This window comes from Nicotiana tabacum, chromosome 6, assembly GCF_000715075.1.
Source record: "Nicotiana tabacum cultivar K326 chromosome 6, ASM71507v2, whole genome shotgun sequence".
NCBI classification, from domain to species: domain Eukaryota; kingdom Viridiplantae; phylum Streptophyta; class Magnoliopsida; order Solanales; family Solanaceae; genus Nicotiana; species Nicotiana tabacum.
Window position 1 is genome coordinate 160,955,099 of NC_134085.1, and position 72,089 is coordinate 161,027,187.

At 36.8% G+C, this 72,089-nt stretch overlaps 1 protein-coding gene across 2 annotated transcripts; it reads left to right on the forward strand.

The window, feature by feature from the left end:
- Positions 1–34,497: 34,497 nt before the first annotated feature.
- LOC107771393 (transcription factor MYB54-like) lies at positions 34,498–37,378 on the forward strand. 2 transcript variants are annotated; one of them, XM_075255733.1, is made up of 4 exons: positions 34,498–34,716; positions 35,004–35,145; positions 36,034–36,507; positions 36,939–37,378. In XM_075255733.1, the coding sequence occupies exons 2-4, from the start codon at positions 35,031–35,033 to the stop codon at positions 37,130–37,132; spliced, it is 783 nt and encodes a 260-aa protein (XP_075111834.1). In that variant the 5' UTR covers positions 34,498–34,716; positions 35,004–35,030; the 3' UTR covers positions 37,133–37,378. The 2 variants fall into 2 exon arrangements, with proteins under 2 accessions (XP_075111834.1, XP_075111835.1); XM_075255734.1 differs by having other exon boundaries at positions 35,020–35,145.
- Positions 37,379–72,089: the final 34,711 nt, after the last annotated feature.

Below are 72,089 nucleotides of genomic sequence, written 5' to 3' on the forward strand. Positions count from 1 at the left end.
CGGTCGTCGTGCCGTAGAAGCGGTTAGAAGTGAAGGGCTTAGAGGCCGCAGGTGCAAAGGAAATCCCACACCTGTGAGATCGCAGATGCGGCCGGTGCGGCGCAGAAGCAGACTGGGGCAGTAGGAGGTGGACCGCATAAGCGGTATTGTAACTGCACCTGCGGAACCGCAGAAGCGGCCAAGTGACCGCAGGTGAGGAAAGGGCTGGAGGCAGTGAGTGTTTTAAAAATCTGGATTTGGACATTTTCTCTCATATTTTCTTGACTTGGGCAATTCTTGGAGGGTTTCAAGAGGGGATTTTCATCATCAACGACAAGGTAAGCTTACCCCACCAATCTTGAGTTAAATATATTGATTGTGTATGGATTTGAGCATGTAAATTGGTAGAAATTTGAGGGTTTGAGGAAAACCTAGAAAATTGATATTCTTGGATTTTGACCACGATTTTGGGTATGGAATTAAGAGAAAATCATATATTTGAGTTCGTGAGTTCATGGGTAAACTTTATCTTCAAAAAATTTAGGAATCCGGGCACGTGGGCCCGAGGGCAATTTTGTCAACTTTTCGATCGGGGCTAGGAATTGTTATAAATTGGATTGTTATGAGTAATTGAACATATATTAATGGGTTTTCATAATTATTGGCTAGTTTTGGAGCATTGTGCATCGATTCGAGTCTTCGAAAGAGCGTGGAATGCCGGTTATGGATCTTCGGAGCGAGGCGAGTCTCCTTTCAACCCTTGTAAGAGAGAATTGTCCCCATAGGTGAGTTAATTGGTTATGTGCTCCTATTTGTGGGGGCTACATACGCACGAGGTGACGAGAGTCCGTGCGTAGCTACTATTATGCTATTGTCCGGGTAGTCTAGGACCCAAAAGCATGCTGTACTTGGAAATATTTGTAATCCTATTGACGATTTGAATTGCTTAAATCACGTCGGATTAGTAAGTGAATTTCTAAAAGATTGAGCTTCATTTTCTTGAATTGTAAAAAGAGAATTGGATTTTCCTTGGATAGTTGTTCCCTGATGAAGTCTTGATTAAATGTTTGAATATATGATTCTTTGTGTACCTGCGTCGCATGTATGATTCGCGAGCAGGGTGTTTGTTTATTCTATGTTGACCACGTCGCATGGATGATTCATGAGCGGGGTAATAGATGCCTCTATGGTTCGCGCCGTTCGACCCTCGACAGTGCACATTTTACATTTATGTTGGATCGGGCCATACGACCTCGGCATGATATGCGCATGTTTGTATTGTTGCTTGAGATTTATAAATGTTGACATTTGCCTTTCCTGGTTGGAAATAAATTGATAAAGATAATGAAAAGTAAATCTTTGGAAATCCATCATTATTTGGGAGGTTATTTACCTGCTATCTCTCTTTATGAATTATAATTGTTGTTTTATAAAATTCCCTGATCTCCTCACATTTTTACTATATTATCATTAGACCAGTAGTAAGTGTCGAAGTCGACCTCTCGTCTCTACGTTTTCTAGATTAGACGGGATACTCATTGGGTACACATTATTTTCGTACTCATACTACGCTTGTTGTGCATTTTTGTTGCATAGATTTATGTGTGGCTAGTGGCATAGTGGCATGGTTGATACGGAAACTCAGGTGAGTTGCATTATTCGAGACGACCGTAGCCAGCAGAGTCTCCTTCTGAGTATTGTACTATATTTTTATTTCTGTCCACTTGTATTCCGGACAATTACTGTATTTTATTTCGTTCCTAGTAAATGCTCATGCACTTGTGACACCGGGTTCTGGGATGATTATGGAGTATCTTGTATTAACTTCTTAACATTCATATTTAATTTGAGACGATTATGTTTTACTGGTAAAAAATGAAGGAAAATCATATTTTTCAAAATTTTTAAAACGAGAATTTAATTAAGTATCTTGGTTGGCTTGCCTGACAGCGGTGTCCGGCGCCATCACAACCCTTAGTGGGTTTTGGGTCGTGACAACATGGTATCAGAGCACTAGGTTCCCTTAGGTCTCACAAGTCATGAGCAAGTCTAGTAGAGTCTCCCGGATTGGTACGGAGACGTCTGTACTTATCTTCGAGAGGCTACGGGACTGTTAGGAGTACTTCCTTCTTGATTCTTCATCGTGCGATTTGATTCCTTAAGGCTTATGCCTTTGTTTCCTTCCTACTCAATCTTACCTGACGCGAACCACTTGTTATAAATCGAGAATTAAAGAATTGTAATGATACTACAAATTTGGTGCGGGATGTTTCTCCCGGTATAGTTGGTTGGGCTATTGTCGTTGCCTTGCGGAAGGATATCTTTTAATTTCAGCTCAGTAACAGTATTCCTGAGAGCTTTGAGGCTATGCACAGATTGCTATGATGCTCACGATTGGTTATCGCACAATATTGACTTGATGGTAGGATACTTGCCTATGTGTTAGGATAGTGAATGATTTGAAAAGAAGTCTACTCAGTGCACGATTCAGACAACTGATATTTCATTTCCAACGGAGGAAAAGTAATTGGCCTAGGGATGTCCAGATTTGGAGTGATGGAGTAACAAGACTTGGTGATTTCAAGCATGATGGGAGTTTCATTTGCGACGCGGTGTCGTCGTCCGTGATTGAATGTGTTAAGTTTGCTGGTGTTATGGTCTTCTGCAATTCGCCTTTGGGGTAAGCTATTGTGAAATAATATTGGATGAACTACTATTAGATATCGCGGGGTACGGTGGTTCAGGATTGAATCGGTAATTCTAATATTGACGGCTCGAGAAAGATGAGCTTCGGAAGGGTTTAAAGTTAGTAGCAAATTGTGGGTTTGAGTGTTGCGAAGATAGATTTTATTTAAGGCAACAACTGAGCAGCAAAGGATGAGGAAGTACATGTGGTGGTTAAAATTTCTAGAAGGCCAGGTATAAGAAGCAAAGGTCGAGTAGTCGATTAAAGGGGTGAGTTCCGCCAAAGTGAAAGAGTGGCGGAGTTGCATATGGGCTTTGTGGTAGGATGACCATGCACCTTGAGGAGAGTTTGGAATGATTTGGGAATTTTAGAGATTGGTGATTGGGGCCTACAGATTTAATTTAAAGCATGGGCTATTATACGACAGAAGATTGGATATAACAGAAAGGAGCTGCTGGAAATGAAGAAGGATACAACATAACTTTGAATTGGAAGGATGTTGCCGCACATCTAATTGATGCCCACAAGGGTTGAATAGACTTGTGCAACTAGAGAGTGAGCTCGAACTTAGGATGAGTTATTGATGTCATAGTGATTGTACCCCGTGCAGCAATGTTGGAAGATGTCGGGAAGTGATTTCCACAGGTGGGTTATTCCCTGTGAGCAGGTTAGTGGTCGCGTGGTTGGCGAGGCTTCTGCGAATTGGTTGTACAACAAAGAGATCGGTTGTGCAAATGTGGTTGATGATTCAGAGTATAAAAAAGGGTTTTACAGAAAGATTCTGAGAATTTTGGTGGTTGATTGCGCAAGGTTATATCAATAAGAGATAAAGAATCCTGGAGAATTCCAGAGTTGTGTAATAGTAGCTTCAAGCTAAGTGGGAGAGTCCCACCGCCTATGATTGGGTTGCACGGTTAACTGCTTGCGAGGTTTCTAGTTATTAGCATATTGATGGATTATTTCAGCTACAGGAAAAGGACATAAGTGGTAATTTGAGCAAAAGGATTGTTAAAGGTGTGCTATGGTTGGCCTTATTGGCTTATGTTCAGACTTGGGGAAGGATTCAGGATTTATGCCTTGTATAGATGCGGGTTTCAAGGAAAGTGATTCTACCGGGTGCTTCGTCGAGAGGGTATTCATGTGCTAGAAGATTCATGGAGTTGATTATATTTGGGGCCAAGTCAGAGCGGGTGGCTCTCAACAACGATCCTAGTGGATTCAAAGGGGTAAAGTGTGGTGCCTAATGATTTCGAGCCTATAGGTATGGTTAGGAATAAAGCTTTGTAGCAGCTTATGAAAAGAGGCCCAGAATGTTCTATGATGTTTTGACTTGCAGTGTAGCATTTGGGAGGTATGAAATGGTTCGTGGGATTTGAGACAACATGGTCTCGTGATTCAAGGTCACTCGGGATGAGTGCAGATGGAGTGTGTTATGTGTTGAATGGAGTTATTATTATCTCTAAGGCAAGTTAAGGATGAATTGGAAGAAGTTAGATTGATTAGCCATGGTTGAATTGGCATAATAGTTGTGGTGATCAGTTCCTTCAGCGTGATTAAGTTATGCATGTGAATTGTGGTGGTACATCCGAGGCTTGACGGCCACCGTAATTGATTTTATTTGGAAGTATTCAAGTATTATGGCCTTGTTATGTGTAGGTGGATCTCGGAAGGGTCATGGTAGTTTAGACCACTACTTGAGGATTTGAATGTTCTACGGTTATGAGAATTCACTCACGTGTAGCTATGGTTCTCTTGGAATGAGTTAAGTAAAAAGTTTCTATGTGATGAAGTATTTACCCTAATAGTGGGTCAGGAGTTATGATGAATTTTTGGTACTATCGGATATTAGCTTGTTAGGTGCAGTGAGTGGTATGGAATTTGAAGTGAGGATCAAGGTTGCAGTTCGGTGTTGACAAGGATGTCACAAGCTCGGATGAGCAGGAAAGGAGTTTCGATGTTTAAGGTAACTTGGTATTGTCTTCAGCGTCACCTGAGATCGGTGTTTTGTGAAAAAGGCTTTGCATCCTGGTTAAGGATTCTTGATCGCTTTTCAGCGTTAGTGCAGCCGGTGGTTTGGATGTACAGACCTGTTATCTGTTACGGAAGGTTGTGGGAACGTGCCCCATGGGAAGGTTGTATAAGTGTGGCATGTAGCCACTTGATTGATTGAATATTTAAACCAAATATGAAGATTGTGGTAATGACGTTAAATTGAGAATTGATTCCTGGAGGGCACACGGTTTATTGGGCTACGTACTGTGGAGGATTATTCCGGTTATGATGGTCGTTCTTGTGTGTTATGAGAAAAAGGGGGTGATTATGGACCTTTGAAAGGTTATTAGCCTGGTTCAGTGCGATCAGATTCAGTTTGAGGTTTGTAGATGTATTAAAATGTGAATGGGCTCTATATCAGGCCAGATGTGTTCATTTCAGCCATGCGCTCTCTATGGAGGAGTAGTCGGGGTGTTATTTCATCGTCAGCTATTTCATGTAATGATGTATTGCACCGTGTGAGTTGTGAGACGGCTTGGTGAATTTCTTATGCGTTGAGGTTCTGCGTAGAGATGACGTTATATGAGTAGAATGGCTCTTGAGATTCAGATCGTATATCGCACCTCAGTTGTGCTTGAGTTTTGTAGCTTATGGCGCTATATGTCTCCCTAGGGATGGTATTATGCACTTAGCGTGCTTGTGACCGACATTTGATATTTTTTGTAACGAGCAATCTAGCTCGGTGTGTGTCTCTTTATTTGAATTTTATGTGTGGATCGGGTTGCACGCCGCTATGGGTATGTTGTTTGGATCGGGTTGCGCGCCGTAACAATGTGATGTTGAGTACAGTTCCCCGTATCTGTTTTAATGTGTTTTGTTTCCTATTTTTTTGAGGAAAGCTCATATTAGTTGTGTGCCATGTCGCATGTATGATTCGTGAGCAGGGTGTCTGTTCAATTATGTTGACCGCGTCGCATGTATGATTTGCGAGCGGGGTAATTGGATTTCAATTTCAAAGTTCGTTTCCTTTATGTATCATGTTCGAGTTGGTAGCCTATTGGCACATGGTGGCATCATATAAGATTTTTGATCATGTCCGGGGTGGCTTATTGCTTGAGTAGTTCATACTGGGTGAGACGAGATCATTGGATTTAGGATCATTTCAATCTGATTATATGAAGTATATTAAGGAGCAAAGACCATTATTTGGTTCAGGATGAGGTAATGGTTATTGTTAGGAGTATAGACCCAATGAATTGTTGATTCGGTAGTCGATTATGAATTTCTACACATCTCTTCCGTCGTGGCGGTATTGTAAGAGTTAGAGCAAGACTTATATATATCATGAGGTGCATTGAGAACATCAGATTCGTGGAATTTCGACTAATTTGATCAAAGAATGTTATTGTTGTCCTGTGAGTAAAGTGGTGCAAGGTGCAAACCCGACTAAGGTATGCAGTCATGTCTTGGTGCTGCGTGTAGTTATTGATATGGTGAGCGAATGTTAGAAACATGCCTGGCATAGAATTTCGGATGTTGGAATTGAGCTCTAAGCTTATTTGCTTGAATAAAAGGGAATATATTCAGAATTGATCTAGCTAATATGCTCAACTGAGTTGTGGTAGCACGGGTAGGTGTGAGGTGTTAAACAATGATTTTAGACTACTTCAGTGTAGTTCTCAGCACGTTTGAGGACGAACGTATGTTTAAGTGGGAGAGAATGTAACGACCCGACCGGTCGTTTTGAGCTCTAGCATGCCGTTCAGCAGTTTGGGCCATGAACAACTTCATTTCAGGTATTATGACTTGCACACGTGGTCGGAATTGAACTTCGGGAAGTTCGGAATTGATTTAGAAAGAGAATTCTCATTTCGGAAGCTTTAAGTTGAAAGAATTAGCTAAGATCGGAATTTTTAGTAAACGACCTCGGAATCAGGATTCGAGGGTTCCAGCAGGTTTGTATGATGATTTTGGACTTGGCGTATGCCCGGATCGGGTTTTGGATGACCCTGGAGCGTTTTAGCGCCTATTGTGGAAGTTAGCATTTTGGAAGAAATTTCATAAGTTTGGGTTGAAGTGCATTTTGGTGTTATCAATGTCCATTTGGGATTCCGATTCCGGGAGTAGCTCCGTATGGTGATTCTGGAGTTGGGAGCGCGATCAGAAGTGAATTCGGAGGATCGTGGATCATTTTGGAGTCATTTGGATAAAGATAGAAATTTGAAGGTTTTTGAGAAGTTTGACCGGAAGTGGACTTTTTGATATCGGGGTCGGAATTCGATTCCGAAAGTTGGAGTAGGTCCGTAATGTCGAATATGACTTGGGTGCAAAATTTGAGGTCAATTGGACGTGATTTGCTAGGTTTAAACATCGAAAGTAGAAGTTTAAATTCTAAAGTTCATAAAGCTTGGATTGGAGGTCAATTCGTGATTTTTGCGTTGTTTGATATGATTTGAGGCCTCGAGCAAGTCCATAATGTGTTTTGGGACTAGTTGGTATGATTGGTTGGGGTCCTGGGGGACTCGGGTGGATTCCGGGTGGTTAACGGATCAAAATTAGAATTTTGGAGAAAGCTAAAGTTGCTGGTTGCTGGTGTAACCGCACCTACGAGGTTAAAGCCGCAGGTGCGGAGCCGCATGAGCGGTCGTCGTGCCACAGAAGCGGTTAGAAGTGAAGGGCTCAGAGGCCACATGTGCGAAGGAAATCCCGCACGTGCGAGATTGCAGATGCGGCCGGTGCGGCGCAGAGGACTGGGGTAGCAGAAGGAGGACCGCAAAAGCAGTATTGTAACCGCACCTGCGGAACCGCAGAAGCGGCCAAGTGACTGCAGGTGTGGAAAGGGCTGGAGGCAGTGAGTGTTTTGAAAATTGGGATTTGGCCATTTTCTCTCATATTTTCTAGGCTTGGGTGATTCTTGGAGGGTTTCAAGAGGGGATTTTCATCATCAACGACAAGGTAAGCTAACCCCACCTATCTTGAGTTAAATATATTGATTGTGTATGGTTTTATCCGCTAGGCAATCGCCTAGGGCTAATTTTTATAACTAATAAAATCATAAATAAAATACATTGTCAGGGGGTCTAACATAATTAAATAGATAAACTTTGATGGTTACATGAAACCTATTATCAATATTGAGTTTGAAAGTCAACATTGATATTACATTAGATCTAGCATTAGCCAAGTGTTTAAAATGTAGTAGTGCACTGTGATCGTCCCATGATAGAGTGTATTTCGACTTTGTTAAATTTATGGAAAATATATCCAAAGTCTAGTATTCAGTCCAGATTGTCTTTAACTGCATCTTGTACCTGTCGCTGCACTTGCAATAATAGCGTAACTCATTGTGTATTTGTGTGAACCTTTGATTGCCATAAAAGTGTATGTCTTGTTCCATTATTGACTACATATTACCCCATTGTGTCTCAAATTCTTCTTGCATCGAAGGTTTCCATGTTGATTCCCTCTTGAAGAACTGTTGAGCTGTTTGAACAACATTGTTGCTCCATCCAAGCCTTTTTGCTATTAAAGAAAGCCTATTACAGATGTATGGATTTGAGCATGTAAATTGGTAGAAATTTGGGGGTTTTAGGAAAACCTAGAAAATTGATATTCTTGGATTTTGACCACGATTTTGGGTATGAAATTAAGAGAAAATCATATAGTTGAGTTCATGAGTTCATGGGTAAACTTTATCTTCGAAAAATTTAGGAATCCGGGCACGTGGGCCCGAGGGCAATTTTGTCAACTTTTCGATCGGGGCTAGGAATTGTTATAAATTGGATTGTAATGAGTAATTGAACATATATTAATGGATTTGCATAATTATTGGCTAGTTTTGGAGCATTGTGCATCGATTCGAGTCTTCAGAAGAACGTGGAATGCCGGTTATGGATCTTCGGAGCGAGGTGAGTCTCCTTTCTAACCTTGTAAGAGGGAGTTGTCCCCATAGGTTAGTTAATTGGTTATGTTTTCCTATTTGTGGGGGCTATGTACACACCTCTGTGTGCAGATTCGGGCACTACAGGTCTTGGTACTGAGGGTTGACAGTTCCAACAGATCTTCGGAGGTTTACTAGGTAGCTGCTTGGCGATTAGCAGCCCAGTGCAACCTCCCTCTGTCTTATTTCTTTTTCTGATTCAGTTATTTAGTAGTGTAGTAGAATTTCAGACTGGTAGTATTATTTTAGATGCTCATGACTGGTGACACCCCGATGTCGGGCTGTGTTGGCTTTTATCTCCGCAAATTATACTGTTAAATGCTTATTTTGGGATTTTATTTCTGATTAAAGACTTAGTAGTTATTATTTTAATTGCTTAAAGTGAATTGGAAGTGAGTCGGCTGGCCTTGTCTTTACGAGAGGCGCCATCACGACCGAGTTGGGTTTAGGGTCGTGACATTAGTACTTTATAAGCTGAAGTTATTGTCCTGGATTCAATAGTTTTTCTCGTAAAGCTTTTTCAAATAACTTACACAGAAACTGCTGAAGTTATTTAGTGTATTTCTAAAAATTTCAAGTACTTTATAGTTTGGTGGACTCATATAAACTAACAAATTGTTAGACAATAAATTAAAGTTTTATATCTCAAAGCTTATTAGTTTACACACATTCAGAAAGATATAAAAAAACCTGAACACTGGAAAAGGAAAAAATTGTTGATATCTAGCAAGCTAAATTAGGATATATAAAATTATCTAAATCAACATGATGAAGTTATTTAGTGTATTTCTAAAAACTTCAGCACATTATGAGCTAAAGTTTTTGTCCTACAATCGACACTTTTGTTATGAATTTTAACCAAAATTTCAACGTAAAAAGCAGAAGTTATTTACTTAAAATATACTTAAAATTCATGAAAAAAGACAAAAACATATTTGAATCAATCCAAGTAAACTAAAAATCTAATTAATGCGAATAGAACAAAAAATTTAAAAGACATCACATAATTCACAAAAAATAATGTATATTCACAAAATTCAATTTTGTTTTCACTTACATCCTTGAAAAAAGAAAAAATTAGTTCTTTGTTTACAAGTTATTCTCTATTCGAAAAATTCATAGATTGTCTTCATATTCTCCATAGTCATGTCCTAGTTGCTCTTCTTGGGTTTCTTAACTACATTCCATGAGTCCAAAGATTTGCAGCCAATTCTCTGTTGAATACCAATGCATGCCTTTGGTTATAGAACTCTAAAATTCGCTTCCAACTGAACTTTACTACTATGATTTTTTTAGGAACTCCCGTCTTCTTTCATAACAACTTTACTACTATGATTTCATGCTTACAGATGAGACCTAGACACTAGCAAATCTCAGTGTCAAACTTAAGAGATATGCCTATGCTGAAGAGCTCCTGGCATAATAACTTTGCACCATATACACATCAACCTTCATTATGTCTTCAACTGATTCATAGAAGCGGTAATACAAGTCCCTTACTTTACCACCTTGTACAGACCTCTGAATTACATTTGCCATATTCATGCACTTCCCACATATGTGCATCTGGAAGGAGTCACTAATTGTGAAAAGGCGTTCATGCAAATTCGCTGCAACACCATGAGCTATAAGACAATCACACTCCATTTCACCAAATTTAATTTCACCAAAGCGTTTTCTGTCAGACACAGGTTGATGAAGTTTACTACTATGATTTTTTTAGCAACTTCCGTCTTCTTTCATAAGAAAAAAATAAGAAAATATTGGCAAATACATGCTTGTTGGTGTGCAGCTGAGAATTCGTGGGAAGCAAAGATAATGAAGGAGAAGTCCAAAATACTTCATATGTGACGAAGAGTGGCCACATCAAAAACTCGAGCTCCAGAAAATTTGCTATTTTTCCTAAAAGTTAGATTTATCAACTAGTAAAAAGAGCAAATTATCCTGGAGCTCGAGTTTTTGATCTGGCCACTCTCCTTTACATATGAAGTATTTCGACTTTTCCTTCATTATCTTTGCTTCCCATGAACTCCCTTCTACACCCAATAAGCATGTCATTTCCTACATTTTTCTTGTTTTTCTTTGAATATAAATTTAAAGAAATATGATAGAAGTCTATGGATGACTGTGACATTTTCAAGTGAAGAGATTTTTAATATAGCCAAAGAGTGCGCCTAATCAATTTAATTTCTATAAATGTAAAAGATATCAATTTAATATCTATAAATGCTGAAGAGATTGTTAACTATTTTTTTCCAGAGAAATTGAATGTAACAAGATAAGTAGGTAGTAAAACAAGTAAGTGGTAAATGCTAGTAGTTGGTAAATGCAATAAAAAAATATTAAAAAATAAGGCCACAGTTTTTCTATAGTAAAAAAATAACTTCATTTACTATATGGTCAGAGAAATTTAAATGAAAGATGAAGTAGGTGATATAGGTGATAAATGACAAAAAGTAGCTAGTAAATGCAAAAAGATAAGTATCAAGTTAAAAAAATACCAAAACATGCTGAAGTTTTTGTCGTAAAGCTTTTTCAAAAAACTTCAGCACATTGTGCTGAAGTTTTTTAGTGTATTTCTAAAAACTTCAGCACTTGATACGCTGAAGTTTTTTTCCTGGATTCAATAGTTTTGTCGTAAAGCTTTTTCAAAAAACTTCAGCCAAATGTAATGAAGTTTTTTAGTGTATTTCCAAAAACTTCAACACTTGATAAGCTGAAGTTTTTATCCTGGATTCAATAGTGTTTTTCTTAGAGCTTTTTCAAAAAACTTCAGCACAAACTGCTGAAATTTTTAGTTTATTTCTAAAAACTTCAGCACTTGATAAAGCTGAAGTTTTTGTCCTACAATCGACACTTTTGTTATGATTTTTAACCAAAACTTCAACTTAAAAATCAGAAGTCATTTACTTTATGCTTAAGTTTTTTTCCTGGATTCAATAGTTTTTTCGTAAAGATTTTTCAAAAAACTTCAGCCCAATGTTCTGAAGTTTTTAGTGTATTTCTAAAAATTTCAGCACTTGATAAGCTAAAGTTTTTGTCCTGGATTCAATAGTGTTTTTAGTAGAGCTTTTCAAAAAACTTCAGCACAAACTGCTAAAGTTTTTTAGTGTATTTCTAAAAACTTCAGCACTTGATAAACTGATGTTTTTGTCCTGGATTCAATAGTGTTTTTCGTAGAGCTTTTTCAAATTCTAAAAACTTCATCACTTGATAAAGCTTAAAAAGCAGAAGTCATTTACTTCATGCTTAAGTTTTTTCAACAAAAATATACTTAAAAATCATGATAAAAGATACAAATTGTTATAAATAGAATTTTATTTATGGTGAATGTCCATATTTAGAGAGATTTTAGGGTTTATTACTTGGTGACTAAGTCACCCTCTCCCTATAAATAAAAGGTTCTATTCCATTGTAAATCATCCCAAAATCAATAAGAATTCTCTCTCTCTCTCTCTCTCTCTCTACTTTTCTCTCTAATACTCCTCTTTTTCTTTTATTGTTTCATCACACGTTATCAGCACGAGACTCTAACCTATTGAGTAGAAGCTTTGGGATTGAGCATAATGATTGTCAATTGTTCCATGAACTTCCTTCATGATTAAAATCTGGATTTAAGGTAAGCATTTTATTTTTCTCTTTCAAATTCTTGACATTCTACAATTTGATTTTAAATACAAACAAAGACGATAAACTTTGATTATAACTCTAATAGAGTTAGTAAGAAATTATAACCACCCGAAGTGGTAAAATTTCTATGTTTTGCCATGATCAAAGTCATGTATGATCGTGAGCACAAGAAGTGGAAACTCATCCCATTGAATTTGCTTCATTCTCATTCCCTTAAGAGAATGTGATAGCAGTATGTGATAAGTCTGAAAGAAGACAAAATTATTACCATGAAGGTATCAATGGATGTGGACATGGCAATAGACAAAATTATAATCGTCATCATTGTGACAATGAGAACAATAAGGATTTTCAAAATAATCCTTCACTTTGTGAAAGTAATATTTGTCATCGATTTGACATGAGATTTTGTAAAATACATATAGATGATTATGGTCCATTCATGATGTGAATGTGACACCATCTGCTTTATGAATACATATTCATTCTTGGAAGAATATGAACGTGCTAGTGGTAGTAAATATACCACACTTACCTCTAGTGACACCATCTGCTTTATGAATACATATTCATTCTTGGAAGAATATGAACGTGCTAGTGGTAGTAAATATACCACACTCACCTCTAGAAAGAGGTTTGAGATGAAATAAGAAAACAGTTTCATTATTATGGCATGAATGGTCGTTGATCACGTACCCATTGTGATTAGCCAAAATATTATGGCAGTACGATTATTACATGGCAAAAGTAGTAGAAGCAACATATCTTACCTATAATGATTTTGGCCATAACCATAATGGTATAACTTTCTCTTTAAAAGAGATATTCACCATATGGGTGTTGATGAATATGTGGTACGACAAAATTAATTGAGAACTCTGCAAGAGCCAATTATACTATTTTGGAGAAACACAATTGATTATAAATAAGGTATTGTGTTGTAGTAAGTCTCAAAGAAACTTATTCAGTTTCCAAAGTATACGCGAAAGCGGTTGATTATATTGAGACTATAAATAAAGGAAAGATTTAATATCTTCTATTACTACAACTTGTAGCAGGGTAATATGTATGTGAAAAATTACCCGCTTTATTCTCCAATTTGTACTACACAAATAAAAGAATGCCACAATAAAATAAAAGTTTATTGATATAAAAACCCATATCAGAATAAACTTAGAGTGTATTGATGATTGCATACGTCATGGTGTAAACCTGAAATTTATCAATATTGATAATTTATTCAGTTGGCATAATTGGTTTAGCCATGTTAATTTAAGTATGATGTGAAAAAAATAAAAGAGAATTCACATGGGTAAATATTGAAGAACTAGAAAATTTTTTACGAATTCTTTTATGTTACTTGTTCTCATTAATTAACAGACCAACTAAAATTGGGATTAAATCCCATGAATGCTGGAAATATCAAAGGTGAATATGGGCCCATTCACTGCCATGTATACCACATAAGATGCATCTATGAGATGGTTACATGTGCGGTTATTATTAACCCGTAACATGGTGTTTGCGAGATAACTTGCTCAATAATTTGATTTAGAGCATAATTTTCAGATTTTCTATTCAAGAAGTTCATCTTGATAAGTTGGTTTACATCACAGTTGGTTTAGCAAAATAATTTATTGAGTGCCTCCACTTAATAGCTAAACTATTTATTATGAGGATAAAGTTATCTATATCAGTTTAATATAGGTTATATACGAATGTATATTACATTCTCCCCTCACAATTGGTTCAGGGTCAGGAACCAAATAATTCCATCTTATTATTATTGATACACGGTGTATATTTTGATTAACACCATAACGCAAAAAGATGAGTTCTCAAAGTTGAGGAAATAAGTTAGTTTTTCTAACATGAGGGGGAGATAAGATAAACAGTTGAGAAAACGTTACGTGGAATGAATTATCATTTGTATATCTAGATCCTCGAATACGATAATATGAACTTGAAGTTCATAAAAAGATAATTCGTTTGTAATATATTGCAAAGCATGCCATACGCATTTGCTGACCCAAAGAAAGTAACTATATTCTCATTGCCAATGCTCATATTAAGTCCTAAAAGGACAAAATCTATGGTACACTTAAAGCGTATAGACAAATCGATTTCAAATAGAACTTCTTGATAAAGAAGATGAGCAAATGATCAAAGCGATCATAATAAGGAGGCAAGTAATCTAGAAGATCACATGACATAACACTTCATAAAATCTCATGAGAGATTCAGGTACCTGAATATATGAATGAAAGATCTCTATGTTATGTCTTTATGAAAAAATAATGTTGGAATCGATATAAAATTTTCGTCGACAACATCTATGATAACGCTAAATATAGATAAGGATCTTAAGTCTGTTTCCTACACAAAAATATTGGCCAAATGGAAGAGACGCAATTCGAATAGAATTGGTTTCATATAAAAGACATATAATTTTGTCTATGTTGTTCAAATACTAGAAAGTATAAAGTCAATGGTATGTGCAATCAGTTTTCGATATCTTATATGTCTAGCATGACATAAAAACTTGATATGCATCTAAAGTCTATTTATATGGCTTATTTGACTATACTTATATGATAATCCCTGAAGGATTTAAATTGCTTAAAGCATATACAATTCTTGATCTTGAAGTACCACATCCTCAATGCAATTTATGCACAAATGTATCTTGCTATAACTATAAGCATGATAATATGATAGCGAGAATACCTCCATGGAGATATTGAAGAGCCATTCCACGATATTTATGAAGACATTATATATGTATCACGAATGATGATTTCAAGGTGCAAAATATTCATTCAAGTTAATATGGTTGATTTATTTATCAAATCTCTACCAAAGATCTTTTGAAGATGGTGCACAAGATTGAAATGCAAATGCTTAAAGATGTGAATTGATTCTCTCATCAGGGGGAGTTAATGCGTGTTGTACTCTTTTTCCCTTACAAGGTTTTGTCCCACTGGGTTTTCCTTGTAAGGTTTTTAATGAGGCAACCAAAAGGCGTATTGTTAGATATGTGTACTCTTTTTCCTTCTCTAGAATTTTTTCCCACTTGGTTTTATTTAAGTTAAGGTTTTAACGAGGCACATTATCTATTGAATAGACATTCAAGGGGGAGTGTTTTAAATAGAACTTTATTTATGGTGAATGTCTATATTTAGAGAGATTCTAGGGTTTATTACTTGTTGACTAAGTCACCCCCTCCCTATAAATAAAGGGTTCTATTCCATTGTAAATCATCGTAAAATCAATAAGAATTCTCTCTCTCTACTTTTCTCTCTAATACTCCTCTTCTTCTTTTATTGTTTCATAACACAAACATATTTGTCTGAACAAAAATCAACTAAAAAATAATTAATGTATATCCACAAAGTCCAAATTTTGTGCACCCAATCCTCTAATCAAAAAATTCACATACAGTCTCTTCAAAATCTCCATAATCATATCCTTGTTGTTCTTCTGGAGTTTCATAGCCACTATCTTTTTTCCATTTTCCATGAGCCCAAAGATTGGCAACCAATTCTCTCCTGAATGTCAATGTCTGACTTTGATCGAACTTGAAGACATCTTTTTTCTTCAACCGCATGTCCATGAACTTAAGAGCAAATACATCACAATCAACACTACAAAAAGAACATAAAAAGAAATTGAAGAATAGTTAACACAATGGCAAAAAATAATAAACATAAGATGCATGGTAAAATATATGTGAAACATGTACTTGTTATCCTGCAGCGGTGTCTCCATCCACTTAATTAGAAATTTTTTCACAGGCCTTTTCCCATAAAATTTATTGTGTCACCCAAATTACAAGCATTTGAGACAGTGTGGGATCAACCGGGCATAATTTCTGACATGTTCAAGTGCACGATCATATGTTACACTGCCCATGGAATCATACACATATATAGTTTTATCTTTAAAGTCCAGAATTTCAAAAAAATAGTGCGTAGATCTCTGGCCCGTTCTTGGTTTAAGTCGAAATGGAAAGAATACTTTTCTAGCAGATGCCCATGAGATACCACAGGAAAGGTCGAGTCCTTTTACGTAGTTGGCCACATTTTCATTCGTTGATTCTTTCTCAAACCAACTAAATTTCGTAAGTGGCTGAATAACCACTTCTTCTTCTTCAGCATGTTGTTTGGATATCCTCTTTCTCTTTTATTTGCTCTTTTTTTGATCCTCCATTCTCTTTTCCATCCTTTTTCTAATTTTCTCCATCCGTTTTTCTGAAGGATGAATACTAGCCAGCTTAGTCATATACTGATCAAAAATTAAATTTGTTGCTACACATCTTGATTTTGGATACTGAAAGGTGATAACAATATGTTTTGCACAAGTAATATATGCCACATCCATATGCTACAAATGAACAACAACAAATGATAACATATGAAATAAAAACTTCAGCATGCATAACTATGAAGTTTAGAAAAAACGCATTACAAAACTATAAACAACATGATAAAAACTTAAGCATATTCATGCTTAAGTTTTAGCAAATAAGCTAAAAAACTTCAGCAGTTTACTATGAATAAAGCTGAAGTTTTCCAAATTACAGTACAAAAACTTTACTATAAAAAATAAGCTGATGTTTTGGGAAATACAGTTAAAAACCAATTCAAAAAACAAACTTAATAACTTACTTCATCCACAAGATCATAGTTAGGATCCATAAGCTCGGTAAAGAATGATTTTGCAATATCAACTCCAGCTAATCAATGGATTGGAATCATATTCACTGACATCTATCTCCAATCACTTTGTAAATCTTTGCATCAATCCACTGTCTTGATTAACATAATGGAAGGGACACCTTTGTGTATTCTTTCCTACTTTCCAATCTTGCCCCTTTGCTTTTGTTTAGGAATAACGTAAGGAGATCTCAACCAAATACTCTCCATACGAATCCTTTTCCCTTTTTTATCTGGTTTTTCTTTTGCTTGCTCTTCCTGCTGTTCCATCATAACTAACTGCTGCTGTTCAGCAGCAGGGGGAAAAACCACAGCCATCGTGGCAGATACTTGACTAACTCCCTACTGTTCACGACGTTCTTGTTACTCTTCACTAACAACAACAACAACAGAATTACCTTCTAAATCAGTCCCTTGTGTACTACCAAGTGAAAATGAACATAAATTGAAGTTGGGGATATCACTGGTGTCACACATAGGAGAACTGGAAATCTTCCTTTTCTTAGGATTTGGAAGAAGTTGCGATGCATCAGATGAGATCTGCAAAAGCAAAGAAAATATAAACATAAATAAAACTGATACAAAAATACATTCGGCAAAAAAACAGCTTGTAATCGAATTGCAGAAAATAACTACATGGTCTAAGTGTTGAGACACAGATGGTGTTTGCATTCCAACAGATCCACTTCCTTTACCTTCAGATATGCCTGTATCTTCATGCAAAAAAAAAATTAAATAATGCTGACTAAATTTTATAAAATAATACCAACACACTTCACACCTGTCTGTGAGCCAACAGGTGTTAATAAATGTATTTCTCTTTTTTGATATAACTGCATAAGCTCACCAAATTCTTTTTGAGCTGCCTCGAGTCTTTCTGAAAAATCATTCAAAAACATAACAAAGAAAATAAAGTATGTAAAATTTCAAACTGTAAAAAATATACTTCGATCAAATGTAATAAATTCATGATCTATAGAATACCTTGACGTTTGTCTTCCGCTGTGGTTTCCCCAAGCTGCATGCCTTTGTCGATATCAGCAGTTCCAGCTTCATTCAATTGTGCACCACGTCGAGGAGTATTGGAGTATTCTCTGGAAGGTTTTTCTCAACTTTACCTTCATTCAATTCAACATCATCAGAGAGTTTTTGAGTTGTGTCAATTGAAGCACAACTAGTTTCAACTTCCATTGCATATTCATAAAGAGGGGGAATAGATCAACTAGTTTTTATATATATATAACATAGAAATTTTTTATACCTGTAGTGAAAATTTCACTACAGGATATTATAAAAAACCAGTTAAAACTTCAACTCTAAGAAAGGCCAAAATTCGCCACTCACAAACAAAAACTTCAGCTCTAGAGCTGAAGTTCGACAGTTACAAAACAAAACTTCAGCTCTAGAGCTGAAGTTCGACAGTTACAAAACAAAAACTTCAGCTCTAGAGCTGAAGTTCGCTAGTTACAAAAACAAAAACTTCAGCTCTAGAGCTGAAGTTCACCAGTTACAAGACAAAATATTTAGCAAAAAACATGCTGTTGTTTTTTACAAAAAACATGCTGTTGTTTTTTACAAAAAACAAAACACAAATTCAAATCCAAAAATAATGCTGAAGTTCATAAAAACTTCATTGAACTATTATAAACTTCACACTTTATACTTGTAGTGACAATTTCCTGTGTATCACTACCTACAATTTCATTGCAAATAGCTAGTACTTCTGCAAACCGATCGCCTTTCCCAATAGTGCTAGACACATCACTCGCTTTCGGTTCTAAATTACCAACAGGTGCTTGATATCCATCGCCAAACAAATTGCCTTTTGCAATATCACTTTCCAAAGCACAACTCGGTGCATGTTTTTCAGTACCAACAACTTGATCATCTGCACCTTTCTCAGTTGTTAACTCTTCATCATTTCCATCTTTACTCAGTCTATAAACACCAGATTGTTCCTCTCCACCTTTTTGTTGAACATGTTCATTGCCTTCAACAACCGCTTACTTACGAGTAGCATTATCATCTGCGACTCTATGCGATGCATCATGAGCAACATGTTCTTCAGTATAAACAACTTGATTATCTGCACCTTGCATGCTTCCAACATTCTCAGTTGATAACTGTTCTTCATCATTTCCATCTTTGCTCAATCTATCAGCACTGGAACGTTCCTCTTCAACTTGTTCTTAAACATGTTGATTGCCTTCAAAAGCCGCCTCCTCACGTGTAGCATTTACATCTGCGACTTTATGCGATGCATCATCAACAACATTAATATCCGATAGATGTTCATAATAGTCGTTCATCCTAACATATTCTAGATGGTTACTCAAATCAAAATTGCCATCGTCCATTCCATTTGATTTGTTGACAATCTTAAACAACTGTTCAAACTTCTCATCGAAATATTCCTAGAAAAAAAATTACTAACAATGATTAATCTAAATAACATTAGAAAAAATAAAAAGAATTCTCTATAAATTAGCTTACCTTCACTTTTCCAAAAATCGCATCCACAATAGCATCGCTCATCCTTTTGAAACTTATCGAAAACTTCTTTCACGATCGTGCTTCTTTCTTTTTCTGCATGCCTTTGAACCTCTATCGTTACCCTCTAGTATAGACACATAACGAAAATTCAGATATAGAAGAAAACTTCAGCTCAAAAACATGTTGTATTTTTACAAAAACAAAACCAAAAAACTTCAGATCAAAACTTACAGAACATATTGTGTCGAGTAATTCATTGTCATCAAACTCAGTTGTAGAACGGTTAGAACGACTCTGGGTACGAGATGATTCGCCAATAAAAGGAGTTCAATTCTCTTATTTTGATCGACTCTGACTACGTGGTGATTAGCCAATAATAGGAGTTCGATTCGCTTCTTTTGATCGACTCAGACTACGTGGTGATTCACCAGTTGAAGGAGCCGCATTAAGTACCTTTGAACGAATCTGGCTGCATGGTAATTGTCCAATTAAAGACATTGAATTCAATTCCTCTTCTGTAGGAACTATATCCAATACCCTAAAGTTGCGATAATTCTGTTTAATACAAAAAGTATATTATGAGGGGAAAAAACTAATACGTCAACATATAAACACAAAGACAAAAAAAGTAACTTACTTCATGACTACTGAAGAAATAAAAAAGTTCGGGATATTTAGGCTCTCCCACACATACATAACGTAACATCCTGGGAACCTGAGAGGTATCAAGGTAATCATCCTCTCTTATATACTTCTCCCGAATATCTGGGAAGCACACATAGAACCAAGCATATAACGGATATGGAAATCCACCAACTTTATGCTCAGTTGAACGTACTTTGTTCTGCTTGTCCAATGCATGTTTCAGTGAGTAAATGAGTTTCTCATAAGCCACATTGCATCAAGGATATTCAGCACAAACCTTATCATCTTCAACAATAGATGCATACTCCTCCATCACAGATGACTCAGTCTTTTTCCCAAACAAAATAGAGTCTACAACAAGAATTTCCATAAGCTTCACAACATCATCATCGCTCTCACATATGTGACATTGATTCACAACATTCTTTGGAATTTCATTCCTAGTCATAAAATCTCGAATATCCTTCAAAGTCACACCCTTGGACTTACCAAAATAGTGCTTCAGAATATTGCTCTTTCGATTAATTATTTTTTCAACATTATATGCTGTGATCCGCAAACCGCACATAATGTGAAAGTTTTCAAGGGTAAAGGAAACATCATGACCAAAAATCTTGAAACTAATATAGTCTCAATCATTGGTGAATATTCGAGAAAGACACAGACAATGAACCAATTTCATGCTGCATTTGAAATTCTCCATAGCCATAATGTATCGAAATATACCATTATTAAGCTTATCCCGTTGTGTAGGAGTCAAGAAATTTGCAATTAAACTCTTCAAATCGTGGTTCCCCTTCCAGTAACCCTTACAGTTAAACCAATCTCGAAACTCAAAATATCTTTGCCCTGGTCTTGTAGGTGGAGGAGCAGAGACATAAGGACCTAGGGGTATTATAGGTTGTCTAGGTGCATTAGCTGCTTTGCGTACTTTAGCTGCATTAGGATCTTTAGGTGCTTTAGGTTCCATCTGTTAAAAATAAAGTAAAATATACAAAAAAAATAACATCAGAACATTATCAAAAAGATCAGTTAAAACTAGAGCTGAAGTTCGACAGTTACAAAACAAAAGCTTCAGCTCTAGAGCTGAAGTTCAACAGTTACAAAAACAAAAACTTCAGCTCTAGAGCTGAAGTTCGACAGTTACAAAACAAAAACTTCAGCTCTAGAGCTGAAGTTCACCAGTTACAAAAATAAAAACTTCAGGTCCTAAAGCTAAAAGTTCACAAGTTACAAAACAAAACATTCAGCAAAAAAAAACATGCTGTAGTTTTTACAAAAAATAAAACACAAATTCAAATCAAAAAATAATGCCAAAACATGAAAAAAAACCTTAGCTCCTATCTAAGGTATCATTGAACTATTATAAACTTCACACTTTAATAGTATCATCTATTTAACTCTCAAAATTTTTAAAAATTTCGACGTCTAATCACCGAAGAATTTATAGAATTTTCATCAACAACAAACACTCGTTCAAAAAACCTAAAAACACAATCGTAAAAGTAAAACTAATGCACTTATCAAACTAAAACCTAAGAAACTATTTTATCATAAATACATGACTACCAAAAACAAAACCAGAAATTAAATCGTAAAAATTAATACTAAAATAAAACTCAGAAAGTTAATGCAATGTACCTGTGATTAAATTGTAATGTGAGAACAACGACGACTAGCAGTTGAAAAATCAAAAACAATGACGAAAACCGTTTGATTTCAGAGAAGAACAAATCAAAATACGCGAATAACGGGAGAGGGAGACAGAGACAGTGGAGGACTAGCGTATACTTGGAGAGAAAGTAATTTTTTAATAAAGAAGGGCAAAATAGTCTTTTTAAAAGGCTTTTAACAAAAAAACGGGTACGGATACAAACAGAAAAATAAAGCGACTACAGGTTAAAAAGGGGTACCCATGCAATTTTATAATATTTTTTAAGGAAGCTTACATGTAGATATTTTTGGGTAATCTGATAGTGTAGTGTCTTTTTACACTGTATATAATTTAAAACTCAAATAAAAATGATGTGAAAAATGTATATTTCATCATGATTGAGTAATAAAAGTTTAGTTGTTTCCTCATTCCTCAATTAGTAAACTTCTTGCTCAACTGTGTAGATATAGGAAAATTCAAACTTAATTTTCTTTTACATTAAAAAGGGGGGGGGGGGGTTATAATTTTTGTCCTTTCATCCTTTTTATCTTTTATTCCTCGTGTTAGGTTGTGGATGTACTGTACCTTTTTGTTTGTGGATTGAATGAAATATATTGTGGCATATGGAACTGGACAATATCAAATCCCAACATATTTGTGCAAGATGGCACAATTTTCTTCTCGTTGCCTATTTTCTTAGTATCTCTTCAGTAGTCAGGATGACTTTCTCCACATCTCTTGGGGTCGATTTTTATTAGGATAAAATGCGCTCCATCAGTTAAATTTGGACACAACAAAGTGTTGTTATCAATGTGGACTAATTGGATTTTTGCACTAATCCACACTTAATTAAGCCGAAAGAGAAGATAGTTGGTGCAGTTGTCTATATGAGGATGATAAAAATGACTACTTCCATTTGCTATAATATTCAAAAAGAAGCTCCTAATTTCAGCATCTTAATGTCGCTGTTTAGATTAGAATTCATTCCGAGGTACCATAAATCTCATTATGGTTGAACATATTCTGCCATTTACTCTTGAAGTCGAGCTTTTCTTTGTTTGACTAAGCTCGTCCTTTCTGTGTTCCTTCTAATTTCAAATCTACTAAATTTCAACCATAAAACTTTCTGAATTGTTGAAATATTGGTTTATTAGATATATCCAAATAGGTAGAAGCGTCGTGTTTTGTCCTTAAATAATATTTTCGTAATATCTGCAAATTACTCGTTTTTAGACACAACTTCATTATCAAATATTTTTTTTTACAACTTAAACCAAATATTGTTCCAGATGTCTCGTAAAAAAAAATTGTTTTGTTTTAACTGGTAATATAAAGAATATTTACACAAAGTAACTCCAGCCTTGAGTAGGTTTCCACTCCATTTTCCAAATTTTTACTTGAAAAATACACTTACTTGTAATTCACTTTTTAAGCAACTTGATTGTCAAAAACAAATTCCTAATTATAAATGATGTAATCCCTTGTATATTTTGTCTCACGTATGGGAAGGAGTACTATGCAACATTCTTTGTACTTACTTTTTCATACTAAGCTCACATGTGTTTTGTTCCATCAAGGTTAGTACAACGTTCCACATAAATGGAATGTATCTATGCACCGCGAAACTATTCCTAACATCCTTCTACCTAATTAACAACAATAAGCTCAAAACTAATTAATTTACACTCAGTCCAGGTAAAACTCACAAAACAACCACTTTTTAACTCATGTAATTTTTTGAAAAGTCATTATCATGGGTACAGGTGACAAACAGGCGGGTTGGGTCGGGTATGAACGGGTTGAAAACGGGTAATGCAAAAAATAGATAAATTATTCTATCCGACTCATATTTAATACGGATAAAAAACGGGTTAACCAGTGAATAATATGGAATTATCCATGGCTTCTTGAATATGATTACTTTTAGGAGAATTTCTAGTCTCCTAAATTTGAGGAACTCCTAATTTGAGGCTTTATAAATGTAAAAAGTTAAACCAATTAATTATCCATTTTCTAAATGGATAATATGGTTCTTATCCATATTTGACATATTTTTTAAAAATTTATTAATGCAACCCATTTTTTAGTTGATAATATGGATGGGTAACTATTTTCCTTTAACCATTTTACCGCCACTAGCTAGTCATGGGGTTTCACTTGTGAAATTTCCAATTTTATGACAGTGCCTATTTTTTAATTATGTGGTTAAAACATGACAAGTAAGTGCTATTTCTGACCAGAACTGGCCTACAACCATGCATGTTTAATTTTTCATATGAGTGTTAAAGTGTTCTCATGAAGAAATCAGATAACAGAAAAATCTGATCCTGGAATTGATGAAGATGATTGAATAACAAATTAGTATTGTTTTGACTTCAAGACAAGAGTATTTCCTAATGTGAATAGATAATTAGGTCAGGTAGGTGTACACCTAATTTAGTGTCAAGCTAAGGGGGCAAAAGAATAATCTTAAACTTGTAAATGGTTAAGCTGTTAGTTTTCAGTTAGCAATTTGCAGTTGAGAAGCTTAAATAACTTCAAACCCAAAAACTTAATTCAGGTGAAGAATGTGTAGACAACGATCTGATGGACAGACAAGCTAACATATTAATTAGGTGAACACACACACACACTGACACACACGCTATACTTCATATTACACCATAACAAATAAAAAATAAATCTATATGGATAATTTCTAAAATAACAAAATATTTGGAAATTAAAGGAGACACAATTTCTGTAAAGTAATTATATCTCTTTCTAAGCAGGGCAGGAGGTAGATATTATAGTTTTGGACGAATTCAGTAGTTTTTGCTTAGTATTTTATATTAAAAAATTCTTTAAATATGCTAAATATTTAATTATGACTCCAATAACTAAGGCGTGTTGCGGGTTTAGTGACAAGTTCAAAACTTATAAATTTTAAATTTTGGCTCCGCCTTTATCTCTAGGTACCAGAAACTGGAAGAACCGAAAATTGTCGTGTCGTTTCACCAGAAATATATTTCACTTTAATCATCCATAATGTCATAGGAAATAAGGAAAATGACTGTAAAGGGCTGGTCCATGGGATAAAGGTAGCGACTACTCACTTAAATGACTAGTTGATCTTTTTTTTTTTCCTGCTTTATACTTAAAAAAAAAAAATTGATGAGATATTTGTCTTCTCTCGTTATTTCTCTCTTTTACGAAAAAAGTAGTACACAATTTCCTTTCACGTAAACGGACAAGTACATTGTATTTTATTTATTACATAGAAGCACAGAATTCAGGCATGAACCTTAGACGTAGATCCTGCCATGTAATCGACGGCGGAGCTAGAATTTTCAGATCATACGTTTGTAATGCATTGTATATATGTCCCATAATAGGTCCCATTTTTCTATTCTTTCTCGGAAGTCGATGACTATTCATAACTATTACGTTGACACCAAAAAAGAGTTCGACCCAATGCTTTATTTCTGTCCTAGCTAGTTGATCCTGATTCAACATTAGAAGTTTATTGATTTCTTTCCAATAGCCGAATACTTTTGTCTGTAATACTGCATATTTGATTCCATCCATAAATTAATTTTCTTCCCTATAAATCTCAATAAGAATGTTGTTTTTACTGTTCATATATTATGATATGAATATACCACATCAATTCGTTATATATGTATGGATGATGAGATTCCATTGATACAGAGCTAATTCCAATAGACTTGCCTTTACGATATTTACTATATTTCGCACATTTCGGAGTTAACGTATAGTAAATATACACAAAGCAGAAAAAAATTCTAGTACTACACTGTAATTTTCTGGCGAAGGGGTGTCGATTGACCCCTCTCGGTTGAATGTGGCTCCGCCACTACATGTACTCAAGGACGAAGCCACCTCTTGTTAAGGATGATCAATTCCTTCGTCGAAATATTACAAAAAATTATACTGTGTATATAAGTAAAATATTAGTTTTAAATATATAAAATATATATTGAACACCATTTGTCGGGAATTTTTTTTACTTCTTTCAAATCTAAATACTCTTGGAGAAATTTCTGACTTCGACACTTATGATGTACAGATGTTGATCATTAATTATCATGCTGCAGATATCATTTGTGAAAGCCTGTCGTAGTTAACTAGTAATCGCTCGGTTTTATTAGCATGCGCCTGATTACCGTTTACCGATCTATCCTGTGTTTCTATTTTATTTTTAGTTTTCCACTTGGGGCCCGGTATTCAATATTGGGCCTGATTAATACGGATTCGTATTACATATTGTTCATTTATGAAGAAAGCACGATCCTTATCAAGAATATTTTCACCTTTTGATTCGAACTTAAGATGTTAAGAGTAGAGAGATCTTATCCATCCTACCACAATCCTTGATAATTGGTGGGGTGTCTCAAGCTTAATTATAGCCAATTCGATAAAAATCATAAACTTTTCTCTAAACCTTTGGCTTAACATAATGTCGAATTCCGTGAAGATCTGCGATGATAAGCTATAATTGCGTATTTTAGTCGTTTATTACACTCTAATTTATTGCACTTTAATTGAGTTTGAGCTTTAAGCACTAGTGTTTTGCACTGTGTGTTTTATACTTGTAGGAGTGATTCCGAGCTATATAGATATTATGGAATAAATTCAAGTGATTTTGAGCTTTGAAGTCTGAGTAAAAGTCCAAGGAATTAAGCCGGGATCGTGTCAGGGGTCAACTTTGATAGTTAAGAACAAATGAAGACTCGAGTAGGCATATTGCGTACTATCTAGTAAAATAGATATAACTCTTTGCTCAGAACTTCATTTGGCCTATATAATATATGGTTGGAAATCTAACTCAAAGTGCTATAACTTTCATGTTTTACCTTTTTCCAAATTCCAAACGTAACAGGATGAAACAAGAGGTCGAAACCGCGATTGCGGACCTGGTCGCGGACTGAGGCAGTGCACTTGTTAATATGCGCGGCCACTAGCGCGACCGCGCTAGTCCAGGCCTGGAAACTTGTCCTTTTTCACATTGGAGAAGCTATAATTGTTTGGGCCCAACCCTACTTGGTATATATACATGAAAAAACGGTATTTTGAGCAGGTTGGACAGATTTGACCTAAGGAGGCAAAGGCACAATAAGAGCAAGGCGGGAAATTCTTCTACGAGTTTTTCCTTCCTCTTCCTATTTTTCATTGTTGGTTATGACTTTTAGTATTGTAGTTTTACATACTATTATGAATAGATAATTTGTTATCTAGAGTTTTGATGGAACCGTTTGTAGAATAAATTCTTGTTATATTTTTATATAATTGAGCTGTAGTATTTTCTCTATTCGTTCAACTATATTATTCTTGTGGTTTATTGAAGGGCCCTCAATTAGCTATGCCTATTTAGTATGTATTACTCAGAAGAGAGTGCATATTTAGGTAGTTGTTGAACAACATCACTCCCGACGTATGTGAGGAATCAATAACCAAGGGTTTAAAGATAGGATTAGGGATAACGAAACCTTGGGTGCGATCTAAGTGAGCTGTAATTATAGCCAGCTAGCGTAACTCAGGAAAGTATGTCTAGTAAATTGTCGTAATTACTCGGGAGAGAATTACAACACGCAGAGCGCTCATGATCGGTAGAGAATACTTAGGCGAAATTATAGAAGACATAGCGGGAAGGATTCTGACAATTGGGGAAATCATAACTCTAGACCTCCTTAATCTTGTCTCTAACCCTTAGTATTTGTAGTTGTTAATTTACTATTTTAATTTTTTAGTTAATTAGTTAAACACAAGAATCTTAATATCTATAAGTTAGGAACTGTTCAAGCTTGTCTTCTTGGTGACAGTGAACAACTGTAGCTAGGCCTTAGTTCTCTGTGGGATTCGACTCCGGACTTATAAACCGGATTATATTTGCAACAATCGCTTAGTCCTTTTTATAAGGCATAGTTGGGCGTGATCAAATTTTTGTGCCGTTGCCGGGGAATTAACAGTGTAGCTGTAGGTGTACATATTTTTAGGTTGCAAGTTTGAACTGTTATTTTTGTTTTTGTGTATTTGATTATTTATTTATTTTTAATTTTTTATTTTTTATCTGAGAGACATGGCATCTTGGAATTATGAGAGTTTTGATGTTGGTAATTCTATTATTGATCCTCGTTAAAAATATTCCCGAGAGCGAGTTATGTGCACCAACTCAATCTTATGTGTGGAATGTGTGTGATATGTGTGGTGGTCAAGATGGTCACTTTCATGGTTGTGCTTATATTTCTTATCTTCCCCCAACCCCTTACTTTGATGGTTCTTCTTTTTCTTGTGAAGTTAATAGGAACAAAGAACCCAGGGATGATGACCTGAAAAAGATCAAAGATATGTTAAAGTATTGCATGGAACAATATGATAAGAGACCACGGCAGATACAAAGGCAAGCGGCAACTATTCACAACTTGGAGGCTCCAGCGAATAAATTAATTGAACCTTGTAAAGCGCAACAAGTTGATATTGTGGATAGTAGCCAATATGAGCATGAATTGGCTACAGAAATTGCCATTATACTGGAGGATTTAAAAAAATTCGAAGATGAGCTAGAGGAGAAGGCTAGAGTAGAACATCATCAATCAAGCGAACTAGATTTTGAGGATGCCGATGTCGTAGAAGAGATACTAGAGTCAACCAAGGATATTAAGGATACATATTTAGTTGACTCTATTATCATTAGTGTTGAGAATGTAGACAGTCTCAATGTTCATGTAGTTGAGCGCATTGGTCCACACTCCAAGCATTTTTCCACATTATGTTTGGATGATGATATAGAAATAGAGTCATCCGAGCCACTTGAGGAGTCAAGGAATGAGGAATAAGGTGCTTACATTCTGGAGTTCTTCTTGCCAGAAAGTTAGAATTACACACCTCATCTAAAGGCCAATAAGTGCAGAACACTACATTATTTTAGTGGGCCAGTCAGATTCGTTCCACCACCCCAGGAGTATGATCATAGAGTAGAATCAAAACTTGGGGTCTGATTCATAAGTGCAAAGTGGAGGCAAAAAGTGATTCGCGTCGTGCCGCGATGTTAAAAGCGCTTGTTGGGAGGCAACCCAACTTTACTGCTTTTTTTTTCTTGTATTATTTTTGTAGTGCCGATTTTTTATTTTCTAGGAGTATGAAAATCAAAGCTATTGGAAGGATGCAACAACAAACCAGATGGTTGGAACTAAGTGTGAGGTACCCGCACGAAGGACCAGGCCTAGGAGAAGTCTGAGTACCCCATGAGCTGCTAATGCTTCGGCCTTTAGCCTACCAGGGAGTTTCTTTTACCCTCTTATTAGTATGGTGTGCATTGGGGACAATGCATAATTTTAAGTGTGGGGTGAGGAGATTGTCTGGATGATTTTCTATGCTATGCTAGTTGTGTTATTTAATTGAGTAATATTTTTTTTTTTAAAGATTGGACTTTTTACGACGATGGATCTTTACACAATTTTCTTGAGGGATTTAAGTCTAAAGAAAAAGACAAAAAGATTTTTTTTGTTAGGTAGTGTAACAATTCTCCTTTGGTTTTTCTTTGTGCCGCGGTTCTTTTCCAAGGGTTTTATTTAAACTGGGTGTAGTTAGTCTTTTTTAGGAATAGGAGCCATTGTGTTGTGTTTTGAATTGAAGCAATATCTCTTGACTTTGTTATACCTTGAGAATAGTGAGTACTTTGGCTGTGACGCTTAGGCTCAGTTTTTGACTCTAGTATAAGTACCTTAAATTGTATGTTCTTAACTTTGCTTAACTGCTTTGACTAGAGTGTCTTGATGAAACCAATCCTGAGTGAGTCATGTACCATGTGCGTGTGAGGTTTGTTGTTATTCTGTGCATTGCATTTGATATCTAGAACTTGCCCCGTGTGTTTGTAAAGCGAAATAGTAGTTTTGATCAGTCTTGGAAGTGATATAGGCATTTCTTTGTTGAGCCAGATATGTATATTTTATCCGCCTAATTGTTATGTATCATAGTTAACTCCTTTTAGCCTGTAATCATGTTTCTTTGCCGACCACATTACAAGCCTTACCCCTTTGTTTGAATTAACCATCTATTTGAACTTTTTCACCTCTCATGAGCACTTGAATTGTTATGAACTTTGTAAAAGTTAAAGTGTGGGGTGGTTGGTTTGGCTTTTAAGTGGAACTAATGAAATAAGGAGAAAGGTGCACTGATTTAAAAAAGCAAGAGCCACTTGAATTGAAAAAGAAAAGAAAGAAAAAAAAATAGTTGTATTGCTGTAAAAAAATATTCTTTGATAGTGGTGACTCCTGATATAATTGTGCTTAAATAATTTGGGAGTTGATGTATATTGATGTGAATGTGGAGTTTGGTTTGATATAAGTATGGGGTTTGAATGTTAAAGTATATGTATTAAAGTGTTTAGGAAGGTGTAGTCACTCTTATATCTAAATGTATCCTACCCGTCCCGCAGCCTACATTACAACCAAATAAAGTCCTACTTGATCCTAGACTGAATGAGCTTGATTAGTAGAGTAGTACACTACGGGCAAGCCTATGGTGCATCTTTTGTGGCATATGAATGTTATTTATCAGAGTGAGTGAATTCTTTCAATCTTGAGTTCCTAAGTGTTTTAAATTTTATTTTGTGGAACTACTCTCTTTTGGTTGTGTGAGGGCACTTGAGTCATGAAGGAAAGGTAATGTCAGTGATCTCTATGTAAAGTAAGTGGGTGAGTTGTGAATAATGCGTGGTACTTGTGAGTCAAATCTTGAGGTGAAGATGTTACGCTTTTGTGCTTAGTCTATTTTAAATATTCTTGGTGTGATGAGTTAGGAGAATTATTTAAAAAGGCCGTGTCTATATAAAGTATAGTTTGATTGCACGAGGACGAGAATTGGTTTAAGTGTGGGGTGTTGATAATAGTTTATAATTGCGTATTTTAGTCGTTTATTACACTCTAATTTATTGCACTTTAATTGAGTTTGAGCTTTAAGCACTAGTGTTTTGCACTAACTGTGTGTTTTATGTCTTATAGGAGTGATTCCGAGCTATATAGATGTTATAGAATGAATTCAAGTAATTTGGAACTTTGAATTCTGAGTAAAAGTCCAAGGAATTAAGCCGGGATCGTGTCAGGGATCAACTTTGATAGTTAAGAACAAACGAAGACTCAAGTAGACATATTGTGCATTGTCTAGTAAAATAGACATAACTCTTTGCTCAAAACTTTATTTGGACTATATAATATATGGTTGGAAAGCTAACTCAATGGACTATAACTTTCATGTTTTAAGTTTTTCCAAATACTAAACGTAACAGGGTGAAAAATGCGGTCGAAACTGCAATCACGGACCTAGTCGCGGACTGAGGCAGTGCACTTGTTAATATGCGCGGCCACTAGCGCGCCCGCGCTAGTCCAGGCCTGGAAACTTGTCCTTTTTCACATTGGAAATTGTTTGGGCCAACCCTACTTGGTATATATACATGAAAAAACGGTATTTTGAGCAGGTTGGACAGATTTGAGACACAGATTTGACCTAAGGAGGCAGAGACACAATAGGAGCAAGGCGGAGAATTCTTCTACGAGTTTTTCCTTCCTCTTCCTATTCTTCATTGTTGGTTACGACTTTTAGTATTGTAGTTTTACATATTATTATGAATAGAAAATTTGTTATCTATGATTTTGATGGTACCTTTTGTTGAATAAGTTCTTGTTATGTTTTTATATAATTGAACCGTAGTATTTTCTCTATTTATTCAACTATATTATTCTTGTGGTTGATTGAAGGACCCTCAATTAGCTATGCCTATTTAGTATGTATTACTCGGGAGAGAGTGCATATTTAGGTAGTTGTTGAACAACATCACTCCCGACGTATGTGAGGAATCAATAACCAAGGGTTTAAAGGTGGTATTAGGGATAACGAAACCTTGGATACGATCTAAGTGAGCTATAATTATAGCCAGCTAGCGTAACTCGGAAGAGTATGTCTAGTAAATTGTCGTAATTACTCGGGAGCGAATTACAACATGCAGAGCGCTCATAATAGGTAGAGAATACTTAGGCGAAATTATAGAAGACATAGCGGGAAGGATTCCGACAATTGGGGAAATCATAACTCTAGACCTCCTTAACCTTGTGTCTAACCCTTAGTATCTGTAGTTGTTAATTTACTATTTTAATTTATTAGTTAATTAGTTAAACACAAGAATCTTAATATCTATAAATTAGAAACTGTTCAAACTTGTCTTCTTGGTGATAGTGAATAGCTGCAGCTAGGCCTTAGTTCTCTGTGGGATTAGACTCCGGACTTGTAAACCGGATTATATTTGCAACGACCGTTTAGTCCTTTTTATAAGACATAGTTGGACGTGATCAAATCTGTTATAAAACTTTGTGTTGGGTAGGAATGAGAAGGACTAATTAAGTGGATATGACATATATAGAAGCTGAGTTTTCCTTACAGATGTAGGTTGAGAGATGAATTAAGAAGGATTCTTATGTAGACTTCCTTTCCTAACAAGTTAAATTTTCTTAAATAAAATATTATAATAGACCAGCGTTAGGCCAACAATCTGAAAGGACTCTTATGTAGATATGACAAGTCAACAAAACTTTTTCGTTATTCTGAAATTTTAGCAAGATGCCTTTCAACGGTTTACCAGTTAATTAACTTCTGATACGACGTATGCCCTATACATGTCTCTCTTTTTTTTAAAAAAAAAATTATATGTCTCTTACTAGTTTATATTAATACTAGTATATAAGTATACGTGTTGCACGTGTATCTCATCTCAATGAATATAATTTTTGTAATATCATATAAATATTGTACTAATAGTTGTGTTTGAGTCATAAAATAAATAACTAAGAAAACATTGTAAGATAAATGACAAATATTGATCCAATGACGATTTAACTCTTAATACCGCTTATATCATAATTGATTTTCCTCTACTTTTTTTCTTTCAATGCTGATTCCTTCTTTAAGGGCGCAAATTTATGTAAACCATTTTGTCAATTTGAAAGATGATTTACTTATATGATGAATTTGTAATAGTATTGAATTGAATTTTTTTGCTAATCAATTAATGCAAACACATCGAATTTTTAATGTCAGCACATTTCAACTTTTAAATATTTAACTATGACAAGGATTGTGTATAGCACTTGCATTTACAATCCTTAACTCAATATATACTTGATCAACATTTTATTTTTGGATTTTTGTGTTTGAAGCTATGCTCAACAATTACAAAAAATAACTAAGAAAATAGCTTAGAATATATATATATGCATAATGGTATAATATTTTAAACTCTAGATGAATAAAATTATTTAAGACTTCAATTATACTATAATATATATTTTTCACTTTGATTTTCATAGAATTTTTTTACCTTATCAATAAAATATAAATACTCTATCTCCTTCTAAAAAAAGAAATCATTTGGAGTTAAAGATTGCCTACGCCCCTACGCAATCTAAATCTTCGAAAGGTAGAAGTTAAATATTGCTCATTTAATTTTTGTGATGGAAAAGATAAAGTTTTTTTTAATAGATTTGCTATGTTTCTTGTCGATTAAGCCTTATAAACGTATTTGTTCTGTTGTATGCAAGTTATTGTTGGTAATCCAAGGTAATAATGATTGATTGAGTTATAAATACTTTATACGATTTAAATAAGGAAACATTAATACACAAAATTTAGTTTCTTTTAGAATTGTAAATATTAGGAAAATAATTAAATGATTATTCCTTAATATGAGGAACATAATTAAAATGACTATTTTGTCTGGTATGGAATCTATTTTTAGAGGGTAAAAAAGGCAAACGATATTTTGTTAAGGGTCTTCGTGCTTTTAATATAGTATAGATATAGATTTAGCTTTTGATTATTTTTAACAGATTAAAATAAGATAACTGCCCTAATGCTGCTGGAATAGGATCTGTTTTGTCGAGGAATTAACTAGATATGCGAGAGTGGAACTTTATTAACGAGAAAAGGCAGCATTAATTCTTTGTTTAGTCAATTAGCAGCATCATTGTTGTTGATGACTCGTGACTAACAGGGTAAATGCATATATCAGCAATTGACTAGTTTTTTTTTTTTGGCATGTGTGTATGTAACATTAATTTATTTGTTTTCTTTAAATTTCTGAACCATTGTTAATAAATAGTACCACTACGATACTAAAACTTATATAGACGAAAAATTCAATCAAGGCATTGTTTCTGGTCATTTATATAGTTTTCAGGTTACTAATTCACTAATTATACACAATAATTACTTATATTTGGCTTTTAAATAGCTTGAAAACTTATTTACCGATAGTACAAAATCACGAAAAGTCAACCAAAGGATATCTACACATAATTCTTCATTAAAGTTGAAATTTTAATTGTGTAGATAAGGCAAGTCCTTATTATTGGTAACAGTAACATGATAATGTTATATTGTTTTAATCCGTAGATATATGTAAGTCAAACTATTTGGCATGCATAATCGAAAGAATCTTTAAGTTTCATTTAATTAGTTTGGGATAAATCCAAACATAATAAATCATGTCTTGTGAATTTGTGATTTTATCATAGCCAGAATTTAAAGCTTATGGGTTCAAAATTACAAATTTGCACATATTCAACGAATTTCTTAAGATAAATATAAGGTCTGAATCAAAGTTACTAGGTTCGCGTAAACTTATAGCTTATACATTAGTTCCGCCCCGAATTGGAGATTATTATATATATATATATTGTATATTAATTTGGGGGAGTTATGTTGTAGTCATAAGAGGAAGGAGGAAATGAAAAGGATTACCGTAGGGTGGGTTATGAGCAGGCGTCATGTAGGTTAGAAAAACTGGAAAAGACGTTGAAAGCAGAACAAAACTCACCCACCTACGCAACCATATATCCTTCTCTCTCTCTTTGATATATCCACTGAGTTGATCCAAAAGTATTAAAGCTTTCATGTTTTTGTTTGTTAGCCTAAACGTTGGCATCAATCGCAGGTATACCAATTTTCTCCAAATTACTACTCCAAACCTCTTCCACTTCCTAACGGAAACTGCTTCTCAAATATCCTCCTCATCTTCTTCTATTATATATTATCAGATTATATTGTGTACACATCTGGTTTCTTCTCTAGGTTAAATTTTACTCATTTGATATATGTAGTACTGTTTTTCTGGTGTGTTTCTCTAATTAGCTGCACCCTAAGAAACGTACGTACTGTACGTAGGGTTTCTGAACAGTAGTACTCTATTGGTTTAGAGATTTGTTTCTTAATTAATATTAGATTTTGGGCCTGCGAGATCGATCGATCATGTGTAGCAGAGGGCATTGGAGGCCTCATGAAGATGAGAAACTCCGGGAGTTAGTTGCTAAATATGGACCTCATAATTGGAATGCTATTGCTGAAAACTTGCAGGGCAGATCAGGTACTCATGAACATCTACGATTAATAGTAGTATATATTCTTAGGTTTTTCAAAAGACAAAGAATCAAAAAAGAATTGAAATTATGCCAGCCATTGGAATCATATGAAGGTCAAAGTCCATTCATATTTTTTTTAAAACTACTACTCTGTACAAGTCTGTCAGTAACGGAATGTTTCATCAATCGGGAAATGTTTTGGTGATAAGACCCGGAGATATCGCCTAATAATTAAGTAGAAAAGGAAGGAGCGGAGGAAGGAAGTATATGGAGTATACAACATATAATCTTCGCCATGCTATATAGCAGCTAGCCTCCTATGGTAGCAAATGATTGGAAAAATATAATTTAAAGTAAACCATGCACGTCTGATCTCCAAGAAAATAAGACTTACATTCATCTTTATCATTATACCCCTTAAATTAACTTACTTTCTCTACCTTAAGGTCTTCTGTATGATTTATGCCTGCTTAGTTAATTACGGTATTGGTTCTATTGGCCTCATTAATTTAAGTGCATTTGTCTTCCCTTTCTTTTGGTACTCCTATTAAAGAAAATCAAGGAAAAAAGAAAAAAAAAAGTTATGTTAATTAACTTGAGGGGTAAATAAATAATCATGAGGTGCAACTGTTTAGCATATGTACATACTATCATGTTAAGGTTATAAATATTAAGGGATTAAGCTTATATACACACAACGTAGTGAATAATTTTTAGCAATATATATAAATGTATTTTAATATTTTGTAGCACATGTAACACATTTTATTTTCTAGGTTATTAATCTCTTATTATGGACGGATATCATTTAAATGGTCTGAGAGTATGCAAATTAAATTCTTTTACACTATCAGTATTAAACTCTCTATTGATATTATCCTTATTTTGTTCAGGGAAGAGTTGTAGGTTGAGATGGTACAATCAGTTGGATCCAAGAATTAACAGAAGCCCATTCACAGAAGAGGAAGAAGAAAGACTACTTGCATCTCACAGAATTCATGGGAATAGATGGGCTATAATTGCTAGGCTTTTTCCAGGTCGTACTGACAATGCTGTTAAAAATCATTGGCACGTTATTATGTCAAGAAGATGCAGGGAAAGATCTAAGATTTATTCTCTGAGAAATATTACTGCTGCCCCTAAATCAACAAGCCAACAAGACATGAGTACGACTTCGCCGAGTGATCTGCAGGATGATAATAATATCCACGATATCATGAGAAAAAGAAGTTCCAATATTTCTATTGATCATCATCAGCAATTATTAGAAAGATTTAATTATTATCCTTTCACTAATAATAATTCCCTTTATCCAAAAGAGCTTCATTTCAATCACCTTCCAGCTCAGCGTTTGAAGATGGATGAAGGTACAGCACTACATTCATAGTTTGCTCGAAGTTTTTCTCTCGATATTTTTCTTTTATTTTTGGTATTTTGTCAGTACTGTGATGTGACGTGTTATCATGTATGTCTACAGAGGCGGATCTATGATATAAATTTGATAGGTTCAACTAAGTTCTTACCATTGAATTCATTAGACTTTTGAATTTCAAAATTGAATATTTTTTGAATTTTAGTGATTACTTTTCACATACATGTATCTATATATCCATCTTGAAAATATATACTAGGTTCAGTTGAACCTGTCGACTATATGCTATATCAGCCACTAGTGTGACCATCTCTCAGAAAAGCTTAATATATTAGAAAGAGAGCACACTTTTATTACTTAATTATCTTCAATATGACGAAAGCTTTTATGTTCGATAATGCTAACTATTTGGTGTGGGAATTGCAGGCAAGAATGAAGCAGTGGAATGTTATGACTTTCTACGAGTCAATACAGGCTCAAATAAAAGTGAGGTGGTAGAGAACAATATTATAAGAAGGGATGCTGAGGAAGTGGAACAAGAAGCTGGGGATAATAATTCCCTACAAAGCAAGGCTCCAGTGCGTTTTATAGATTTCCTCTCAGTTGGAGACTCATCGTAATTTCTTCACTCCTTTGATTTAAGAGGAAAATCTTCACTATAGATTTAGTGAAACGATATTTATATGTTGCACACAATTTGGGAACACTAACCGGCCTGGAGCCCTGTAAAATTAAGTTTTCTGCACGCATAAAATCAAGGTTTATGCATGCATAAGGTCTATTGTATGAATATTATTATATGTAATCTTATCACTATGAGTTGACTCTGGAAATGAAATAAAATGGGAGAAAGTCAAAAGCTCTAACGGGTGTCAAACCCTTAATTCATTAGCTTTTACATAGAATTTTGTGATCCAAGTCACCACTCGCTTTTTACATGCATTAATTATACTAGTATCTATAAACGTGTGTTGCACGTTAATAATGATACATGATGATTTAAATATTTATTTATATGAAAGAACAATAAAATTTAATTAATGAGAGAAATTTTATGTATAATAATACAATAATCATCTAAATGCCGAAAAATAATTTACATTAGCATAATACATGAATTTAAAATAAAAAGACATCATCAAAATTTACACAAATGATCAATTTTGTCATGTTAGTTAGACAATTATGTATTATAGTTTAAAAGCGTTTAGTGTGATGGTATCTTAACGTACACTTCTTTGTGGATAATATATTTTGTGTATGTTTCCTCCTAATGCTTTGATTGCTCTGCCTTAACCAAGATTCTTATTGTCGATCTTGATATCCGTCTTGAATGTAATGATCCGACCGGTCGTTTTGCTGTCTAGAATCTCGCTCCCCTAAATAAGACTTTCCGTACTTGCTTTTACTGATTTATGAGTTGTGGGGGTGGTTAGTTCGGGATTTAGAAAAGTTTGGGTTGAATTCGGAATACTTGGTTCCTTAAGGTTGGCTTAAAAGTCCAAGTTTGACTTCGGTCAACATTTTGAGTAAACGACCTCGGAATGGGGATTTGACGGTTCCAATAAGTTCGTATGGTAATTTTGAACTTGGGTGTATGTTCGGATCGGGTTTCGGACGATCCTGGAGCGTTTTGGCGCCTAATAGTGAAAGTTGATTCTTGAAGGTTTTGAAAGTTCTTTAAGTTTGGTTTGGAGTGGATTTTGGTGATATCTAGTTCCAAACAGAATTTCGAGACCTGGAATAATTTATAATGTCATTTAAGACTTGCACACAAAATTTGGTGTCATTCTGAGTAGTATAAGTATGTTTCGGCACATTGAAAGTAAATTGAAAAACTTGAAGTTTATAAGTTTGATTCAATTGGTTTTAGGGTGTGATTCTTAGTTTTAATGTTGTTTCGGGCATTGCGGGAGTTCGAGCGAGTCCGTTTTATGATTCCAAACTTACAGGTATATTCGGACGGGGACCCGGGGGTCCCCAGCGTCAATCGGACAAGGCCCAGACCAAGTTGAAAGTTGGAGCAAGAGCTGAAGCTCCAGCTGCTGTCATAACTACACCTGCGGTTGGTCAACCGTAGGTACGAGACGACAGAAGCAGACAACTCCTCGCAGACGCGGCCCAATGAGAGGAGCCCAGGTTCCGCAGATGTGGCTCCTTTTTCGCAGAAGCGGGATCGTAGGAGCGGCAGCCCGTCTGCAGAAGCGATCCCAGCCAATACCGCAAAAGCGGACACCGGTCTGCAGAAGCAGATCAGTAGGTGCGGCCTATGCACCGCATGTGCGAAAATTGCTGGGGCAGTGAGGTTCAATTAATATGGGACTTAAGCCATTCACTTATTTTCTCTCACTTTTTGGGTGATTATTGGAACTTTTTGAGAGAGATTTTCACCTAGCTTTTGGAGGTAAGTAAATTTTACCTATTGTGAGTTCAATACATAGATTATGGATAGATAAACATGTAAAATTAGAAAAAATCAAGGGTTTAGGTGAAAACCTAGGGTTTTGACAAAATGAGAATGGGATTTAGTAGAAATCATATATTTATGTTCCTAAGATTATGGGTAACAACTTCCTTTAAAAATTTTCGGAATCCGAGCATGTGGGCTCGAGAGTGAGTTTTAGGAATATTGCAATTTAAGTTGGGTAATCACTTAAATGATGGAATTTTGAACTTTTGAGCATAGATTGATTAATTTATGTAATGTTTGACTAGTTTCGAGTCGTTTGGCATCAAATTTGGAGGTTTGAGCGCGTTCTTGAATTGAAAAGTAGGCTTTGAGATGAGGTAAGTCTCCTTTCTGACCTTGTAAGAGGGAGTTAACCCCATAGGTGAATTAATAAATGTATGTACCTATCTGTGGGGGCTACGTACATATGTGGTGACGAGAGTACGTACGTAGCTATTATTATGTTATTGTCTAGGTAGTTTAGGACCCGTATCATGCTATATTTGAAATGCTTGCATCCTTACTTGCTATTATGATCACTTAAGTCATGCTGAAAATTCGTAAAATAATTATACAAAGTTATACTCACTTACTTAAGGATTTGTATGAAATACTTGACTGTAAATGGGCAATGTATGTTTTATTGAAAATAAATTATTTTTGTGGTTCGGGCCGAGCACCTCGGTAGTAAATAGATGCATCTATAGTTCGCGTCGTTCAAAGACCTCGACATATTTGCGCATGCTAATTATGGAATTCTCTCTGATTCATACTACTTAAATGCCTTGAAATGTAAGTGTTTAAATGATATGACTAAAATTGAAAATCATATTTATGAAAGAAAAACTCATCACTTCCTGTTATTAAAATATCATTATTATTCATGATATCCATGCTCAACATAACACTTTAATTATGTAACGACCCAAAGCTATAGGCTGCAACAGGCACCCGGTACCTTACTTAACTGAGTACCAATATAACATATCTTTCTCATTGTACTTTTATTGGCAAATGGGCCAAACGGGCCGTTATAAGCTAACCAGAATAAACATAGGGGAACACTCAATATAGGACGACCCAACCTGATATAAAAAAACCTTATACATGTGACATACAAGCCTATAAGGCTAACATGATCATTTGTAAACTCAAAACATAGGCCGGTAAGGCCATACAAGTATTTGTATACATTGGTCTACAAGCCTCTAAGAATACATACTTATTATAAAGGTCGGGACAGGGCCTCACCATACCAAACAATATACATCTAAATTATATTGACCAAACAAGCAACTTCGGAGCAAATGGAGCGCACCAACATTTTCCGCTGAGCTGATAGTCTACTTGGAGGATTCTCGACCTGTCTATCAGGACCTGGAGGCATGAAACGCAGAGTCCCCAAGTAAAAGAAACGTCAGTACAAATAATGTACCGATTATGTAAGGATGAAAATCAGTAAATAATAGAAGTGAGAGAAACATGGAGTAAAAGACTCGACATGTAAGTTTGGATAACTCTGTAAATCATGAAATACTTATAGTGTCATGCATATGCGTATGAATGTCATGTCGTGTATAGGTACATGTGTTCATAACATCATCAAGCCTCCGAGGGCATCCCATCATATCATCTCAACCACTGTGGACAAAATTATCAACGCATACGAGCTGATCAGGTGGTGGAGCGTATATAATGCCGTAACCTTTTTCCAGATCCCATATACATATATATTCATATATATGCATATATAACACCATATGGTCATGGGTCAATGTATATGAATGGAATTCATGAGAAGTACACCAATAAAATCTCTCAGAATTGCCATAAGACCATTATGCCTCTGATTAATATCACGGCATAAACTTTATGAACTTACGTATTTTTTGAGACCCATGAACAGACGATAGAATAATAAGACATATGGGAATTCAAGAACATAGGCACCTATAATACTTCTATGAATAGAGTCATTTATGAAAGTTGTGAATTTACTCATATTGTTTGTATCATATGGATTATGCCAAAAGGAAAGAAAGGATAACCCTAACATACCTGAGCCAATTCCCTTGACAGTCCCTCTAATACACGTTGTCACACCTTCTTTTTCCTACTCCAAAAGGGGTATAAGGTGTTTTTTCCAATTTAAGTGACAATCGAAACGAGATTAATTATTAGAATTTACAGTCGCCACTTGGAATAATTTATGGTGTCCCAAGTCACCAGTTAAAATCTCGAATCGAGAAAAGATTGACTCTATTTTATAGTCCGCGAACACAGAAATCCGGGTAAGGAATTCTGTTAACCTGGGAGAAGGTGTTAGGGATTTCCGGGTTCCGTGGTTCTAGCACGGTCGCTTAACTATTATTATTGGCCTAGTTATCTGATTTTAAAACACGTTTTAGCCTATGATAGATTTTAATTTATTAACTGCTTTTAATCATTTTTAAGAAGATTCAACGCTATTTAAAACACGCCTTGGACCACGCCACATGAAATGTACCCGCAGTCCGCGACACATTTTATCTAACGTTGTTGAGATTTGGATTTGGGTCACATGAAATGCACACCCGAGTTTAAGGAAGTTCATTTAAAATTATGCGCCTAAAGCAATTACGCTCTTTCAAGTTTGCGAGGGCCGTGGAAAATTCGCTAAATGGCACACCTCGATTTCTAAAGAATTAAAATTAATTAAGTGAGGGCCATAAATCATATGTTTGGCTAGTATGGCACACCTCAAATTAACTATAAGGATCTACTAATTAAATAAGGCTTAAAGAAATTATAACTACTTCTAACTAATGTTCGAACTTAAGTCGTTAATCAAAGGGCCAGTAAAGAGGAAGATCTGATCAATTATCTATTCAAAAAGAGCCTGGGCTTGGCAGCAGGCCCAACAATTTATTGAAAATCTCCATATTGATGCAGAAAGTAACGGGACTGAGCCTAAACCTGACATAGTCGTGAGGCTGCAAACCCCCTTTGTCTCACAATAGCTTCGAAGTTCAGGCCCAAAAGAGGCCTAAACTTTAAAAAAATGCAAGCTGAAGGCAGGGGACCCAAGATCGAGCCTAGACGAAGCAAGATTGACATACAAACCTAAGAGAAATGCCAAAATGATCCTAATCATCAGTACCTAGCAACTTGACATGCAGGAGACATTAAACGCTTTTAAAACTATCTTACATTCATACTTTGATTATCAAACTTCAATTTATGTTAAGCCAACTGATTTCATTAAAAAACCCCATATAAAACTCAACAACTAATGCAAACCTCAATTGTAGAACATTAGACCCAAGCCAATAATGGACTGATTTTATGAAAAATATTCAACATTAAACTCACAGATTCCTCTTCACTAACATTCATATACCAATTTTACACATGCGGATATATTAAACGCAGAATACTTAAACCAACATATGCTGAATCTTCACACATTAGCCTTCAAATACTACACACAACCACTAGCTCTATGTTACTATTGCAGAAGAGACCATCGGATCCTTTTCAAAAGAGTATTACAACATTAATCACAAATCCAGTTACACCCCAATTCAGCAGAAAGAAACAGAGTAAACATGCTGATTCTCTTCATAGTTTTAACTTTAACTATTACACAGAACATTTAAAGCATGAATTAGCAAGCGTTGATCACTAGATAATCTAATGAGTGAGGGGTTAATCACATCCAACTAACACATAATGAGAGAGATATGAGAGGGACAGAATGAGAAAAGGAATGATTCAGCTCAGAAGTTCGTGTACAAACTAAAATCTAAACAAAATTATCTTCATTAACTTCTGCAATTCAGTAGTTATTACAGCTGAAGAAATACCTATTATAGCAAAGGTAAACATAGAACTTTGAGAATGAGCTTTAAGAAGCACCAAGCTAACAGGTACAACACAGATCAGCAGTAAAATCAAGTCACACAGCTTCCAAAAATCCAGCAATTTTAGCCTTTTTAAGCTATCTTTACCTAGATAAAACAAGAGTTCTTTTAAGCTTTTTGAATTCCAGTTGACACTCAAGACTAGGAACAAATCCAAAACCAATTTCCACCCCAAAAAAGATGCAGAAATTTCAATGCATTTTCAGAATCACTCTCTCAGTCGTTTGTGCTTTTCAGTACTTTTTTAGTCCCTCCCCCTCTGGCTTGTGTATGAAGAAACAGTCCTTTTATAAGTAGCTTTTAGGGAAGCCGAAAGTGAGTCAGTTTATTGCCTTTAAATCCCTCTCCAATTCTCATTTTTGCTATTGTGCCCTTAATTTAAAATTAGTTTTTCAGAGTTGCCCTTAACCCTCCTTCTAGGAAGCTTCTTAATCAGTTATAATAGATTCCCTATGCTAAACTACCCAAAATACCCTTTAAACCCCTGCTTTTTACTTCAAAAACCAAATGGGTCAAATTGACCCATTTACTTAAACCCCCAAATGAATGGGCTGTTCTTTGAACATGGGTCGAAATTGAACCCAGGGCCCAAACAACAACTGATCCAACTAGATTCTGATTTTACCAAGAGCAAAAGGAAACAAACATTTATTTAAAAACTAAAATTTAACTACACGACTGATTAATTACATAAACAAGCACAAAGTGAATTAGGTTATTAAATCGAAGTGACCAAATTAAATTAAACTTATGAGACTAAAACAAAAAGCAAAATTAGAGGTTCAAGCATGTCATTAACAAAATCAGAGAATAGACCTTTAAACCTCGAAAAGAAAACTGAACAACAAAACGAACACAAAAATTAATCTAGGGGAAAAACCTAAGTTCATAATCTTGCTCGAATTTCAGTCAAAACAATAAAACTAACTAAAGAAAGGAGAATAAAAGAAGAGGGATAAAAGGTGAAGTAAACAAATACGGACAGAAAAAAACTTACCCAGTAAAACCCGAAACACCATTGGACATCTTGATTAAACGAAATTAATACTAACCACTTGTTCTTTGTCAAGAACAAATAAGCAACATCAATTCACGTTGAATCAACTTCAAACATGAAAGAACGGAGGCATATGGTCATGCATTCCATAGAATCAAAGAGAGTCGATTTTGGGCTTTAGGGCTCCAAACTTAGATTTAAGATTTGGACGGAATGGGTAGTCTTTGGATAAAACTAATAGTGGATTCAGAATGAGGAAACAACGAGGGTTATATAGTCAAGATTTGGTAGAGCTTGGAGATCCGCCGCCACCGGTGGCGAATTCCGGTGGGTGGTCGGCGACAATGAAGATAAAGAGGCGAGAGAGAGAAGATGAAGCGTAGTCTTAGGTTAATTCATGGATTTTTGGACACTTTTAATTAAAGTGGGGGAAGTGCTCCTGGCCATTGGATGCACTGAGATGAAGGGTTGAGATTGAACTTGAATAGGGAACTCCAAACGATGTTGTTTGGTTAAGCTGCAAAGGCTGGATCGGGTTGAAGGTAATTTAGGCCAAATTGGATGGGTTTTCTGGGTGGGATCGATTGGGCTTGGGGAAGATCTAATTATAAAAATCCCAAAAATCAGACATCTCTTTCAATTTCTTTCCTTTTCTTTTTCTTTCAATTTTCAAAATCTTTCCTTTTCAAATTAAAATTTAAAATCTAAATTAATTAACAAACCAAAGTACCCTACCAAATTAGACTCATTACTCAAAATAATACTTACCACAACTAATTAATTACCAAATTAAAAGAAAACTACAAAATCCGAAGCTAAATGCAAAAATGAGTTATTTCTGTGATTTTTCTATTTTTTGTAACACAACTAAATTACTGATTAATTTAAAAATGCAAAATTAAATCCTAAATACAAATGCTATGTATTTTTTTATTTTCATGAATTAAATAAAATAAACGTGCACAGATGAATGCAAGCAATTAACAAAAAAAATACTACAAAAATCCACGAAATTGCAAACAATGCGAAAAATTTATTTTGGTTGAATTTATGGGAATGATTCATATAGGGCACAAATTACGTGCTCACAGCTGCCCTCTTTGCTTGAAAACACGAAGAGTTTTCGTGCAAAGATAAAGTGAGCTGATACGAGCGATTTTTGCCCGTTTTAATACTCCGTGGGAAGCATTTTTGAAAGATTTAACCGCACCCTAATTCTGAGGTTGCCTACATATCCTTGACTATAAAAGAATCAGGTTAGTGTAGTTCAGGAAGTTTCGGTAGCTAGGACTACCAGGAAGCTGTGATTTCACTGTTGCTACTGCTTGCTAAACTCCTTATTACACCAAGACAAAATAACAGAAGCTAGACTAAACCATGATCTACGAATTAAAGAATCCTATCTATATCTTCAAATTTGATCTTGCAGTTCCTATTGCTCTGTTGACTCGTACTCTCCAGGCAAAATTCCTTTGTTGCTGACTTGAATTGTAATCTGAGATGTTTTTCCCTTTTCTCCAGGTGGGCGCCTGATTGTTGAACTTGAACCGTCTTCCTTCGAACATTGCTACTTTCCCTTTGTTCTTCCAGTTGGGCTCCTGATTACCAACACTTGAACTTCTTCCCTTCGTTCTTCAGGCAGGCTCCTGATTACCAACACTTGAACTTCTTCCCTTCGTTCTTAAAGCGGGCTCCTGATTACCAACACTTAAACTGCTTCCCTTCGTTCTTCAAGTGGGCTCTTGATTACCAACACTTGAATTGCTTCTCCCTTGCTCTCCAGGTGGGTGCCTAATTTCAACAAAATAGACAAAACAAAGAGAATTTTCTACCCAGTTTGGTAGTTGGGCGCATCTGTGAATGTTAATCGAATCATGTTACCAAATATCTCTAATAATTTGAAAGCTAAATTCAATTATCCAAGAGGGTCCTGAGAACTCCTAGTTAAATGACAGTTTTAAAGCTAAGTTATATTTCCTAAAGGTATGACTTTCGCTAAGTCTTGTTATCTAAGAAAGTTTTAAAACTACATCCCATTATCCAGGAAGCTCCTGAAAGTTAAAAACAAATTTCATCTTAAGCGTGACAACTTTAAGGCTAAATTATATTTCCCTACGGCAGAACTAACACTAAATCCTATTAACCAGTGAAGGTCTTGAATCTAAGTCCCATTATTCAGGAGGGTCCTGAAAATTTTGAATTGAATCCTATCCTAAGAATAAAAACTTCAAAGCCAACTTATATTTCTTTAAGGTAAGACTTATGCTAGATCTTGTTACTCATGAATGTTTTGAATTTTAAACTAGGTCCCATTATCTAGGAGGTCCTGAGAGCTTACGGTCAAACCTGTCTGGTACTTGCTTTCCTTATGGAAGGTTTCTCCGAAACACACGAAATTCCTTGCCCCTGTTTTAAATCAAAAAAAAATCTTGTCAGTTTAAAATGTGGTGGTTAGTTTGTGGCATTCTTGCTAAAGGTGGCTCTTCCTTTGTCGTGTTTTACTTTGACTTGCTGCCTTGAACTGGCCAAGTTTTGACTTTCTGAATGATCCTCAACCGCAAGACCCTGGATGACCCGAGTGCTCTATACCCAAACCGTTGCTTTACATTTCTGACCCCTCTATTTGAACCTCTACATCGCTCACGAAATTACTAAATCATTCCACCGATGGAGCTTTCACTGACACTTTATGTCCCACTTTACATCATACTATCTCTGACATGCTTTGGCCGTACTGTGCTTTGTGAAATTTTGGAAGTTGGTAGTGAGCTTTGAAATCCTTTCTTATTTACTTAAACAAGACTAACATTGGAAACATCTTAGCAATAAACCCAACAGAAATGAAATGCAATGACTTTGAGAGTCAGGAATAAGGAAGAAAAATCCAAAACTGAATGACTGTTTGAAGGGCAAAGAGAAAAGAGACTTATCTGAGTGGAACAGTTGTTACCAATGATCATGACATGCATTTCAGATTAATCAGCCCAGTCTATCCAATCAATCAACTTTCAGTTGTCATACTTTATGCTCCAAGATCTTCAAAACTCAATTTCTTCAGCAAATCACTGACCCTGTTCGGCCTACGGTGCCCTGAAGGGTTTTCACCAACAAGCCTCTCTCATTTGTTCCTCTCTCAACTCGCTGTCGCTTTACGGTGCCCGTGAGGGTTTTCACCAATAAGACTCTCTCATTTTTATTTTTCCTGCTTAGACCGGAGTGTTGCCCCTGATATGAATCACCTCTACCTGCTCGACTTGGAATCTCTCAAAGACTGATCAGAAGATCTTTCTTTGGATCGTAATGTGGGCTTTCAGATTGGGTTAAAAAGAAAGGATATCAAAAGGCTCAAAACAATTCAAATGCGTTCAAAATTAAAAATTTTGGAATTAGATTTCTTACAACAACCACAACTTCTACCCAAGTTTCTTTGCTTGGGGACTTTTGAATTTTATTTTGATGGGACCAAACCGTGAGGCTGCCTACGTATCCTTAAAAGGAATCAGGTTGAACGTAGTTCATGTCATAAAAATTACTTTGCTGCTGTGATTTTCTCTTTTCTTTTCTTTTCTTTTCTCTTCTCTTTTTTCTTCTCTTTTTCCTTTTTGTTGTTTTTTCTCTCTCTTTGTTTTTCTCTTTTTCGTTCCTTCCTTTATCTTTTCTTTCTTTTCCTTTACTTATCTCTGCGCTCACGTTTCTAAATTTTGCTACTAATTCCAAAAGAGGGGTATGAAAGAAAATAAATAAATAAGGCTCAAAGGGGTAACAAAGGATAAGGTGTTTAGATAGCAGAATAAAATGTCTTCGTCATTCCAATCTTCAAAACGTGCCAAGTACAAACAAACATAATTTAAACCAAAGAAATCATACATAATATCTTTTGACGACATCAGAATTGATAGCCATGTCTACACATTTGCCTTCTATATCTATTAAATACAATGCACCATTAGACAACACTCTTGTTACAATGAACAACCCTTGCCAATTTGGGGCGAACTTGCCTTTTGCTTTAGCCTGATGTAGAAGGATATGTTTCAATACTTGCTGACCCACTTCAAATGTCCGGGGACGCACCTTCTTGTTATATACTCTTGCCATTCTCTTTTGATACAACTGGCCATGACATACTGCTGCCAACCTCTTCTCATCAATCAAACTCAATTTCTCCAGACGGGTTTTGACCCACTCATTATCATCAATCTCGGCTTCAGCAACAATTCAAAGGGATGGAATTTCAACTTCTATGGGTATTACTGCTTCAGTGCCATATACCAACAAATAAGGAGTTGTGCCTACTGAAGTGCGAACAATAGTGCAATAACCCAACAACGCAAAGGGTAGTTTTTCGTGCCATTTCCTAGAACCTTCCACCATTTTCTGAAGTATCTTCTTTATGTTCTTGTTGGCTACCTCGACTACTCCATTCTCCTTGGGACGGTATGAGGTGGAGTTGCGATGCGTAATCTTAAACTGTTGACATACCTCTTTCATCAAATGACTGTTGAGATTAGCACCATTATCTGTGATGATCACTTTTGGGATCCCGAACCGACAAATGACATTTGAGTGAACAAAATCGACCACTACTTTATTGGTCACAGACTTGAAAGTTTTAGCTTCAACCCATTTGGTGAAATAATCAATGGCTACCAGAATGAACCTGTGCCCATTGGATGATGCTGGCTCAATTGGTCCGACGACATCCATACCCCAAGCAACAAAGGGCCATGGTGTGGACATTGTGTGAAATTCAGATGGCGGAGAATGAATCAAATCTTTGTGTACTTGGAATTGATGACATTTGCGCACAAAACTAATAAAATCTTGCTCCATGGTGAGCCAATAATAACCTGCTCAGAGAATCTTCTTTGCCAGAACATACCCACTTATATGCGGCCCGCAAACCCTGGAATGTACTTCGATCATGATAGTTGATGCTTGTCTAGCATCTATGCATCTCAACAAACCAAGATTTGGAGTTCTTTTGTACAAAACTCCTCCACTGTGGAAAAACCCACTTGTCAAACGTTGAATTGTTCTCTTTTGATCCCCCGTGGCTTGTACCAGATACACCCTCATTCTGATGTACTCCTTGATATCGTGGAACCACGGCTCACCATCAAGTTCCTCTTCCACCATGTTGCAGTAAACATGCTGATTGCGAAACTAAATATGCAGAGGGTCAACATAAGCTTTGTCCGGATGGTGCAACATTGATGCCAAGGTAGCTAAAGCATCGGAAACCTCATTATGGATCCTTGGAATATGCTTGAACTTTACTGATCAAACCCGTTGACAAAGATCATGCAAACATTGTCGGTACAGTATGAGCTTTAAATCCCGTGTTTCCCATTCTCCTTGAATCTGGTGCACCAGAAGGTCCGAGTCTCCCAAGACCAAGACTTCCTGGACACCCATGTCTATAGCTATCCTCAAACCTAAAATGCATGCGTCGTACTCAGCCATGTTGTTGGTACAGTAGAAACGAAGATGAGCCGTAACAGGGTAGTGATGCCATGTTTCATAAATAAGTACAACTCCTATCCCAACGCCTTTCACGTTAGCAGCTCCATCAAAGAAAAGTTTCCAACCTGCTTTTCAACCTGTTCCAACTCATCAATGTGAATTACCTCTTCATCAGGGAAGTAAGTCTTCAAAGGTTCATATTCTTCATCCACCTGGTTCTTGGCCAAATGGTTGGCCAATGCTTGGGCTTTCATCGCAGTCCGAGTCACATAGAAGATGTCAAATTCTGTGAGCAAGATTTGCCGCTTTGCGAGTCTCCCTATGGGCATAGGCTTCTGAAAGATATACATTAATGGATCCAAACGAGAAATGAGGTAAGTAGTGTAGGATGACAAATAGTGCTTCAACTTCTGTGCTACCCAAGTTAGGGCACAATATATCCTTTCAAGGTGAGTGTACTTAACCTCATAAGATGTGAACTTCTTGCTGAGATAATAGATGGTTTACTCTTTCCTGCTGGTGATGTCATGCTGACCTAACACATAACCAAATGAATTGTCCAAGACCGTCAAATACAGAATCAAAGGTTTCCCCAGATCTGGTGGGACCAACACATGTGGGTTTGACAAGTACCCCTTTATCTTATCAAATGCTTCTTGACACTCATCTATCCACTTGACCGCATCATCCTTCTTCAACAGCTTCAAGATAGGCTCACAAGTAGTCGTGAGCTGAGCAATAAACCTGCTGACGTAGTTCAGCCTCCCTAACAGACTCATCACCTCAGTCTTGTTCCTTGGAGGTGGCAATTCTTGGATAGCTTTGATCTTTGATGGATCCAATTCAATTCCTCGATATTTGACTATGAATCCCAACAGTTTTCCAGATGGGACGCCAAATGTGCACTTGGCGGGGTTAAGCTTAAGATTGTACCTACGAAGCCTCTGGAAAAAATTTCTCAAATCTCTGGCGTGGTCAGACTGCTTCCTGGATTTTATGATCACATCATCCACGTAGACCTCGATCTTTTTGTGTATCATGTCATGGAATATGCTCATCATTGCCCTCATGTAAGTTGCCCCAACATTTTTCAAACCAAAAGACATGACCCAGTAGCAATATGTTCCCCATGGCGTGATGAATGCCATCTTTTCCGCATCTTCCTCATCCATTAAGATCCGATGATAGCCCGCACAACAATCCACAAAAGACCCAATCTCATGCTTGGCACAATTATCAATCAAAATGTGGATATTTGGTAGTGGGAATTTATCCTTTGGATTTGCCTTGTTGAGATCACGGTAATCAACACACACTCTGGTCTTACCATCCTTCTTTGGCAGAGGCACAACATTGTCTAACCAAGTGGGATACCGTGTGACTCGAATGACCTTTGCATCAAACTGCTTTGTGACCTCTTCTTTAATCTTTACATCCATGTCAGTTTTGAACTTTCTCAACTTCTTCTTAACAGGAGGAAATGTCGGGTCAGTGGCCAATTTGTGAACCACAAAGTTAGTGCTTAGACCCGACATGTCGTCATATGACCATGCAAAAATATCTTTATATTCAAATAGTGCTTTAATTATCTCTTCCCTGATTTGTGGGTCAAGATGGACGCTTATCTTAGTTTCTCTGATATTATCTGGATCCCCTAAATTGATTGCTTCTGTATCATTCAGGTTAGGCTTGGGTTTTTCCTCGAAATGACTTAGTTCTTTACTAATCTCTTCAAAGGCCTCATCCCCATCGTATTCTGATTCAACATCACACTTTATTTTTTGAATTATTATTCCAGAATTAGATTAACTTTTAAGAGCGGGCCGAAAATTCCTCATGCATATCATGGCATTGAAACCAGCATAAAAAGAACTGTACAAGGAAGAAAGAAAGCAAAAATAAAACTATTAGGAATGATGAAAAAGGAAATTGCATTTCATTGAAATTAAAAGATAACAAGGTTTATACATCCAAACCAACAGAACATAGAATCCGAATTACAACCCTGGAATAATCCAGATAAACTGAAAGAAAATCAAAGCAAACTAACAAAACTCCTTCCGGGTAGGGAGAGGAGTAGCCTCCCAATTGTTAAGCTTTGCACTCGGTCCAACAAACTGCACATTTGCTTTGCTAGAACCTTCTCCAACTTCCACCATGTTCACATCGTCGAACAACCTCTCGAACCTTTTAATTAACTCTTCATCAATGTCAACCACAGAACTGGGAACTATTGTCGTAGGGCGTTTCCTGGCACTGGGCATGACAAACGACCTGGAGAGACGTGGGATACGCTTTGGAAGTGCCCACGCCCTCTGCTTTAACTTTCTAGACCTTTTCACATCTGCGACTGTGGGTTTGAATCCCAGACCAAATGTACCCAAGTTTTTAGGGAGAGATACTGGCTGTATGATACCCTGCAGAGATGCACCCAGACCTTTACTAGGCACAAAACCATTTTTCAGCATTTCAAAGGCCACCATGACTGATGCGGCAGTTACCTTTGGAGTTGGAATGCACTTCCCTTCTAGAATTTTCTCAACCGACACTATTTCAAAAACCTGATAGACCCAAGGCTCTTTGTCATCTTCAACCTCAATGAACGAGACAACGACATCATTGTGGGCACACAAATTATCCTCGCCATGCACGATGATCTCTTGTCTATCCCATTCGAACTTGACCATCTGGTGCAGAGTAGACGGGATTGCTTTGGCGGCATGAATCCAAGGCCGACCTAACAGCAGATTATAGGAGACGGTTATATCCAGCACCTCTAACTCCATGTTGAATTCAACCGGTCATATTATCAATTGAAGCACTATATCACCAACTGAATCTTTCTCTTCACCGTCAAATCCCCGAACACAGATGATGTTCTTGTGAATCCTATCATCATCCACTTTCAATTTGTTTAGGGTAGAGAGAAGGCAAATGTTTGCACTGGAACCATTGTCAACCAATACCCTGGTAACCACAGAATATTCATATTTCACAGTAAGATAGAGAGCTTTGTTGTGCTCAATGCCCTTCGCAGGCAACTCATCATTAGAGAAAGTGACCCTATTCACCTCAAATATTTTGTTGGTGATCTTTTCCAGATGGTTCACTGAGATTTTTTAGGGAACGTGAGCCTCATTCAGAATTTTCATCAAGGACCGATGATGCTCGTCTGAGTGGATTAACAATGACAACAGTGAAATCTGAGCAGGCGTCTTTCTCAACTACTCCATAATGGAATAGTCTTGTACCTTTATTTTTCTCAGAAACTCCTCCACCTCTTCTTCAGTTACAACTTTCTTCACTAGAACTGGGTTATCTTTGGAGGTTTTAGCTTTCCTTAGCTCTTCCGAGGCAAAGCATCTTCCCGAATGAGTTAATCCATGGGCCTCGTTGACTTCTTCTTTCACTTCCTTTCCCTTGTAGGTCACTGTCACCCGTTCATAATTCCACGGGATAGCCTTGCTGTTGAATATCGGCAACTGGGTTACAAGCTTGATGATGACAGGATCCGTATGGGCACCCTCTACAATTACGACAGGCTTGTTTGCCACTCCCGGCACAACCACTTTTGACCTTTCTTGTTTTGCTACAACATCACTTGGGGACCCTTTCTTGACTACCATAGATGGTTCACCATTTGTCCCGCTCAACGTGTTCACTGATCCTTCAACTGTTGGTTTTTAACTAGCTTGACCTTACTGGACCGAATCATCATGATGGTTTGTAAAGGCTTCTTGGGCTCCCCTCCCTTATGTATTATCTCGATCATATTTGTCTCTTGATGGGTTGGTAGTGGGTTCTAGTTGATGTTGGGTACCTCTGGAGTTTGGACTTCAACCCGGTTAGTGTTAATAAGTTCTTGGGTGGCATTTTTCAAGTGCCAACACTTCTCCGTATCATACCCCGGAGTACCAGAACAATATTCATAGCTTACAGAGTAATCAAGATTCTTTGGAGGAGGGTTTGGCAATTTTGACTCAATTGTCCTCAGCGTATCCAATTGCCTCAGTCTGTGGAACAAACTAGTATAGGACTCTCCCAATGGGTGAATTTTCTTCCGCTGCAACCTCTCATTCTTAAATGCTTGATTGGGTCGAAAACCTGAGCCAGGAAGGTTTTGGTAGGCTCGCGGGGGTGGGTAGGCATTTTGTGGAGCTGGGTAGATGTTTTGTGGGGCTGGCGTATGCCATTGTGCGTGGGTAGGAGGTTGAGTGTATGTTTGGGCGTGGTGGACAGAAAAATGAGGGTCTGGTGATGGGAAGTAATGCTGGGGTAGATTATACGGGGTTTGGGTGTAGGTTTGATGGTGGGGTCGAGGCTGATTATAATGGTGGGATTGGCCCCTGGGTCCAAACCATGATCCTGAATCAATTATTGCCACATCTTCTTTCTTCTTCTTTCCGATTACTCCCCTAGTACCATTCTGAATGGCTTGGGTAGTTTCCTTAATAGTCGAGTAACTCATGATTTTGTTTGATTTAAGCCCTTCTTCCACCATGATACCCATCTTCACTACCTCATTGAAGGACTTACCTATGGCTGATACCAGATGGCCATAGTAAGTGGGCTCTAGGGCCTGCAAAAAATAATCCACCATTTCTCTTTCTTTTATCGGAGGGTTAACCCTTGCCTCTTGTTCTCTCCAATGAAAACCGTACTCCCTAAAACTTTCACTAGGCTTCTTCTCAATCTTAGTCAGAGACAAACGATCTGGAATGATCTCGAGGTTGTATTGGAAATGACACGCGAATGCTTGGGCCAAATCATCCCATGTATACCATCTGTTGTGATCCTACCGAGTGTACCACTCCAACACCGCGCCGCTCAGACTCATACTAAAGTATGCCATCAACAGCTCTTCTTTCCCACCGGCTCCTCTCATTTTGCTGCAGAATCCTCTCAAATGGGCCACCGGGTCTCCTTGCCCGTCATATAGATCGAATTTGGTCATCTTGAATCCCACTGGTAGTTGAACATAGGGAAATAGACACATATCTTTGTAGGCCACGCTCACCTGGCCTCCCAATCCCTGCATGTTTCTGAATGACTGTTCCAAGCTGTTAACCTTCCTGAACATCTCCTCTTGTTCTGGATTTTTAGGTGTTTTCTCAGTATCAATAGGGAGGTCGAAATGAGAAGTGTAGGAGTAAGATTCTGGGGCCTTGAAAGTAGGCTCCGGGGTGATAGTATTAGTTATCTTGGGTTTGGAATAAAGGCTCACTGGAGGATCAATAAAGTGTAGAAGGTGGGGGAGCCACGAAAATAGGGGTGACTGGTGGGGGAGGGTATGGAATTGGTTTGGGTGGTTGAGGTTGTGGTGTTTGGGAAGTGGTGCCTTGGTAGTGTTGGTAAATGGGAAAGCCTGGAGATGAATCAACAGTGGGAGGTTCCTGGGATTGAGCCAACGGTGGGACGAAAGCAGGGTTGGCGGGGTAGGATTGTGGTGGATGCCCTTTCACCCATGCCTGATACATCTCTACCATTTGTTGTTTCAGCTTATACACTTCCTCTTTTAGATTAACATCAGACTCTTCACCCTCTCTCGACGGATCAATAACACTTGCATCCAGTTCTTGGTTAGCCATGATCAACTTATTTTTGGACCTGGTGTTCTACGGATGAGTTGCCAGAATGCCAAACAAACTAACCACCTGCCTGTACTGATTTTCAACAACAAAATTGTTAGCGATTAGAGCTTAACAGATAGGCAACCGCACATTGGGGATGCAATTCACCTAAACAGTTAGCCATTTCTATTATGCATTTGATCGGTTGCTTGCGTCATCCCGGCTTTCCTTAATTTCCATTTTGCAACTTCTCTCTTTTCCACTCCTGTTTTTCTTTGCTTTATTTCTCGTTGTTCTTCATTCTCTCATTTTCTCTCATTATTTTGCCATCGTTCCCTTCCCACAGTTTTCTCTCTCTCTTTTTCTTTTTCTTTTTTTTTTCTTTTTGGTTATGATCGAATCCTATGGGGATTACCTATGTATCATGACGCCGCATGAATCAGACCAAGCATAGTTCTGGGGGATAAGTGTAAAAATAAATAACAAAAACATTTTGGGGATTTTCATTTTTTTCATAAAATAAAAACGTTTTGATTACAATGACTCATCCTACCGAATTTAATCATAAAAACTAACAGACTCAAAAAAGGGGAATTAATAGACTCCAACAGAAAAACGAAAATACAGACTCGAAAACAGACTCCAACAGAAAGACAAAAATACAGACTCGAATAAAAATCATGAATACATCAATGCCTCAACTGCTCCGGGGGCCTGTGGGACATCAGTCGGTCTCGCCATGGGCCTATGCGCCAAATCCCCTTGGAGGTGAGAGAGATCCTCCATTATCTGGCGGACAAAGGTCATTACAGTGGCGAAGAACATGGATCTGGTCATGTCCTCACACTCACTACATTTCATTGTGATGTAGTCGGCAATCCTTCTGACCCTTTGCCTTATGATGCCCTTTTCTTGGAACAAACGCCCAATCTGTTGGGTCCTAGCTTCCAAAGTTTGTCCAGCTGTATGATTTTGTTCTTGAAGTTGTTGCATATCTCTTTCTAACTGTGCCATCGCTGCATAACAGTGTTCTCTTTCTGCTTTATAGTCTTTTTCCTGCTTGATCATTCTGTTCTCAAGGACGGTGATCTTTTTCTTCAACCCCACAACCTCATTGTCATATTTCTCTTTTAACTATTTAACCAAGCGCGCTCGTTCCTCCGCATTTTTAGCCAATGTTGTTCGAGCCCTTGCTAGTTCACCCTATGCTTTGTCCAGATCAAAACCATACTCACTCACCTTCCACCTCAGGTTGTCTATAAGCTTTCCATCCTTTGCACTTCTGGCGGGGTTTTCGACTACTATTTTCATTTCCCGAATTTAGGCTCGAAGGGTGTTATTTTCTTTGGTTAGCTTTTTCTTCTCGCCCTCATCCGTGGCAGCTTGCAAACCATTTTCAAATTGAAGATCCTTGAGTTGCTTTTCTAGCTTGCTTATGGTAGCCCTATACTCATTTTCTTTGGCCAACCAATCCCATTACGCCTGCGCTCCATCGGTGAATTGTTGGACATGGGGCCTTTTTGCGGGCCGTTCGAGCTCTAGATGGGTTTGGGACCTTTTACCGTACCAAGATGTGTAACTAGGCTCCAACTCACCTCTGGATAGATCTCATACCTAAGTCTTTGTCTCTAAGAACCTACATTGATGCCAAATCCGACGCACCCTTTCTTCTGGAAAAGCGGCTCTTTGTTCCAACTCAATGACCTGCTGACTCAAGTCCTCATCATGTGGGATGGTCTGGTATCTGCCTAACTGACGTAGAACTCTGTGTGGGGCATAAGGCTGGATGCTCCGGAGGCCCATCAATAGAAGGAAACGCACCCCGACTGACATATAAATGACCTCACTGACCGAGAGCCAACCGAATGTCCATTCTATCTTGTTTGTAGTTAGGGAACTCAAGTGTGCATACCATGGTTCCATACCATCCGGGAACTCATAACCCTCTGCCCGTTTTTCATGTTTTTCAATGCACTCAAAACTGGTCATGCCACAATTCATGTATCCCAGACGATGGAAAAGGTGCTCCTCCATCCAGAGTTGTAAAAACATATTGCATCCTCAAAAAACTTTCCCCCTTCTCGGCAAATGGTTAGGGCTCGGTAAATTTCCGCCAAGAGCATCGGTACAATGGTGCCGTTTGCCTTCTTAGTCATGAAGTCGGCTATCCCCACAAGCCCTAACTCTATGTTCCCATCTTTTCTGGGACAAATCAAAACACCCAGGAACGCCACTATAAAAGCTAATCCTCACCGAGCTTCCCACTTATCTTTGTTTCCCGAGTGAATAAGACCGGTATCTGGCATCCCAAAGCCGCAAGGATTCCCGTAACGTCGGTACAAGAAATAGAATGTGCAGAACCCCTGAGCCAAATTCCTTTCTTAAACTTCCCGGCTGATGCTTAGCAAGTCCAGAAACTTATGAGGAGTTACTGTCCTAGGTGTCACCAGGTATTGATTTCTTAGATTCCCACTGAAACCAGCGTAACCCGCTATCTCCTCAAGCGTAGGAGTTAGCTCAAAATCGGCAAAGTGGAACACATTATATGTTGGATCCCAGAAGGGTATCAAGGCCTCAATTATATCCTTCCTCGGCTTAATCTTTAGAAACCCAACCAGACCACCCAACGCTTTTATCATAATTTTTCTGCTGACCTCTCCCAAATCATGCCACTACATATATAGCTCTAACGGGATTTTCTCATGGACTGCGAAAGGTTCATTTTCAGTTGTGCTCATCCTACACATTTATTTAAGGTGATTAATTAAAAGACTGTAATTTGCTTTGACTCAAAAGAAAAACACCTATTTTCGCAAAATTTTAAAAACAAACATTCTTGCGAATACATCCCTTCAGCTCCTCAAGATAAAAAAACAATTTTAGGGTTGTTTTTGTTAATCAACCAAAATTTGAAAAAGGACCCTAGATGGTTATTCTTGTAAAAACAGGCTTCTGCCGCCCTTTTTGGGGCATTTTTGGATACTTTGGACAAGAATGATGTCGCCTAATTTATTTATATCAAAACAACGAAACTTCATATTCTTTGGGTTATTTTTGCAAAAGTAGTTGGACACGATGAGGGTTGCCTACGTATCTCACATCCGGTGAGAATCAAACTTGCGTAGTTCGGTCGATTTTGACGCAACGAAAACACCAACTTTTTTAATAAAAAAAATAGCTTTTTTTTCTTCTTTTTTTTTCCTGAAAAGTTTGGCTAAGTTTCGGGATATTTTGGATACCAGGTTTTCCACAAGCAGGTAATTTCCTCTCTCTCACCTCAATTTGGTTTTTCTCAATTTTTCCCTTATTCTATAAGCCGGTCAACATGCAGTCCAAATCAAGTAAATGTGCAAGTAGCAAGCAAAATGCATCAGGATGGTCTATTATTTTAGTTACACCTGTCCTAGACGGACTCAACTCCTGTGTTGAGTCCCCAAAATCAGATGCATGTGATGCAAACAAGCATTCCTACTAGGGATCCGGCATGAGGCTATGTTATTCTAGGTTTAAAAACCTGGGTTTATTTGTTCTAGACCTGGCTTACCCGAGCGGACAGCTCGAGCCGAGGGGGCAGCGTACCGGGAATACAAAAGCTTCACCGGCTTTGCAACTTGTCCGAACCTTTCTACAATTAGGATATGACTCTAACAGAAAAGAAGTCACACGAAGTCACCGGGAATCCCAGATGATTTAAAAAACTCAGAGAGAAGAAGGGTTTCGTAACAATTTATATACAGTTCACAATTATAAAGCGGTAAAAATATCATTTAGCACATTAGGCTCCAAACATGTAAATAAAATCGGATAATAAATAAAGCCAAATATAACAATTATTCTAAGCTCGAATTCTAAATCCTGAACCAGAAGTTCTGGGTTCGATCCCCAGTAGAGTCGCCAGAGCTGTCACACATCCTTTTTCCTACCCCAAAAGGGGTATAAGGGATTTTTTCCAATTTAAGTGACAATCGAAATAGGATTAATTATTAGAATTCAGAGTCGCCACTTGGGATAATTTATAGTGTCCCAAGTCATCGGTTCAAATGCTGAATCGAGGATAGATTGACTATGTTTTACAGTCCGCAAACACAGAAATCCGGGTAAGGAATCCTGTTAGCCTGGGAGAAGGTGTTAGGCAGTCCCGGGTTCCGTGGTTCTAGCACGGTCGCTCAACTATTATTATTGGCCTAATTATCTGATTTTAAAACACGTTTTAGCCTATGATAGATTTTAATTTATTAATCGTTTTTAATCATTTTTAAGAAGATTCAATGCTATTTAAAACACGCATTGGACCACACCACATGAAATGCACCTGCAGTCTGTGATACATTTTATCTAACGTTGTTGAGATTTGGATTTGGGTCACATGAAATGCACACCAGAGTTTAAGGAAGTTAATTTAAAATTACGCGCCTAAAGCAACTACGCTCTTTCAAGTTTGCGAGGGCCATGGAAAATTCGCTAAATCGCGCACCTCGATTTCTAAAGGATTAAAATTAATTAACTGAGGGCCATAAATCGTACGTTTGGCTAGTATGGCACACCTCACATTAACTATAAGGATCTACTAATTAAATAAGGCTTAAAGAAATTATAACTACTTCTAAACTAATATTCGAACTTAAATCGTTAATCAAAGGGCCAGAAAGAGGAAGATCTGATCTATTATCTCTTCAAAAAGAGCCTGGGCCTGGCAGCAGGCCCAACAATTTATTGAAAATCTCCATATTGATGAAGAAAGTAACGGGACTGAGCTTAAACCTGACAGAGTCGTGAGGCTGTAAACCCCCTTTGTCTCACAATAGCTTCGAAGTTTAGGCCCAAAAGAGGCCCAAACATTACAAAAATGCAAGCTGAAGGCAGGGGACCCAAGATCAAGCCTAGACGAAGCAAGATTGACATACAAACCTAAGAGAAACACAAATTGATCCTAATCATCAGTACCTAGCATCTTGACATGCAGGAGACATTAAATGCTTTTAAAACCATCTTACATTCATACTTTGATTATCAAACTTCAATTTATGTTAAGCCAACTGATTTCATAAAAACAAACCATATAAAACTCAACACCTAATGCAAACCTCAACTGTAGAACATTAGACCCAAGCCAATAATGGATTGATTTTATGAAAAACCTTCAACATTAAACTTGCAAATTCCTCTTCACTAACATTCATATACTAATTTTACACATGTTGATATATTAAACGCTGAATAGTTAAACCAACATATGCTGAATCTTTACACATTAGCCTTCAAATACCACACACAATCACTAGCTCTATGTTATTATTGCAGAAAAGACCATCAGATTCTTTTCAGAAGAGTATTAAAGCATTAATCACAAATCTAGTTACACCCCAATTCAGCAGAAAGAAACAGAGTAAACATGTTGATTCTCTTCATGGTTTTAACCTTAACTATTACACAAAATATTTAAAGCATGAATTAGCAAGCGTTGATCACTAGATAACTAATGAGTGAGGGGTTAATCACATCAAACTAACACATAATGAGAGAGAGATGAGAGGGACAGAATGAGAAAAGGAATGATTCAGCTCAGAAGGCCGTGTACAAACTAAAATCAAAACAAAATTATCTTCATTAACTTCTGCACTTCAGTAGTCATTACTGCTGAAGAAATACCTGTTACAGCAAAGGTAAACAGAGAACTTTGAGAATGAGCTTTAAGCAGCACCAATCTAACATGGACAACACATATCAACAGTAAAATCAAGCCACACAACTTCCAAAAATCCAGCAATTTCAATTTTTTAAACCATCTTTACCCAGATAAAACAAGAGTTCTTTTAAGCTTTTTGAATTCCAGATGACACTCAAGACTAGGAACAAATCCAGAACCAATTTTCACCCCAAATAAAGATGCAGAAATTGCAATGCATTTTCAGAATCACTCTCTCAGTCGTTTGTGCTTTTCAGTACTTTTTTAATCCCCTCCCATGGCTTGTGTATGAAGAAACAGTCCTTTTAAAAGGAGCTTTTAGGGCTGCCGAAAGTGAGTCAGTTTATTGCCCTTAAATCCCTATCCAATTATCATTTTTGCTATTGTGCCCTTAATTTAAAATCAATTTTTTAGAGTTGCACTTAACCCTCCTTCTAGGAAGCTTCTTAAATCAGTTATAATAGATTCCATATGCTAAACTACCCAAAGATACCCTTTAAACCCCTGCTTTTTACTTCAAAAATCAAATGGGTCAAATTGACCCATTTACTTAAACCCCCAAATGAATGGGCTTTTCTTTGAACATGGGTTGGAATTGAACCCAGGGCCCAAACAATAACCGATCCAACTAGATTCTAATTTTACCAAGAGCAGAAGGAAACAAACACTTGTTTGAAAACTAAAATTTAACTATACGATTGATTAATTACATAAACAAGCATAGAGTAAATTAGGTTATTAAATCGAAGCGACCTAATCAAATTAAACTTATGAGACTAAAACAAAAAGCAAAATTAGAGGTTCAAGCATGTCACTAACAAAATCAGAGAATAGACCTTTAAACCTCGAAAAGAAAACTGAACAACAAAACGAACTCAAAAATTAATCTAGGGGAAAAACCTAAGTTCAGAATCTTGCTCGAATTTCAGTCAAAGCAAGAAAACTAACTAAAGAAAGGAGAAGAAAAGAAGAGGGATAAGAGGTGAAGTAAACAAATACGAACAGAAAAAAAAGAAGAAGAAAAATTACCCAGTAAAACCCGAAACACCATTGGACATCTTGATTTAATCGAAATTGATGCTAACCACATGTTCTTTGTCAAGAACAAATGAGCAGCGACAATTCATGTTGAATCAACTTCAGACTTGAAAGAACGGAGGCCTATGGTCATGCATGCCTTGGAATCAAAGGGAGTCGATTTTGGGCTTTAGGGCTCCAAACTTAGATTTAAGATTTAGACGGATTGGGTAGTCTTTTGTAAAACTAATGGTGGATTCAGAATGAGGAAACAACAGGGGTTATATGGTTAAGATTTGGTGGAGCTTGGAGATTCGCCGCCACCGGTGGCGAATTCCGGTGGGTGGTGGGCGATAGTGAAGATAAAAAGAAGAGAGAGAGAGAGAAGATAAAGCATAGTGTTCGGTTAATTCATGTTTTTTCGGACACTTCTAATTAAAGTGGGGGAAGTGCTCCTGGCCATTGGATGCACTGAGATGAAGGATTGAGATTGAACTTGAATGGGGAACTCCAAACGACGTCGTTTGGTTAAACTGCAAAGGCTAGATCGGTTTGAGGGTAATTTGGGCCAAATTGAACGGGTTTTCTGGGTGGGATCGATTGGGCTTGAGGAAGATCTAATTAAAAAAGCCTAAAAATCAGACCTCTCTTTCAATTTCTTTCCTTTTCTTTTTCTTTCAATTTTCAAAATCTTTCCTTTTCAAATTAAAATTTAAAACCTAAATTAATTAATAAACCAAATTACCCTACCAAATTAGAATCATTACTCAAAATAATACTTACCACAACTAATTAATTATCAAATTAAAAGAAAACTACAAAATTCGAAGCTAAATGCAAAAATGAGTTATTTCTACGATTTTTCTACTTTTTGTAACACAACTAAATTACTGATTAATTTGAAAATAAAAAATTAAATCCTAAATGCAAATGCAATGTATTTTTTGTATTTTTATGAATTAAATAAAATAAACGTACACAGACGAATGCAAGCAATTAACAAAAAAATGCTACAAAAATCCACAAAATTGCAAACAATGGGAAAAATTTATTTTGTTTGAATTTATGAGAATGATTAATATAGGGCAAAAATTACGTGCTCACACACGTCAATTGCAACAAAACACGTTATGGAGGATCGAAGTAGGAAAAAATCCGTATGATATTCTTGAGAAAGATTGCACCATCCTTCCTTAGAATCGCAAAATCTCACGTTACAACTCTGACCATTATAAAAAAACGTATGCAATCTCTTTTAAACGTAAACCTTGTTGCTAGAGAGAACTTAAACCTTCCTTAGAAGGCTAAAGAATATTATAAAGGGAATGTAAATCCTTAGAAGACTAACGAATATTAAAAAGGGAATGTAAATCCTTATAAGACTAAATAATATTATAAAGTGAATGTATTCCTTGTATGTGCTCTAATAATGTGACACCTTTCTTCATATTATATGAGTCACTTGGTAGCTTTATTAACCATTTCATGGATTGCCATGTGGGGGCCTTTGTCCCCAATTATTAATTATCCATAAATCCTTAATTACATGGTTAATCTCCCATTAAATTATTAATTAATCAATTACCCACATAATTAAGAATTATCTCAAATTACTTAAAATACTACTCCCTCTTAACACACTTTACTAGCATGGTCATGTAGTACCTTGTATGGTACTAGTTCATAAATACCGGGTATTTTAGCTCGGGCCATATTTTATCCCAAAATGTCAAACTTCGACGAAATTCATTTTCTTCGATTTTCTTACCCTCTCACCTTCACGAATTTACTCATCACTTTTTTGAAATAGCATAATGCTTATAATCTCAAAATAATATCATTCCCGAACTTATGTCGATGAAATTACGATGAAAATTTAACATACGAAAATGCGGGATGTAACATCTCATTTTCGAGCTTCCATCAATTTATTTATGGCATACTTTCACGTACGAAATATGGGGTGTAACATCATTCCTCCCTTTGGAACATTCGTCCTTAAATGTTGACTGATGCACTTCTCATTTTCATGACTTATGCCTTCCGAATACTTTAGTACTCTCTTTGCCATCTAGGCAACTATTCTGTGAATTATTCCAAAGGTCAGGGCATTTCCCCCTTTAGGCCTCTTTCTCACACCATGACTTATGGTCGAAATTCTTCCAATCTCGTAACTGTTGCTACCTTCTATCATGCAGCCTGTACGACTTCTTCCTATTATGTGCGCCTATGCGACTCTTCTGTCCTCTTTCAGGCCTCACTTTGTGAACATATACTAAGTTATGTCAAGTTGTCCCTCTGGGCATCATTAGCTTTATTATATTTTAGTAGGTCATACTATACCATAGACCTTACTTTCATTTATCATTATTGAGGTCCGCTACCAACTCCAGGTTACTCTCGGTTCTTATCCTTAAGACTGATGGCATAATCTCATCTCATACTTTATAACTTTTATCCATCTCTTGTTGATTCACCTCAATATTGATCTATGATCTACCACTGATAACTTGAGCTTTTATGTAACACGGCCGTAGGGGCTCCCATTTTATCGGGGAACATCTAAAATGATTAGACTGATCCACCTGGGGGCGATACCATGCTTCCATAACCGTATTTTATAGTATCCCAATATAATTTACCTTACGTGGGTATTTTAATCTCGTACAATTCATCAAATCCTCTTCTAGTCATTACTCAATAGAAGGCCCAAACGCCATCCTTTATCTACCACAATTATACCCTCATTCTACTACCAGGGCAACATTGAATTTGTTGTACATGCCATTAGTCTTAGACTCCTTTGAGTTCATTCAGGCTATAATAAACTTTGTATAATTTAGAGAAACCATCAGTTCTTCTTGTTTTCATGGTCTTAATCCCGAGGACTTATCCATTCTCGTCACCTTCTCACTTGCCCTTTCTTATCCTTACTCCTGTCTTCCTAAAACCTTGTCGTTTTACCTTACTTTAGCTGGCGACCGATTTTCTAATGTTATTCTGGAACATCAAGCGAGACATCACATCGTCTCTAGCTCTTCTTTATTCTCTTAACTAGACCTCTCGATACCTATAAGCCATAGGCTGGAAGATAAGCCACTGACAATGCCTCTATCATTCTTGGATACTAAATCCCAGTGCTTCTATCCTTTTGTTCTAAGTATGGACTATTCACAACCTTCTGCATTTGAGTATTTCGTACGTTGTATCGTATATTCTGTCTCTTTCATGACCTCTCTTCCATATAAGTATAATTCACGTCCATAACTTGAAGATCTATTATAATACTTGCACCTCTGGTGCACACACTATCCGGTGGGAGCTTTGTACTGACTTCTTATAAGGCTGATACTTTTTCCAACTGGTCTTATCATAGGGTCGTTATAAAATATGGTTGTTGTACTTTCTCTTTTATACCTCTGATGTTAAGAGTGATCCTGCAATATTTTCAATAGTACTTTTGATTTTACTTCTCGTTCATTAGCCACGGTAGGTGCCACTTTCTTATGGAGTGCATACAATATTGTTGTGAGACTATTGTTACAAGAACATTTCCTCTTTAGGTCACTGTGCTAAGGCCAAAGCCTTCTTCCGTATTCCCTCAGCTAGTCTATTGTTTTAGTACTTCAGGAGGACCTTCCGACTCTTGTAAAGCTGCGAGCTTATTACATCGTATACTCGACGTACCTTTTGATGTCCTCCCTTGCCTATAATTATCCGTAGTTACTTACCTCCATGCTCTTATGCTTGTAGGGCTGCTTTTGAACTGGTATTTTGACTGTCTTCCTAGTGGCACTCTATTTTATTCTCATAATACTCATACAGTACTTTTAACTACCCCAACTCCTATCTGAATATTTCTCAAGTATTACAATGACATTACTGCGAGACTGAATTCACTATATTGGGTTTTACTATGTTTATCTTGCATGATCTGCTGAATATTTAACCTCCTGTTTAGCCATAACTAGGCTTTTCCCGAGTCAATTATTAACTACTCTTTGGCCCATTCTCATATCAATATTTATCGTAATCTTTCTTGGGTTATTTCCTTTGTCTTAACATACGTCTCGCCCTGGCTCCTTATCTAGTAATAACATCTCGAAAAGGGACCCTTACTTCCTTTCCTTGACGTCGTGTTTGCATAATGTTCTGGAATCATAGCATATCTGTAGGATTTGTATAAGTGCAATCTTATTTTTATCGCATTCTTCCTTTGCCATTCCATAATTACTATAATCACTTAATTCTTACTTAGCGCCACATCACTCCATATTCCCCCCCCCCCCCTTTAGGGGAGTACTGAGTGTTGGAGCTACGATGACCTACCTATAAATGTTTTACCTCTTCATCTTCAGCATTCTTTCACATCATCGATGACCCTTACTCGCCTTACGGTAATCCTTCTGTACCAAGGATAACAAAATTCCTTACTTGCGATGGTGACACTTAGTTTAACTGGCACACATAGTCCTTTAAGCTTAACTTTGCTCGTATTGCTTGTTTTAGGGAAGCGTCTTCCTGAATGACCTTTAAAGATCATTCTTCTGTCGTCCATTTTATTATTGTCGGAATGTAATCTCTGAAATTCTCATGATGCCGACTATTATCAAATCACTCACTCCCTAATTCATGTTTATTTTATCTTATTCGCCAGCCCATATTGATCTCTATTACTCTGGGGTCTAACTTGTCCTTCTAGTAGTTATATTGGAATCACGAACTTATTTCTTGAAATGAGAATATGACTTCATGGCCTATACTCTTTATTTTTCTCAAGGCCTATCACCTCTTGTTTTTTCCTTTCCTTGGCTATAGACTCTGTATTACTGTCAGTTTTTTTGATCTACCATTGTCATCCATATATCACATGTTACTCATAATGCTTTATAAACACTCTTATTATGGGGTTAACAGTTATGTCTATCACTTTACTCCGAAAACTCCAACAAGACATTCTTTTGCTTTTAGTTCCTCTTGCTCCATCCACCGACTCTTCGGATTGCCTACCATTCCCTCTCTACCAGGTACAGGCCACACTAAGGTAATATTTGTCCCTTCCTGGCTTCCAATGCCTATCTTTGTAAATAATTTTTTTGAACATTCTAGTATTCATATTTAGCTGTACTATTTTAGAATGTACCATCTGGATGTCTCACAAGGAGATTTATTAGCACTTTTGCAATTTCCTTCGGAAACATCAACTAATACAAATAAGCCATCCACCATTTTGGGTTACTCTAACCCCAGCCAGATTCTGATATCCCATCTTTTTCTTAAACCATACATATTAGCTCCTATAGGGCATAACTGAGATCGGTGTGGCCAATTGTACATACCTCTGTTACTGTTGAAGGTAACTCAAAAGGCTTATATTCCTTTGCTTGAGTTGTAAATACTATTAACCTTCATAAACTAGGCGTCTTGTACCCTTCTTCATCTTGCTTCTTTTGCATCATGAAACTTGTATTTATCTTCTGAATCTTTCATTGACTTTCACCAAAAAGGTCGATAGATAGTCTTGACTTAAGGCTCTTTATCAAGAGGCTTATACATCTTAGTACACACATGATCCACTGAAGACCTTATATTTACTCATCATAAGCACGACGCAAAATCGAGTTCCTCTTACTCAACACTTCCACAGCTACATCTCTTACTAACCGTCTTTCTGAATATAGGCATCATTGTATTATGAATAAGATAGAGTTTAGGAAATTGAGTTCTTACAACTGAGCTTTACCACACGATCTAGAGTAAAAAGAAAGAGTGTCAGTCCTAAATGTCCTGTAGCCTCCTACTTATAAGTGTGGTGCACAACACACCCATAAACAAGACTCTACTAGACATAGCTTGTAGACTCTTTAGGACATAATTGCTCTAATACCACTTTTGTCACGACCCAAACCTATAGGCTGCAACAGGCACCCGGTACCTTACTTAACCGAGTACCAATATAACATATCTTTCTCATTGTACTTTCAATGGCAAATGGTCCAAATGAGCCCTCATGAGCTAACCAGAATAAACATAAGGGAACACTCAATATAGGATGACCCAACCTGATATAAAAAAACTTGTACATGTGACATACTGTCACGACCCTAACCCGGAACCTGGTTGTGATGGCATCTCTCATGAAGACAAGGCCAGCCAGTTCAACCTGACTCAACTTTTATAGCAGTTAATCAACATAAAAATAGTCTAAACATGATTTAAACAATACTAAATAACGGAGATATCGATAACAATGCGGAAAGTCCAACCCGACACAACCCTAATCGGGGTGTCACAAGTCACGAGCATCTCTAAACCATAATACTAGTCTGCTAAAGTCATAAACTACTACAAGTGTTTGAAAGGAAACAAAAATGATAGAGAAGTAGAGACACGGGGGTGCGGACGTCAACAACTACCTCGAAGTCTCCGAAAATCGCCTAGAACTAGAGGAACCAACACTCAGGAGCATTACTAGCTATGCATGAATCTGCACACAGGGTGCAGGGAGTAAAGTGAGTACTCCAACTCAGTGAGTAACAAATGTAAATAACGACTGAAAGTAAGAAAACACGTAAAACACAAGGCATTCTATACTGAAGCAGTAAAATCACTTTAAACAGTAAAACAGTGAAGAGTCAAGTAAAATCCCTTTTCAACAAGTAAAAAAAGTAATTGACAGGTAAGAAAACAAATAGAAGTTCACCCCTCGGGCTCAATCTCAGAACAATATCAGCCCCTCGGGCTCAATCTTAAAACAATATCAGCCCCTCGAGCTCAATCTCAGAACAATAACAGCCCCTCGGTCTCAATCGCACAACAATATTAGCCCCTCGGGCTCAATCTCACAACAATCTTAGCCCCTCGGTCTCAATCTCACAACAATATTAGCCCCTCGGGCTCAATCTCACAACAATCTTAGCCCCTCGGGCTCAATCTCACATTACAATGGGTACCCGCACTCACTGGGGGTGTGTAGACTCCGGGAGGGCCCCTTACGGCCCAAGCGCAATATCAAGCCATCTCGTGGCATCAAATCTAGGCCCTCGACCTCATATCAATCAAGCCACCTCGTGGCATATTTATGTATCTCAGGCCCTCGGCCTCATATCAGTATCAATGTATTCTCACAACTAGGCCTCGGCCTTACTCAGTCCAAAAGTCATCAAAAGCCCCTCGGACAATAGTAAAACAGTATTTCTCAGCCCAAAACATCATTTAAAAATATCATTTAAGTCTCAAAACTGAGTAAAGATGGTTGAGTAGTAAAACAGTGGAAAATAACATGACTGAGTTTAAGTAATAAGTCGAAACAATAAGGAAATATTAATAAAAATCCCCGAAGGGTTCAAATAGTTGGCACAAAGCCCAAATATGGCAATTAGCCCAAATCATGATGATAACAAATAAGTTTCAGTTAAATACACGGTAAAATTATCAATTAGGACGGACCAAGTCACAATCCCCAATAGTGCACGACCCCACGCTCGTCATCAAGCGTGTGTACACCTCAATATAGCACTACGATGTGCAAATCCAGGGTTTCAAACCCTCAGGGCTTCATTTACAATTATTACTCATCTCGAACCGGCTAAATCTCTAGCTCGCAACGCCTTTGCCCCTCAAATCGGCCTCCACACATGTCGAATCTATCCAAAATCAGAATGAATACGTCATAATATGCTAAGGGAACAAAGCCCAAGCAAAAACAATCAACAAAGGGCACAATTCCCGAAATTACCAAAACCCGAGCCCCGGGCCCTCGTCTCTAAATAGGATAAAATTTACATTTTCAGAATTTTCATACCCTCACGAGTCTAACCATACCAAAATTATCCAATTCCGGTACCATTTGGTCCTTCAAATCATCATTTTATATTTTTGGAAGATTCCACAACTTTCTTCCCAAATCATGAATTCAATGATGAATTCGATGATATATTCATGTATTCTAGCCAAATCTGAGTTAGAATCACTTACCCTGATGAATTTCTTGAAAAACCTTTGAAAAATCGCCGAAATCCGAGTTCTCTAGGTTAAAATATTAAATAAAACCCAAAACCTCGTATTTATAGAGAACCCCACAGATATCCATCTGTGCGGAACGCACAAAAACGATCACAGTCCGCATAAAACCAGTGCGGTCTGCACAAAAATGATTGCGTCCGCACAGGTTTTCATTTGCAGTGACAGGCTTTACTCTTTTAGCCATAACTTTCGTTAGATGTTTCCAAATTGAGATATCTTTACCTTTCTGGAAACTAAACACGAAGGGCTACAACTTTTGTTTTTGAATCATCTCAATATTCCTTATATAGTAAAAGATATGAGTTTTCGAAGTAGGACCAGTGAAATGCTCCCCACCGCGGCCGCACTTCATTTTGTGCGGACCGCGCTGGTGGGCTCTGAGGCCTGCAACCCTTCTGGACCTGCTACATCTATAATTTTTGGCCTAAAACATCCCGGAACCTACCCAGAATATACCCGAAACCCCCAGAACTTCAAACCAATTGTACCAACACATCCCATGACATCGTTCAAACTTGTTTAAAGCTTTGGAATGCTCACAACAACATCAAATCACCAATTTAACATAGGATTCAAGCCTAAGAACTCCAAGAACTCTTAAATTATGCTTTTGATCAGAAAGTCTATCAAATCTCGTCCGAATGACCTGAAATTTTGCACAAACATCTCAAATGACACAACAAAGCTACTACAACTCTTGGAATTTCATTCCAACCCCTATATCAAAATCTCGCCTATCAACCGGAAATCGCCAAAATATCAACTTCACCAATTTAAGCCTAAATCTTCTTTACAACTCCAAAACCCATTCCGATCGTGCTCCTAAGTCACAAATTACCTCCCGAAGCTAACCGAACCATTAGAACTCACTTCCAAGCCTTCTAACACATAAGTCAACATGTGGTTGACTTTTCCAACTTAAGCGTTCTTAAAAGAGACGAAGTGTCTCAAACTTCACCAAGCTCATTCTGGACTCGATCCAACCAACCCGATACCACAAAAACACGGATAACGAAGCATAAATAAGTTGAAATAGGGGAAACGAAGTGGTAACTCATGAGACGACTGGATGAGTCGTCATACATACAGACCTATAAGGCCATCATGATCATTTGTAAACTCAAAACATAGGCCGACAAGGCCATACAAGTATCCGTATATATGACATCTGTCTACAAGCCTATAAGAATACATAATTATCATAAAGGTCGGGATAGGGGCCCGCCATACCAAACAATATACATCTAAATTATACTGACCAAACAAGCAACTTTGGAGCAAATGGAGCGGATCAATATTTTTTGTTGAGCTGATAGTCTACTTAGAGGACTCTCGACCTGTCTATCGGGACTTGCGGGCATGAAACGCAGTGTCCCTAGTGAAAAGGGATGTCAGTACAAATAATGTACCGAGTATGTAAGTAATAAAAATCAGTAAATAATAGACATGAGAGAAACATGGAGTAAAAGACTCGACATGTAAGTCTGAATAACTCTGTAAATCATGTGATGCTTATAGTATTATGCATATGCATATGAATGTCATGTCATGCATAGGTACATGTGTTCATAACATCATTAGCCTCTGAGGGCATCCCATCATATCATCTCGTCCACTGTGGGCAAAATCATTAACGTATACCAGCTGATTAGGTGGTGGTGCATATATAACACCGTAACCTTTTTCCATATCCCATAAACATATATACACATATATAACGCCATTTGGTCATGGGTCATTGTACATGAATGCAATGCATGAGAAGTACATCAATAAAATCTCTCAGAATTGTCATAAGACCATTATGCCTCTGATTAATATCATGACATAAACTTTATGAATTTACGTATTTTTTGAGATCCATGAACGGACGATAGAATAATAAGACATATGAGAATTCAAGAACATAGGCACCTCTAATACTTCTATGAATAGAGTCATTATGGAAATTGTGCATTAACTCGTTTCGTTTATATCGTATGGATCATGCCAAAAGGAAAGAAGGGATATCCCTAACATACCTGAGCCGATTCTATTGACAATCCCTCTAATACACATCAATTGCAACAAAACACGTTATGGAGGATCGAAGCAGGGAAAAATCCGTATGATATTCTTGAGAAGGATTGCACTGTCCTTCCTTAGAATCACAAAATCTCACGTTAAAACTTCGACCATTGTAAATCACGTATGTAATCTCTCTTAAACATAAACCTTTTTATGTACTAGAGAGAACTTAAACCTTCCTTAGAAGTCTATAGAATATTATAAAGGGAATATAAATCCTTAGAAGACTAAACAATATTAAAAAAGGAATGTACATCCTTAGAAGACTAAATAATATTATAAAGGGAATGTAATCCTTGTATGTGCTCTAAAAATATGATACCTTTCTTCATATAATATGAGTCACTTGGTGGCTTTATTAAACATTTCAGGGGCTGCCACGTGGGGGACTTTGTCCC

Excerpts from the sequence above, each read along its gene's own strand:
- LOC107771393 (XM_075255733.1), top strand. The coding sequence starts at position 35,031 with ATGTGTAGCAGAGGGCATTGGAGGCCTCATGAAGATGAGAAACTCCGG. Across the intron at positions 35,146-36,033 it reads AAACTTGCAGGGCAGATCAG|GGAAGAGTTGTAGGTTGAGA; the intron begins GTACTCATGAAC and ends TATTTTGTTCAG. Across the intron at positions 36,508-36,938 it reads GCGTTTGAAGATGGATGAAG|GCAAGAATGAAGCAGTGGAA; the intron begins GTACAGCACTAC and ends TGGGAATTGCAG.